At 40.8% G+C, this 72,089-nt stretch overlaps 1 pseudogene across 1 annotated transcript; it reads right to left on the bottom strand.

Annotated features, from left to right (window-relative positions):
• Positions 1–17,595: 17,595 nt before the first annotated feature.
• On the bottom strand, positions 17,596–45,607 carry LOC309438054 (hormonally up-regulated neu tumor-associated kinase-like; annotated as a pseudogene). The gene is made up of 10 exons: positions 45,356–45,607; positions 44,108–44,400; positions 39,679–39,734; positions 38,419–38,557; positions 33,756–33,884; positions 31,491–31,626; positions 29,775–29,952; positions 22,752–22,912; positions 21,447–21,559; positions 17,596–17,696 (listed from the first exon to the last, which is right to left on the bottom strand). The product of its transcript is annotated as a hormonally up-regulated neu tumor-associated kinase-like (transcript).
• Between the last annotated feature and the right edge of the window lie 26,482 nt (positions 45,608–72,089).

The following is a 72,089-nucleotide window of genomic DNA, read 5'->3' on the forward strand; positions in this document are numbered from 1 at the left end:
GGTAAATTGCGTCAATTTTGTCGTATTTTTATCACTTGTGATAGTGTAACAGATTTCCTACCTGGTGCTTGTGAAGTGATAGTTCATCAACTAAATGAAGGCCTGGATCTGTTCTTGGATGCACAATGTAGTACTGCATGATACACTCAGGTGCACTGGAATGGATGGGACTGTCTGCTGAGTATTAGGATGAATTCATTTCCAAGTCAGACTGCAGTTAATATTTATTACTCACATGTGACCAGAAACATGTTACATTTAGAAGATACTGTCTGTTTTCAAAAGCTTAAAGTAAAAAGATCTGAGTTTGACATTCTTACAATGATTTTTCTCAGATGAGTCCATGATGGCCCTGGAGGGGCCAGAACTTCGTGCAGCATGAGTGACAACTGTAAGAGTCAGCCCTGTTACCAGAGAAAAATAATTAGTAAGATAGGAAAAAAAGAAAGTTGAAAGAAACTGAAATTAGGAAACATTATTTTTTTCTTAAGATCCCTTGAAGAGATGCCTATGTCCCTGTCTTGGAATTAGTTTTAAAATGTGCTTGGTTTTATTTATTGTTCAGAATACCTGGGATTCTGTTGATACTTTTGAAATTGCAGCCACAGCCAGTATTGTGTGAATTTGGGATGGCTTTGTGTCTGAAAACATTTATTAGATGTTTTGTTGGAAAGGCCATGAGAATTAAGGAGCTTAATAAATATTTTAGAGTTAAAATGATAATTTTATTATAGAATTAGGAAAGGGAAGCAAATTGTACCTGGGAGTAATTCTCCTACTGTGGATAGGTAATTTTGCATTTTTTTTTTTTTATGGAGGAGAGGGAGAAAACCAAGCAGTGATTTTGAAAGAAAAGCATCATTAGTGGCAAATTATCATTGTGTAGTAAATAACTGAAAGGGACAAGATCTGCAAGACTTCACCCAGAATTTTATTTGCCTTGATATACTGCTGTCCCAGAAGTTGAGTCTGGTTGGGAAATTGTGGTCGGACATCTACGCAAAGGAATAACTGTTGATGTGTATCCGGTAGGTGCACCAGTCGTAGGGAAGGAGAATCCAGCCATGTAGCTGAGGACTTTTTAGCAGGACCTTTTGTGATAGGACGAGTGTAATGGTATTAAACTAACAGAAGGGAGAGTCAGGCTAGACATGAAGAAGAAATTTTTTACAGTGAGTTTGGTAAAATACTGGCACAGGTTGCCCAGAGAGGTGGTAGATGTCCTATCCCTGGAGACATTCCAGGCCAGGCTGAATGGGGCTCTAAGCAACCTGATCTAGTTGAAGATGTCCCTGCTCATTTCAGGGGGGGTTGGACTAGATGAGCTTTGAAGGTCCCTTCCAATCCAAACTCTTCTATGATTCTATGACATTACCGAATGAGGCTTTGGAAAACAAAGGTTATCATCAAAGTGTAACACTAAAAGGCACTGTAGTAGGAGTTTAAGAGTAGGTGTAGAGCTGAAGGAGTATGAACTAAAGTGTGTGCAACTGAATTTCTGCTCACATAATTAGGTTCTACTTTCTTGTTGGGATTCAGTAGCATTAAGCATTCATCACGTCCTAGCCTAAAGTACTGCAGAGAGCTTCTGTGCTTTGCTAGTCATTTATGACAGGTTGTCCTAGAGGCTGAGCACATTTCAGTGGTGGATGAAGAGGTCACTGTGTACATTGGCCACGTATCAGCTCAAGTTTGTAAAACAATTTGCAAACCTTTGGGGCATAAGGCCACACAATGTGAGGCCATTATCATGTTTGCTAAGAAAACTAGGTTTTCTGCCAAAAGTGACAAGATCTCTGTTAAACCTTGAAAGACTATAGACAAAATCTGCATTAAAATAGTGCAAGAACAAAGTAAAATGGCACTTACCGTTAAATTCAGTGCTGCCTTGGCACTGCCTCTTCCCACTGTAGGCAATGTTGATCCTATTTCTTTTCACCTTCTTCCTCTGGGTTCTCCAAAGTCCATGGCTATAATCATGGGGTGGACTTGGCAGCGGTGTGTAGGACCTGGAATGTGTTTTTCCAGCAGCCGTGTCTGGATTTGTGGCTGACTTCTTTGGCTGACACCATGGCTGGCTCTGCTGGCAGACAGATCTTCTTGGGGGCTGTTTTGGGTTCACGGGGCTGTCAGCTCACTTTCTGTTCTGCCCTGGATCCTGTTCTCTGTGAGTCACACTTTTTTTTTTTTTTGGTGAAGGGCTGTGTTTGTGGGCAAATTTTCTATTATGAAAACACATGATATAGCAAAAATCTTTCCATATTTCAGGGTTCTTGTAGACATTTCCCTGTGAACCAAGAGTAAATGTGCACATTTGCTCAGAAAAGTAACTGCTGCTGAAGACACCATCATTTTCAAATAAAGCTTCTCAGCTTGGGACCTTCTGTGGCAAATTCTGTCACTTTTATTGTACAAAATCCCAATTCCCATGACAAAAAATGCCCTGTAGTGCCCTTCACTGAAATGAGACCTCAATCTGCAAAGATATTTAGGTGACTAACCGTTATGTAGGTGCCTCATTTCCACTGACTCATATTAAGCACACTAACTGCTTTTAAGGATGTGGTCAGTCCATGTGGGTAATGCCAGCTTGGCAGGATGGATTCTTGCTCACAGTCCTGGATTTCCACCTATTGGTCCTTTGCTGACTAATGGCTGAAACATATTTTCAATGATTTTTTTGTTTGTTTTTGTTTCTTGTGGGTTTTTTTTCTCCCTCAGATCTTTCTTTAACTTTTTTCGATTCCTTCCTTTGGGGATGGCATGGAAAAGAAAGCAAGCAGGAAATTAATGAGAAAACAAACAAACAAACAAACCTAAAAAGTAGGAAAATTGTGAAAAGTCAAAATATTTCAATTTGGAAAAACAGCCTCTCTGAAATGCTTTGAATGGAGAACGTTGGGAGGTGTAATCTTGATAGCTGGATTAAGACAATAATTCTCAACATTTGTAAAACCGTTTTTAAGAAAAAGGTTTTCTCTTTCTATGTTAGATAATCTTATAAGCATTTTGTGTTTTGATGTCTGCACTCCTTAGATGAAGCTGTGAACATCCACTCCAGGCCACACTGGCGTGTCAGCAAAGTTCCTTTGGCTTGCACCCTCTTTTGACCGTGGCCTCTGGCTTCCCAGTAGCAGAGGCACTGGTTTACTCCTGGCCTTTTCTCTCAGATGAGCCAGCTCTTGATATAAGCTCCTTTCCTGCATTGTTGAGTAGCTAATTGACCAGCATTAAAGTCAACACCCCTATGTCCTTTATGTGGTTGAGCTTGAGCCTAATTATTTCCAAAACAGATATAGGCATACAATATGTTTTTTGAGAGGAACTTTCCCTGGAGTCCCCCTTGAGTACATTTTTATCTTTTGAACCTTCTAATCCATCTCTGAAACACAGAAACAGGACTAAGAGGGAATTAGTAAATAATTATACGGCTTTGTGCAAGAGTAGTGGGAATATCAAGTTCCTCCTTTGCAAATAAATGGGAATTCCAGCTTTTTGACAAGGAACAAACTTTTCTTGTTACAATAGGAAGGTTGAGCAGGAAAGAAGTACAAAATAACACTTTCTGAAGCTGCAGAGGAAAATGGGAGTCCCTGAATTCTGGATTACAACCACGGTGATTTATAGTTTCTTTAGGTAAACATGAGAAAGACATAGCAGAAGATTGTGGTTTTCTGCTAGTAATTCCAACTTTGCTTCCTAAAAAATAGTTTAGGAACAACTTTTGTTTTGTTTTTGTTTGCTTGTTATTGTTTTTGTGGTTTGTTTGTTTGTTTGTTTGTTTGTTTTTGGTTTTTTTAAATGTGCAGTGCTATGGTGTTTTATTAATATTTAAAACACCTGACAGAAAACACCGTCAGGAAGTGTTGATGAGTAACATATGCATAAGGGCAGTATATTGTTTTAACATATCAAACAAATAATGTTAAGTGATGTAAATGGATAATTCAGTTGAATGAGTCATCATTTGACTTTTGCATTTTGCTTTATATCAATAATAAAGGAAGGCATTATCAAACAATAATAACTGGCAATCTCTCTTGCTAGTCAGCCCTAGATAGATACCTAACGTTTTTTTTCTTAGTTATTTGTCCAGTTTGCTCTCAAATTTACTAGGAACAAAAAGACTCCTGCTGCTTTTTTTCAGATATTTATCTCTAGGTAACAAAGCTCATTGTTAAGAATTTCCCCTAGTATACTCCTTTTCTTTATTTTTACTTACACCTTCTTGTTCCAGCCTGGTTATTTGTTCCCATCCTTGGTGTTTACACTCTTCAGATACTTGAAGTGGTTAACATATGACTGTTGGACATTGTGTAGACAATTGAACATCATTCCTTTAATCTCTCCTCATAAATCAGCCCCTCCAGCTGTTCAGTCCTTTTTATGGCTTTTTTTCTCATACCCATCATTCTGTTGCTCTCTTTCTGGTATTGAAATACCCAGAATTGTGCAGAGACTCCTGTCTATAATGCCCCCAGGGGGAGGCTGAGTCACTCACTCTCTGGTACAGTACTTGTGGCCACATACACAGCTAGCTATGAATTCCAATTTTGGTTGCTGTCTCACATCTGATAATTTAGTACTTTGTAACGGGTCTTTCATTCTGGTTAAACTAGAATAACATTTGGGACTGTTTGAAAGCTTGAATTAATAAATATATGCTGTTTAGAAATTTTAGGAGTTATGCTGTAAATTAGTGATCACAGATTTACATAATAACTAAGAAAAAAAAGCATTAGATGTGATATTGCAATGTCAGAAGGGATGTAAAAGGAACAAATGCTTTGACCTGGCTTGTAGGAAGGAGATGTAGTTGTCACATGCACTGGAGGATAATTGGTAGCATTACTGAATCAGAAAAATACGTCTAGAAGGATCTAAGATATCACTTAGTCCATTATCCTACACAGAAGCAGAATGCGGTATACCTCTGTTGCTCATGATGGGATTATCTTTCCTGTTATTAAGGACATCCACCAAAGAGGCTGTGTTTTCTGTAGGAAATCTATTCCACTATTTACAAAGCAATCCTGCTAGAGGGCTTTTCCTATTTTCCAACCTGCAAATGTTGATTATCAGGCTTCTCAGGAGGATTAAGAGTTGCCTTTTTTGGTATTTATATGGCAACACTGATGAAGTATGGGACTGGGACCTGGGTGCACCTGTTCCTTGCAACACAAAGAAGACATAAATGATGAAAGAAATATGGTTACTGTGTGGCCTGTCATTATTAATCTAGTTCTCTAGTCACAAAATATTTGATCAGCCATGATCAGTGCTCTTGAGAACGACTGCCTGGGAGAAAGAAGAAATACTATTAATTCAACCAGAAATGCTTTATCCATGCCAGAGTCCCAGCTGCTGGTTACAGATGATTGCAGTGGTGCTCTGCTGATCTACACCAGCTGAAGGTCTGTGTTCTATGTAGACTGAGGGTTTTTTTATTTTGAATACAGAACTGTGATACAAATTTAGCCCCAGCTCCTTGCATGTGTACCTGAAGTTTCCTCTGAACTAACTAAACTTCACTTTTAAAATAATATAGATTCAAATCTGTCCTGTCAGAGAAAAAAAAGCAGTGCAAGATGCAAAGCCTGCGAAACTACCCTGCAAATACTGTAAGAAGTTATTTCTTTTTAAGTTACATTTAGAATACTTTTTTTTGGGGGGGGGGTGGGGGTGGGGCGGGGCAGGGAGGGAGAAGTTGTAAGTACATTACAAATAATTTGTGGTTTTATTGACATTTCAATCCCGTATTCGAGCCAGTGTCAGGAAATACAGGGAGAGATCATGGAGAAAATGCTACCCAAGTCTAGAAAGTGTTTAGTGGTCTGGGAAATGGTCCAGATTGGATATGCAAAGCAAAACATAGCACATCTCTTGAAAGTCTCAGAAGTATTCCAATTGCCATGTAAGTATTAGCATTGAACAAAAATGCAGTACAGACATACACGTGGCTCATTATTATGCAAAACTGGATTAATTTGATGAATAAGCAAACACACTTTAAAAGTAAGTACTCAATTTCTCAGTTTTGAGGTGTGGTTGTTGTAGTAATCAGGTGCTTGGATAATTACATACCATAGTTTCTGCCATTTGCAGCTCATCAATGAACTAATTGTAACATGCTCTGCATGGATGAGCCTGGCAAATTTCCCCCCAGATTATGTACCCAGAAAACACATAAGAAATGCTTCATACCTCGGACAAGGTATGACATGTAAAAAAAGTACTTTGCAACATGCACCTGTCAAGTAGGAATAAGGCCATGCGGCAAACGCCTTTTCCTAAAACAGAATCATGGAACTGTGCAGGTTCGAAGCAAACCCTGGAGCTCATCTAGCCAGTTCCCATCTCAAAGACAAGGCAGTTGCTCAGGGATTGGTCCAGCTTGATTTTGATAATCTCCTGGGAAACCTGTTCCAGTGTTTGATCACCCTTGCGGTAGAAAGTTTTTTCCTTTTGTGTGACAAGAATTTCTGATCCAACTGAGCTCCAAGGTTGCATCTCTTGCATCTTATTTTATACCTGTGTGCCTCTGAGAAGAGGCTCCCTCTGTCTTCTCTATTCCCTCTCATATGGTAGTTACAGAGAGCACTGAGGTCCCCCTTGATTCTTCTCTTCTGAAGGCAGAACAAACCCAGTTCATGCAGCCTCTTGTCATGCATCCTGTATGTTGGTCTCCTGCCCATCTTGGTGGCCCTGTGCTGTTCTCATTCCAGCAGGTCCATGTTTTTGTGGTATTGAGTAGCCTAAAACTGGGTGCAGTACCCCAGATGTGTTCTCAGAAGGGCCAAAAAGAGGCAAAGAAACACTTTATTTGGTGTGGAAGCTACACTCTTGCTTGAAGGTAAAGGGGCCCAAGATAGTTGGTTAGTGTTCAGGGACTGTTTCTACCAGGCACAAGATCAGAGCATCCCAACACACAGGAAGTCAAGGAAGGGAGCCGGGAGACCTATGTGGTTAAACAGGGAACTGCTGGGTAAGCTCGAGTGTAAGAGAAGAGTTTATAGATCATGGAAGGAGGGGCTGGCCACTTGGGGAGAATATAAGGCTGTTGTCAGAGGCAACTAGGAAAGCTAAGGCCTCCTTAGAAGTAAACCTGGTGAGAGCGGTCAAGGACAACAGAAAGAGCTTTTTCAAATATGTGGCAGATAAAACTAACACCAGAGGCAATGCAAGCCCACTGACGAACAAGGTGGGTGCCCTGGTGACAGAAGATACAGAGAGGGCAGAGTTACTGAATGCCTTCTTTGTCTCTGTCTACTCTGCTGGAGGCTGTCCTGAGGAGCCCCGTAGTGCTGAGGCCACAGAGGAAGGCAGGACAATGGAGGAGTTTGCCTCGGTTGATGAGGATTGCGTTAGGGAGCAGTTAGGCAATCTGGACATCCGTAAATCCATGGGTCCAGATGGGATGCACCCACGGGTGCTGAGGGAGCTGGCCTGAGGTCATTGCTGGACCACTCTCCATCATCTTTGCCAAGTCTTGGGAAATGGGAGAGGTGCCTGAGGACTGGAGGAAAGCAAATGTCACTCCAGTCTTCAAAAAGGGCATGAAGGAGGACCCAGGTACCTATAGACCGATCAGCCTCACCTCCATCCCTGGGAAACTGATGGAACGACTTATCCTTGGTATCATCTCAAGGCATATCAAGAATAAGAGGGTGATTAGGGGCAGTCAACATGGCTTCACCAAGGGGAAGTTGTGCTTGACCAACCTCATTGACTTTTATGAGGACAAAACAAGATGGATGGATGATGGCAGGGCAGTGGATGTGGTCTACCTTGACTTCAGTAAGGCATTTGACACAGTCTCCCACAGCATCCTCACAGCTAAACTGAGGAAGTGCAGTCCGGATGACCGAGTAGTGAGGTGGACTGCGAACTGGCTGAAGGAAAGAAGCCAGAGAGTCGTGGTCAATGGGGCGAAGTCTAGTTGGAGGCCTGTATCTAGTGGAGTGTCTCAGGGGTCAGTACTGGGGCCTGTATTATTCAATATATTCATCAACGATTTGGACAAGGGAATAGAGTGTACTATCAGCAAGTTTGCTGATGACACCAAACTGGGAGGAGTGGTTGACACGCCAGAAGGCTGTGCTGCCATCCAGCGAGACCTGGACAGGCTGGAGAGTTGGGCGGGGAAAAATTTATTGAAATATAACAAGCGAAAGTGTAGAGTATTGCATCTGGGCAGGAACAACCCCAGGTTCCAGTATAAGTTGGGGAATGACTTATTAGAGAGCAGCGTAGGGGAAAGGGACCTGGGGTCCTGGTGGACAGCAGTATGACCATGAGCCAGCACTGTGCCCTTGTGGCCAGGAAAGCCAATGGCATCCTGGGGTGGTTAGTAGGTGGTTGGTAGGTCAAGAGAGGTTCTCCTTCCCCTCTACTCTGCCCTGATGAGACCACATTTGGAATATTGTGTCCAGTTCTGAGCCCCTCAGTTCAAGAAGGACAGGGAACTGCTGGAGAGAGTCCAGCACAGGGCAACAAAGATGACCAAGGGAGTGGAGCATCTCTTTTATGAGGAAAGGCTGAGGGAGCTGGATCTCTTTAGTTTGGAGAAGAGGAGACTGAGGGGTGACCTTATTAATGTTTACAAATATATGAAGGGTGAGTGTCACAAGGATGGAGCCAGGCTCTTCTCGGTGACAACCAATGGTAGGACAAGGAGTAATGGGTTCAAACTGGAACACAAGAGGTTCCACTTAAATTTGAGAAGAAACTTCTTCTCAGTAAGGGTAACAGAACACTGGAATAGGCTGCCCAGAGGGGGCTGTGGAGTCTCCTTCTCTGGAGACATTCAAAACCCACCTGGACACATTCCTGTGTAACCTCATCTAGGTGTTCCTGCTCCTGTTCCTGCAGGGGGATTGGACTAGATGATCTTTCGAGGTCCCTTCCAATTCCTAACATTCTGTGATTCTGTAAAACTGTTCGTCTGGTCCCTTTGCTGTGAGGGCACACTGCTGACTTTTGTTTAGCAAGTTGTCTAACAGGATGCCCTGGTCATTTTCTACCAAGCTGTTTTCCAGACGGTTGAGCCCTTGCCTTTACTGCTGCATGGAGATATTTCCTTCCAGGTGCAGGTCTTTGTATTTGCCTTAACTGAACCACATGAGATTCCTGTCAGCCCATTTCTCCAGCCTGTCCAAGTCCCTCTGAACAGCAGCCTGTGCTCCTGCATATTGACTGCTCCCCTCAGTTTGGTATCACCCATGAAGACTCTTAGTGTGTCCAGTCACTAGTATTGGCCTTGCTGAGATCAGGATGTGCAACAGCTTTTGCTCTTCTGTTGTCCATGGAGTTGGCCATCTCATCATAGAAACCAGTCAGGTTGGTCAGGAATTATTTGCCCTTGCTAAATCTCAGTCACCTTCTTGCTCTCATGTGATTAGAAATGGCTTCCCAGACAATTTGCTCCATAATCTGCTCAGGGGCTGAGGTAATGTTGACTGACCTGAGTCATGCTGCCTGCCCTTCCTGAAGAGGGGTGTGATGTTTGCTTTTTTCAAACATCAGGAACCTCCCCTGACTACACTGACCTTGCAAAGGTGATGGCTCTTTTGCAGTGATGTCAGTCAGCTCCCTTAGCATCCTCGGATGTATCTGGTCTGTTCTCATGGATTGCATATGCTAATTTTGCTTAAGAGCCCCTGACCCTGCCCTCCTCTCCTGTGAGTAGAGTGTCATTCCCATAGACTCTGCTGGTAGCCTTCATGGGATGGAAGGCCTGAGGACACATCTGCTCAATGAAAACTGAGGGGAAAACAGAAGTGATGGAGTACCTCAGCCTTTTCTATGCTCATTGTCACTCAGTCCCTTGCTACATTGAGCAGAGATCCCACATTCACATTAATCTTCTCCCAATTGGACATATTTCTCTTCAGTAAATACAAAGACAGAGCAGGCTGATTAGCTTAAGTCTTCACTAATTTTCAAATGCCTAGAAAACAATGACTTGAATCATACTTTAGATTCAGACAAACCTTTGTTTTGTGATTGACTGTTTCTGTTACCAACCCACACTGGGCTGTGTGCAGCTTGGGCTGGTGACATGTTTGCACTGGTTGACAGCTGACTTCAGCAGCCCGGCAGGGTGGTGCCACCACATTGCACAAGGAGCATGGGCTTTGATCAAGCATCAAAATCAGGGTTTTTGGTCTTTTATTCTTTGTCGTGTTCTGACTTGTATACTGTTTTTAATTACTTGAAGAGTGATTCATGGCAGAGAAACACAGCTCCAAGATCAGTGCGGTCTCAAGCACTTAGCCTGTGATGATGTGGGTCACCAGAACTCTTCCAGCTCTTTGGAGGTTCCTGCTGGTGTGCAGAAGGACATACGCTTGGTTTGTACATCATTTACAGCAGTTTTGCATGGTCTAAGTTTTGACATAGAATGGCATTAAGTCAAATAAAGATGTCAAAGGTTACTTTTATTATATGAACTAACACTAAAGGTGTCTAAAAGCACTTAAGGAAAGAGTCATCTACATAAAGAATTCATTCTTCTGCGGTCATTCTGCAACACTTCTCTTTTAGAGGCAGTTTTACTCACAACAGACACACTGTCAGGGCAGATGTTGCTTTTACGTGTTCTACCAGTGCTCAGTGCCTCTTGAATGTTGGGCTCTGCTGTCGGATGGCTGGTTTAGCTTGGGTTTTATACACCAAAGTTACAGTAAGAATCAAAACAGGTGACTCAACCTGAACAGAGCAAAACAAGGCAGGAAAGAAGCATTTTCTATCCTAAAACTACTAAAGAGAATGCTCCGTATAATATTTGGGGGGTGCAGTGAGGGGTGTCATGATAATAGTGAGTGGAGTGAGAAATGGTATTTATGAGAATATAAAAGTAAATTGGAGAAAAAAAAAATAAATAGTTCATCTCATTAACCTCTTTGCCAGTGCAGTCCTTCCTGTAATATCCATTGTAATAACTATTCCAGGGATTTTTGCCTGCCAGGAGAGAGACGTTTCCATGGAGCACGCAACACACCGAGGGCCTGCTCATCTCCCAGCGAGTGCGAGGGACGGATTCCAGGTGACTTTAATGCCTTTTCAATCCAGGTCTAAAGCCTACAGTTAGCCTAAGACTGCAGTTAAATAAGACCTTCCTGTGCTTAAAAGCCCAGATCCACTATAGCAGTCAGTGCCAGATTAGCAAGGCAAAAATGACTTTATAGATCTTTAGGCTGCTGTAAAAATATTATAAATTAATCCTGGCTACCTGTGAACTCAAAGAATACATCTGGTAGCAAAGGAGGAATGTAGTATCAATACTACACCCTCTAGATGGAGAAGGGAAGGTGGCATACAGCCACTATTGCTGCTTTGAATTACCTAGTATTTCCCCTCTACAGAGAACCATCAGGAGAGCAGAACTGCTGGGTTTCTGTCTCTTTTGCACCACTGAAGTGGCAAAAAGCAGCTGGAACAGACCTGAGAATGAACCTGTAGAGCCCATTTCATTTAACATGCTGTTACATTTTTTTCCTTTTTCGGCGTTGTATGGCAAATGGCAAAATTTTTGATTGGCTTTAATTACACGATGTGTTAAAATATAACTAAGCACTCATCATACATTAATTACCAGCAGATTTCTGAGATACTTGCTGACATTGAATAATTATGTAGGAGATGTGTCTCTTATAAAATGGATAATCCTCAGTAAGTTTATTTATTGCAATCATTTTGTAATTATTTTACACTAACTATATTTAGGTTTGGTAGCATAAATCATAAAATACCAAATTAGTATTTAAAACAATATTTTAAAAGTCTAAGATATGTAAGTTAATCCTACAGAAATATGTCTTCAATAATCAACTAGTGTTTTTTTTAAAATGCAATTAGAATCTTATTAAATCTAAATTAAAAGCTTACATGAAAAACAATTTAAAAATAGATATTGAAACCTAAGAATTCACACTCTTCAGCATTTGCTTCTATTACAATACACACTTAAGAATTTGATAATTTTTTCCAGGTGGACAGAAACAAAAAGGGTTTAAATTTGTAGCTAGTTTCAGATTTTAAAGTAAACAGGGCATTTAAATGGAAGGACATGGTTTACCCTGTTGTCTCCATATGGGAACATTTAATCTTAAACACATCATAAAAATAAGGCAGATTAACATTTTTAAACAAATTTGTGCTATTTGAAAGGATATTTTATTTTCATTTCGGATACTGAGCTTGTTTTTTCCAACATGCAAATTTCTGCAAGAAGTAAGGATGCAATGGGCAGGCATTCATTTCTGCAAGATGAATTAAAGTGAAAAAATCTGTAGAGGGCATAAAGTATAGCAAGTGTGCTCAGTCACAGGTATGATGCTGAGCTTGGTGCAACTGATTAAGCCTGAGGCCATGGTTTGCTCTCCTTGCTTTAACGGAAGGGCAAAAATCGCAGCTCTTATTTATTGCTGAGCCAGGTTTTGGTCAGCACTTCCAAACTGGGCTATTATGAGGTTCTCTTACCATGCCGCACAGTATGTTTATACATTGAAATCTGTGCTTGGCATTTCTTCTATGGTAACCACAGGGCAAAAGCAGAATTAGACATAGAAGCAGAGAGATTCCTGCAGAGAAAGCAGCAAGAAAGGGCAGCATATGAATTCTTTCTGGTATTGCATAGAGATGAGTAGTGTATGAGCTGTGGTCACAGGCTGTGCCTTTTAAGCTCAGATGTTCAATAGTTGATACTTTCACATGCTGATATCTATCAGGGTAACATAATTGCTATACGACAATCATGATTTTACCAACCTTCAGTCACTGCTAAGTATTTTCCACGCTTTCTGGGAAATTTTGTCTTCTTTACTGTATATTCCATGAGCCCAGAAGTCTCTCAAATGTCCATTGTTCTCAAAGGATTGCCTTTGGGAGCTCAAGGGCTGCTTGCTTGCTTTTTTGTGGAAGGAAGATAATTAACTTAATGGAAGAGAAACAAGCTCATTGGAGTAGGGTATCTTTCGAGCATTTCCAACAGTTTGGAGTGCTTTTTCTGAAACACAAATTTTCTCCTCAGCTGCAGGATTGGGTTATTCACCTACTTATTCCTGATGAAAGCAGTGAAGTAACTGCAACATGGTTTTCTTTCTCTAGAAGGCTGTTGTAGCAAACCGGTTTGAGCTGGTACCCTATCATCATCTCTGCGATTTGTCTATCTCATTGGATGTTCAAGGAGGGTGGGTGGTCTAGCAGCAATAAAAGGGAGGCATTATAGACACAGAATGTGTCATTTGACCTTTCATATCCATTGTGCAACAGCATACCCTCCACACCTCTCTGTGTTAGGCTATGTGTAAATGCCTGTAAATGTATGTGGCTTATATGTCAGTTGTCTCAGGGAGTTATTTTTTTGTTTAGTCGCAGTAGAAGTGCTGGGCTATTAAAGCCTATGGGAAGCAGCAAGTAGAAATGCCTTGAAAGAGCCAGGGTCTCTGTAATGTGGGAATTCACAGTTATGCTAGGAAAGGGCTGGCTAAGAGTGGCTGTCTGGCTGTGTTCTGTGAAAGAGACCTCGTGGTAGTTTGAAAGACTGCCATACCCACAAGGGCTTGTATGCAGATCTTCATTGGAAAGACACCCTGAAGGTCTGAACCAAAGGGCTCCTCCTTTGCTGGGGGAACACTTGATTTCCTTTCTGATCCCATTGAAGGGTACTATAGAAACTGCTGATGTGAGTTAAGTATTTATTAGCATAGAAAAGACTTGTGTAACATAGTCCCTAATGCTTTTCACTGCCTGCTTGAGCTGCTGCAATGGATAAGTTTGACATTTAAGTCCTTCTTTTGGGGAATACTTGTTTTCTGCTTTACAGAGGACTTGGTTTCTAAGAAAGGATTTGTAAAAAAGTGGCTTTCGGTATTCTTGCTGGCCTCAGAAGACTGTTACAGTTACTAAATACAGATGACCCAAGTAAAATATCTGCATGCCTAGAAGCAGCTGATTAGTTTTAAGGACATGTTTGATCCACCTTCTACCTTTATAAGCCTTTGATCTATGCTGCAGATAAAGACTTAAAACTCTTACCATTATGCTCCTGTGGAGGTCAGGAAAGAGTCCTGCTGGCTACAATGTTCATGAGGTGAGATGGATGCTCTGTTCTCATTTTCCAGTCAGTGAAAACTCAGAGCCTAAAATACTGGATTAAGTCGTCCTTATGGAAGTGCCATTGGCCAGCCTTTGAAGAATCTGTTCAAGAGCCTCCAAAAGTAATTTATTCTCCTTCATTTCCAGATGTTCATAATCTGCACTGACTACAAAGGAATCTAGACAACCAGCTTAGTCAGAGATATCACCTCTGTTTAAAGTTGGGTGACATCCCACTGCAGGACCCTATTGCTCCTTAAAATCTCAGCCCGTGTATGCCTCATGGTGTTTAGCTCTCTTTGTTCGCTTTGCCCCTCTACCCACTCTTCTGAGTAGTGGTAGAGGTCTTACAGAATCACAGAATGGTTGGGGTTGGAAGGCACCTCTGGTGATCATCTAGTCCAACCCACTTGCTGAAGCAGGTTCACCCATTGCAGATTGCACAGGAATGTGTCCAGGCAGCTTTTGAATGTCTCCAGAGAAGGAGACTCCACAACCTCTCTGGGCAGCCTGTTCCAGTGCTCTGGCACCCTCAAAGTAAAGAAGTTTCTCCTCATGTTTAGATGGAACCTCCTGTGCTTCAGTCTGTGCCCGTTGCCCCTCGTCCTATCATTGGGCATCACTGAAAGCAGTCTGGTCCCATCCTCTTGACACCCACCCTCTAGATATTTATAAGCATCTATAAAATCGCCTCTCAGCCTTCTCCAGGCTGAACAGACCCAACTTTCAGTCTCTTCTCATAAGAAAGATGCTCCAGACCGCTAAACATCTTCATAGCCCTCCGCTGGACTGCCTCCAGTAATTTCTTGTCCTTCTTAAGCTGAGGAGCCCAAAACTGGACACAGCACTCCAGATGCGGCCTCACCAGGGCAGAGTAGAGGGGGAGGATAACCTCCCTTGACCTGATGTGGTCACAATTTTCCTAATGTCCCCCAGGATAACGTTGGCCTTCTTGATCTCAACGTCTATGGTATCTCCTTCCTAGCTGGAAATAGCTCTTTCCTGAAAGCTTTCCCTCACTTTCTCTCTAATAGAAGAGCCACCAAATACATGTGTATGAAGGACCAGAGCCCAAACACTATAGCCAGGAAAATGGTGAACTTGTTAGGAAGGTCTCATTTTCATGTTAGTATATTTTATGCCAGGGGTCCTAGCAGAAATCTCAAATATTTTTTCTTGGGAAGACAATGTTTCTTAAGTACATTACATTTTTCTGTAGTGTCCATCTATATAATCTGTAACCCAAAGCAATGACAAAACTGAAAAAGTGGTGAAAGAGAGGAAAGGTGTATATGGTTCATTATTGTTATGATACTGGAAGATTTTAGTTTCAGATATATGGGTGAGACAAATGTATGTTACATATAAGGAACACAAAAATTGTCCGTGCTTCTTTATAGAAGAGAATAAGTGTTTATTTCTTAGATTCACTTTCAGTTTGGCAAACAGATTTCTTTTAATATGGCTTTTGTATGATAAATATCTTCTGAATTTCTTAAACTTTTCATATACCCTATGATTAAAGCCCAGGGAAGCTGAAATAGAAGACTTCCTTGGGCTGCAGAACAGGTGGTGTAGTATTTACACCATGTTTATAAGGAATGAGTAAAATACTCCTGTTTACTCTTTTTCATCGTCTTACTGGCACAGACAACAGGTGAACATGAGCGTCTTTTTCTGTTTTTGTGAGCTTCTGATTTGAGGAGTTTTGTTGTTCATAAGGTGTAAAGTGAGAGGGCTGTGAGAGGATGGGTCAGTCACATCAATCTTTCTTCAGCGTTTTACGCAGGGTGGATGGGCCAGCATAACAAAGGCTCTCTAATGCCACAACTTCTGGATTATTCAGGGTTTTTTCAGAGGCTAAACAGAAATTCTTTTACTGGCTGTATTTTTAATCTTGTTCATTTATGTTTCATCATTCATCATTCTTTATTCTTCATTTATTGTTCTTTAGAATGATGAAATCAAAAGTGCGGTATGAAACCAGTGACCTTTTTTTCATAGTTTTCCAACTGTAGGCTTGATTCTGCTTCCTGATAGCTCTAAGTGTGTATTTGTACTTCATCTCCAGAATTTTCTGTGGTTTGAAATTATTTTGCTGACATGAAAACAGTCGTGATTTGAAAAGCAGAACAGTGTTGAAACTGGTAATACATAAAGCAGTTGAACTTATTAATATGGCTCAGAAACAGGATAGTAGTAAAAGGTGCCATTTCCTATGTGTAAATGGAAAACCTAAGAAATGGAGAGCTGGGAATCTCTTGTGATTGCATTGACAGACCATGCAAATATCAGGATCCGCTTATAGAAACTGACTTAAAGGACCTAAAAATCCAGTATCAGTCCCAGCAGAGACTCTATGTGAAGTTTGTTTGTACAAGGGACTGCAATAGATATAATGAAGTAGTTAAACGCTCCTTCAGAAACTGTCTCTTCGGGAGCCTGTTGTTAAGTTTCTGCTACCAGATATGAGAGAGGAGGTGTGAAAGCCCTGCTGTCCCACTTCATTCTGCTTTGCATCCTATTAGCATTGGCTTTTTGTCAGAATTGTAATAAGATTCTACTCAGTGTTAGGTACTTTCAATAACCCATCATGAAGCAGGATGCTGTGAAACTCCTGGTACAAGGCGTTCAGCTTCCTCCTCTCCCCTCATATGAATGGCACTTGTCGAACACAGCTCCCCATGACTCAGTGCATTTCTGGCCAAGTGTGTCTTAATGTACATTTTCTTGCCAAGCAGTGATGTCCCCTTCCTTAGTTAGAAGCATATTTTTTTTCTTTACATTGTTAACTAAAAGGGTGTATTCCAGACCCACTCACTTCCTTCTGCAGACATCACATCCCTGAAGCATAAATTTATCACCTGCTGAAGGGAAACGCTTTTGTGGGAACCACTTGTTAAAATATTGGCACCATCTCCCTTCCTGGGCCACCCACGTAGTCTGTCTGCCTGGAGGTGTTTCCATCGCCACTCACTATGTTATCGGCCATACTGCTCTGTGCTCCCTGCCCCTTCCCAGCCCAGCATGTGATCCGGGACCCGTGTTTACAGCACTGACCCGTTCACTGCAGTCCTGCCTTTTCCCCTTCAGCAATGAGATAGCTTTTATTTCAAAGTGTTAATATGCACGGTAATTGAGTTTTCCTGTTCAGACATGGCTGTTCTGTGCTGGATGCAGATATATATTTCAGAACTGTTGGAACAGCTCTGGAGATGGCCAGGTTGTAGCTAGCTCTTAAATAAGTGTATGGAGAGCAAAGTTAGAAAATCTCTTTTCTCTCAACGTGACATCTATGAAGTGATACTCAGCTGTGGCAGGTTGAAGAAACATTTATTTCACCACCGTGACCTTTAAAGAGCCAGACAGGACAGAAGAAGGGATTTTTCCTTGCTTTTTAGTAAATCAGTCCTAGAAATAAGAAACATGTATTCGGTTTATCTGTCAAAGCTTTGGTAGCAGAGGGGCTGTAAGGGTGGTTTCAGTGAGAAGCTGCTAGAAGCTTCCCCCATGTATGATAGTGCCAGTGCCAGCCAGCTCCAAGATAGACCCGCTGCTGGCCAAGGCTGAGCCCATTGGTGATGGTGGTCGCACCTCTGGGATAACACAGTTAAGAATGGGAAAAAAAGAAAAAGCTGTGTAACAGCAGTTGCAGCCAGAAAGAGGAGTGAGAATATGTAAGAGAAACAACTCTGCAGACATGAAGGTCAGTGCAGAAGGAGGGGCAGGAGCTGCTCCAGGTGCCAGAGTAGAGATTCCCCTGCAGCCCATGGTGCAGCCCATGGTGAGATCGGCTGTCCCCCTGCAGCCCATGGAGGTCCACGGTGGAGCAGATACCCACTGCAGCCCATGGAGGACCCCATCTGGAGCAGGGGGGTGCCTGAAGAAGGCTGCGACCCTGTGGGAAGCCCAGGCTGGAGCAGGTTTTCTGGCAGGACTTGTGACCCCACAGGGGACCCAGGCTGGAGCAGTCTGTTCCTGAAGGACTGCAAGCATGGAAGGGACTCACACTGGAGCAGTTCATGAAGAACTGCAGCCCATGGGAAGGACTCACATTGGAGAAGTTCATGGAAGACTGACTACTGTGGGTGAGACCCCACACTAGAGCAGGGGAGGAGTGTGAAGAGTCCTGCTCTGAGGAGGAAGGAGCAGCAGAGACAATGTGTGATAAATTAACCACAACCCCCATTCCCCATCCCCCTGTGCCACTCGGGGGCAGGAGGTAGAGAAATTGTGAGTGAAGCTGAGGTTTGGAAGAAGGGAGGGGTGGGAGGAAGGTGTGTTTAAGATTTGGTTTTATTTCTCATTACTCTAATTTGAGTGCTAATAAATTAAACTAATTTGCCCAAGTCAAGTACTGTTTTGCCCATGATGGTAAGTGCTGGGTGGTGTCCCTGCCCTCATCTCAACCCACGAGCCTTTCATTGTATTTTATCTCCCCTGTCCAGCTGAGAAGGGGAGTGATGGAGCAACTTGGTGAGCACCTGGTGTCCAGCTGGGTCAACCCACCACAAAAACCTATTACCTTGAAGATGGAAAGAATAGGCAGGTGATAGGAACGCCACAAAGACTTAGTGTTTTCTCTGACTCCTGGTAAGTGTCTCACCCTTTGGAAACCTCCATTCTCTGCCACAAACAGAGCAGAGGCCGGGCTGGAGGCAGCTGAGGTCATGGAAGGATGAAGATAACACAATTGGGAGCCCTTCCAATTGTGCACTTGGGTCATGGTGCACAGTCACTTAAAACTGATCTTTCTGGGCTTCTTTTTAATGGGAAATGGATATTCTCCTGCAGCTGTCATCTGCTTGACACACACATACACACGCCTGTGCTGACTTGGTAAAGGAGAAGCATAAGCTCCTCCTGCTCTTTTTCTCTCTGAAGGCTCATGGAGAAGCTGGAAGATGGTGGTAGAGCTGTTTGGAAAATGTAGTTTTGACTCAGTGAAAAAAAAATTAGACCATTTTGATGTTATTGTCATCTGGAATTAGAGTATAAAGGCAAAATATTAAAAAGTGTCAAGAAAAGAAATTTTTCTTGGAAAAAAATGATGTGGAAGAAAAAGCTTTTAGACATTTATGGCCAGAATGAAGCATTTCAGTATTGTGAAAGGAAACAGTAAATTGAAATGTCAACTTACAGCTGAAACCATTTGTTTCAAACTGTATATTCAAACAAAAAGTGTTTTGTAAGGGTGATTCAAAGCTAAAAATGTTTTCGAGACATAAACATTTTCTAAATTCTAAGGAAATCAGTTTTTCTAAGAAAAGCATTATCTGGAAATCACTCAGCTACCTCTAGTTTCTGAATTGCATGGTGCCGGGGTTACAAGCACAGCAAATGGCCCCTGTGCTGCTCATTAGTTTGGGTGTCCATAATGGGAAACTGCTGGTTTTGAGCTTCCTTGCCACCTGCGCCTGTTCAGAGGCCAGTGGTCCTTTCTCCCGCTCTGAGCAGGGGAGTAGAGATGCCACCAGGAAGACACCTGCTTCTTGTTGACTTTCTGCCAAATTGTGCTGTGGTCACCAAGCATTTTTAATAGTGAGTTTCTTTCCAACCTGGGTCATTCTGATTTTGCAGTGTTGTTATTATCTGAGGAGACTTTAAGTTTTGAAGTGATGGGCAGAGGCACCAGCCTCTCCACCTAGCTCATCAGTCCCACATGGCATGTCTGACTTGAAGCGGCCACACACGAGACAGTTACACAGAATGTTTTCTCCAGTGGTGAAGCTGGTGTAACAAATTCCTGCCCATGCATCCCAGTCTTCCTCTTCAGCTTTTCAGATGCAGCTGTGGACTTGCCATGTAAGCCCAGTCAGCGAAGAAGTATGGAGTTAAAACCAGCTTTGTTATTCAGAGGTTGTTTCATGCCTGGCTGAGAGCAAAGCTCTGCAGTAGCTGTTTCAACCCAGCCAAGGAGATGATGGAATGGCTGGCACCTGCATAAGCTGCTTTCACCATGCTTGTGTGGGACCTGCGTGGGGGAGCTCACCCCGTGGACGTGGTCCTGGTATGGTGGGGGAAGGTGAGACAGAGTAAAATGGGACCAAAATGTTGGTCCTCCTCAGTGTGACCAAATGCTTACCATGGTGCTTGTCAGATAAAACCCTTCATTCTAGTTCACAGTATTATGCCTTCCTCTGTTGCTGCTTTTTCTTGGTGCCGTTCTTCATATATCTATCTAGCATTACTTAGAAACCCTTTGTGCATCTTTTACTGCTACACGTGGGCTTACAGAGCAGCAAATATGAAGATTCCTGTTGTATCCTCATCTCCGCTGGAGTCAATCAAGTTCAAATCTGTTGAACTTAAGGGATTTAAACTGGTGTAAAATACAATATATTTGTAAAATACAAATAGGCAGTCCTAATTAAGCTGTTCAATTTATAAGGAAAATATATTGATTTGTTCCTTTCAGGGGAGTTAGGTTGCATTAATTACAATGCACACAATTAAAACTCATAAATAAATAAAAAAAAGAACAGTACCATGACTATATGTTTTACTACAACAATCTCCCCAAAATTGAATATTCCATCGTTGTTACTATTTGCTTACCTTCTGCATTTTGTTAAAAGTTGCCTGACCAGGTTTATTTCCCGAATGAAATGTGTAAGTACAAGTGATGCAAGTTTGGGACAATACACGTATTGATACAAAATATTTAAAATCAAAACTTTTGCCTGTAGTGTCCACTTTTTTGCTAAGTATGCTTCATGTTGTTCTGTTATAGCGGCATCTGTTTTTCTGTGTCTTTGGTGTGCACTCCACAAAATTTTTAGCCCAATGTTTGATGGATATCGGAGGATACACAGCTTAAGTCATATCAACCTTCCTTCTGTTTGGAGGTGTCTCATTTTAAGATTAGATTAATCTCTTCTGCCTTCTTTTTCTCTTTGTTTCTCTTCATGGTTGTTTCTTTCATGCCCCTTTGTCCTATTTTCTTCTGATGCTCTGTTGTTGTTTTATTTAGGCAAAACTTAGCCTTAGAATCTCTGGTTCGTTCCCCAGCCTGGCTTGGAATGGGTGAGATAAAACTGGAAGATTTAGATTTGTAGTTTTAGGTATGTGTCTGAGTTGGGTAAAGTTTTTATTAGTTTTCTTGTTGAAAAAAGAAGTTGGGTTCTCTTTAGCCTGCCTCATACTTCTTATGGTAAACATTTGCTGTTGGGGCGTGGGGAGAGCTGGTGGTTTTGAACCATTGACTAAAACCAGAAGGCAGATTTTTTTATGTTGCTGTGATGTCCCCAGCCAGGAAATCTTTCTAGACAGGGTTTCTCTCAGTGCAGCTTGTCTCAGCCTGGGGAAAGGTGGCAGCTGGGGACAGTCAGTCATGAGGCGGTCACTGCCTTCTTTATCAAGGTGCCACCATGTTGGGATGTAAATATTGTCATCTGCTGCCTCCAGAAGGTCTTTAAGCCTCATGTCCTGATGAGGCAAAGGACTGGTGGTAATAATTCTATTTTTCATTAGGGACTAGGCAGACACTTTTCTTGTACGTGTCATTGCCTGGATGTTTGAAGAGGGATGTTGTTTATTTGCAGGTATGCATAGCAATTTCTCATGAAGACATGTTTTTTTGGCTTCTGTCAAGTCTTCAAAATCATTCAGATTCTCCTGAAAGTCCAAAAGTGTCTGATATGTGGGCTCATACAACGTACTTTTTCTTGGTTACTTAGGAGGTCCAAGATGGATCAACTCTCTGCCTGCAAACTTGGAAACTAAATAGAATATAGAATAAATTGGATTGGTTTCTGCCGGAATGGTATTTTCAAGAAAAATAACATGTTAATATCAAAACAACTTAATCCCATAATAAAAAAGTAAGTACTTGTAGAGGCATAAATAAAAGTAGATCTTGAAATAGAATAAAGCTTTGCACTGAGGGTTTAAAGCAAATGATGATCTCGAGGTAGGCAATAATCAGTTTTTTGGTTGGGTGAACAGTCTTAAATGAGCATCTCAGCATAAAGTTGCTCAGCTTAATTTTAATGACTATTATTCATTTATGCTTCTAGGACTATTTATCACATTAATTTAACCATGCCACATATGTGAATAGCTGTGGGCATGCAGTAACTAGAGCAGAAATAAGTCTAAGTTCAGATCTGGAGTTTGGTTATCCAGTACTGTGCATCTTCTATATTTTTGAGACCATGAAAAATTATGCCATGGATGTTAGTGCAACCTCTTGAATATAAGCCAAGTTGTGGCAGTTGCACCATACTCACTTTCATCCCAGGAATGTGAATAATTTCCTGTTTTTACTCATAAATGTCTATTCTTGGAAGTGCCCTAGCAGTACTGGTACCATCCCAGGGTGACTCGTAACCTGCATGATGACCTGGAACAGTTATTTGTGATTAGTACTTTCAGAATATAAACTGGATCAGGTCTTCACCTGCTAATTTATTCACCTGATCAACCCTAAATCAATCATTAAACTTGGGGATGGGAAACAAATGCTCAAAATACTTCTAATTTCAAAACAAAGTTGAAGGATATTTCTGTAGCATTTTCAGGAATAGTGGTCCCTTTTTTTTCCCAGATGGGGATCCTAGTACCTTTTCAGACTAAGATGCGAAGACTGTATTTCAGAATAGTACCTTCTGGCAATTTTTCTTGGTTTTCCAATGTAATTCCGATCTCACCTTCTTGAATAGCATCTGACACTGCCAGGAAATGCCCTATTGCCGTAATTCCAGAAGTTTTCCAGAGTGTCTGTTTCTGCCTTCTGGAAAATCTGAATTTCTGACTCTTTATTCAAATGTTGATCACGATTAATACTGTGTTTTTCTACTTCATTTTCCCTCTGCAAAACAATCAGACATCATTAGATTAGTATGGAGTAAAAAAAAGCACCTTGAACTTTAAAGGAAATCACAGTATAACACGTGCAAAGGGAAATCTTGTTTTCACACAAGCCTGAGTTACACACATCAGCTTTTCATCTCAGCAGACCCCATACCAGAGGTTCTTCCTGAAATCCAGCTGCACATGGGCTGGCAGACCCTGTCTCTTACCACACAGGTCACAGGGAGCAAGTTTTCGTGAAAACCCACTAGAATACCAGCTTTGGAGAGCCTGTAGCACTTCCTTCGATGCTTAGGGCTCACAGAGTCTGCTAACAGATGTGTAAGGGAGGCCAGAGTACCACAGAGCTCATGCTGCAAAGCAAAACTGTCACAGGATGCTGTGAGCCATCCAGGGGGAAGATTATCGTGGCACTGTTGCTGTCTGCTGTCAGGGAAGGCAGTCAGCACAGGGCTTGAGCAGTCCTGGGAAGGTTTTGCAGTGGGATTGCAGCAGGACGACCTCCAGGGAGCTGTGCTAACAAGGCTGTGCATCCTCACAAGAGAATGGGCTCCAGGACTTGCTCTTGCAGTGCTCTCACCCTTACTCTTACATGCATCCTATTTGCATGTGGGGGTGTGTTCTCATATTTAGAATGTTTGTCTATACCATGATCCAAGTTGTCAGAGTCCTCACTGTGGTAGCCTCAGGCAGGCTGAGTTTCAGGTGTCAAATACTTGTGAAAATGCAAGGGCTGAAGAGTGAAATACATCCCCTTCTACAATACTAGGTGCCGTGATGAGCTTATCTGTGCCATGTACTGCTTCTGTCAAAGACCACCTTCTTTTAGGTCTGACTCTCCTCCAAATTAAATTTCTGAAGTGTATCAACTATCCACATGGACATTCCAGTTCAATACCAAGCTTTTTTGCATGTTCTCTATATCATCTTTGACAGGCCCACTTTGTAGTTATACAGCTGTCATGTCAAGGATTATCTGTATTGAGTTGTGATCTTTTCAGTGCCATCCCCACATAATACAAACTTCTTGCTTCCAGAATGACCAAAGTCATTTGTTTTATTGTGGTATATTTATCTTGCATGTTTTTCTTCTATTCTTTGCATTGCAAAGTTCTCTGCTTACGGAAAATACGTTTTTAATCTAACATGCTATTATAAAAAGTGGGTGTAATTTGTGCAGAAAAGGCACTATTGAAAGCTTGCATGTATTTTGTGAGTTAGCAAAAATGTTTGGAAAATTTTGAAGAGCCCCAAACCTTGAGCTTGAGGAGTTACTCTACCCTTCCTATATATTTGCAGCACCCAATCACAATTAAGGAAATTATTTTTAAAGTATTTAGAAAAAGCAACACAATATGTTTAAGTTGACAACATATTGCTAAAACCACACTAGATCAATTGGGAATTTGAGATGTCATAAGCATTTTAGGCTATGCAATCAAATAGTCTCCCAGGATTTTACACACTGCTAGTTAAGAAAACAAATTTTCATCTTACATTTTGCAAGCTGTCACCTTATATACAGTATATCAGAAAACTTGCCATGACTGGTTTTACTGCCAGACCTCTTAAGAGCTAATTGGTTAAGCACCTGGGCAGGAAGCTTTTTGGCAGAAATGCTATTTTCTGCAAGGACTAGCTATAAAGTTCTGGATGGCAAATTGTAATCATTAAGGCTCCCTCTTCTACAACAGAACACATAAAATGTAAATACATTGCTTGGAGAAATTACGATGCATAAAAGGACAGGCTGTGTTTTAAGTTTATCCAATAACTTATGGCTCAAATTTGAACATGGAAATGATCTTATGCTTTTTTTCAGGGTCAAGCTTTCAGCAGACTTCTCTAATTGCACCCAGAAAAATGCGAATCACATCTGTTTGCATCCACCAAAACTATTATTTGCATGTACAAATGTTAACTTCTATACAAGGAGGAGTTGCAAATACAACTCACACTTGTTTTTCAAACACAGGGGGTTTTGTACATGAAAAGTATGTTCCACAGACTTTTTTTTTTCAGTTGTAGATTAGAAGTTCCTTCAATATTATGTGAAAAATCATAGTGTAGTCTGCTGCCTTGAAAGAGTTGAATGCAGTGGTTTGTGAATATGTGTTTGAATTCCAAACAATGTTTTGGGCTGATTGTGTTGGTGGAATTTTTACTGCGTATGATTCATGAGCTTTGTCATGAATGCAAATACTTTTTCACTTGTGTTGGTATTTGATATGTTGTGTTCTTTTTGGACACAATTTTCAGAAAAGCCAGGTGCCAACTTTCTCTACAATTTGCTGAGTGGAGGTTTTTAATTTGCTTGAAAATACCGGACTATTTTTTTACCATAAATTTTCTCCTGAAAGGAGGTTGGTAGCATGGAGGGTGTTGGTCTCTTCTCCCAAGTAGCAAGTGATAGGACAAGAGGAAATGACCTCAAGTTGCACCGGGCGAGGTTTAGATTGAATATTATGAAAAAATTCTTCATGGAAAGGGTTGTCAGCCATTGGAACAGGCTGCCCGGGGAAGTGCTGGAGTCACCACCCCTGGAGGTGTTTAAAAGGCATCTAGATGAGGTTCTTAGGGACATGTTTTAGTGCTAGAGTTAGGTTATGGTTGGACTCGATGATCGTGAGAGTCTCTTCCAACTGAAATGATTCTATGATTCTATGATTAGTTGCCTACAAAAATCTCTTTTTGTAGGCAGACAAGAATATGCAATATCCTTTACAATCCTAGACAGAAATAATGTAAATGAATGACAATTTGTTTTCAAGGTACTTGATTTTACCTATGACTGTTAGTTGTTATTTGTTCGTTTCACTCATTTAGATTTGAACTTGCACTCATTTAGATGCAATTGCCATTTTTTTTGCTTTAATTTTATGCACACAAGTTTTCTTGTTGAGCTCAGTGAAACTATTCATATACTTAAAGTTAAAGCAGATGCATACATTTGCAAGATCTGGAGAGCTGAAAGGAAATTATGTGATTTAATGACGGTTCACACACTGCTAGTAATAAATAGCAAATAGTTGGCATTATACGGAATAGAAGGAACATCTATCTATGTGTTTTGAAATATCCTTGGCATAATTTGTAATACAAATATCAAATACCCATGCTGTTGTAATTAAGCTGCAGTAACGTTATCAGGATCTCAACAAGAAGGTGAAGAAAAAGTGGGAGATTTCCCCCTTGCACTCTGTTAACCATCTTTATGCTTATCCCTCAGTTTCAACTGTCTGTGACTGAGAAGCTGGGGAAGTGCCTTGTAGCCTGACAAAGAGGTTGTTGAATTTGGCCTCTTTTTGACCAAAGCAGAGAGCTCTCCCCCCAAGATAATGCCCTGCCAGCTGCCTCCTCTGAGATCTGTGCCAGCGCAGTGTGGGCTTGGCTCAAGGGGAGCTGGATGCTGCTCTTGGCTCTGCATCTGCCCCAAAATGTCATGCCACCCGTGTAGGGCTCCACCTTGGGATCCAAGAGATGCATTCTTTTATTTTCTTTTCCCTATATACTTTGCATATGCTTAGGAGTAAGTTTTGCCATTGTGCAAGCATGTACATAAACTAGATTTTGCTGAAGAACAGGCCAGAGGATACTGGAAAAAGAAGACCATTGAGTAAGAATGCCCAACTTGATTTCTTAGCCAGCTTTCTGCTCTCTCTCCCCTCTTTTTGCCCAAACCCAGCCTTTCTGAGCAATGCAAATTTATTGAACACTGATGAAACTGGAATAGCGTAGTAGCACCAATACTCAGGATTTTAAAGAGCTCCTGGGGAGGAGTGATTGCACAGGTTAGTTGTGCATAAGGCTTGGATAAGAAACAACCAGGAGGTGATCATTATTAACTACACATAGTTGCAGAGCCTAACTACTAACAAGGGAGAAATATTAATTTTCATAATGCAGAAGAGTGTAAGAGGGAGTAGAAGGGATGAAATCAAGAAACAAATGATGTAGAGTGACTAGCTGGCAAAAAACCTATGAGTTTTACAAACACTCTTTGATAACAGAATAGTCTCTAAAAGCTACTAATAGCAGCCTTTGTGTTTATGAGTTTAAAGGTAGCATTTAGAAAAATTATGCTAACAAACAATAAGGCACAAACTTTAAATGACATGGAAAGATGGTACAAGTTGGTCTTTTCTAACCTCTTAATTTCTGTAATTTAGCAACAGACCTTAGAAGGTATTATTTATGATAGCATCCAGTCTGCCCAATTTAGCATCTAGCTTGTGCCTGTATTTCAGGTTCTCAGCAAAGACATCCTCCTAAAAGCGAGTAATTTCCCTGCAAAGAAATCAAAGGGAGATTCTGTTCGTCTAAATGCAAATTTGAGAAGTCCTCACATTGAACATGTCAAGATTTGCAGATCAGCATTGTTTGGTAGTGTGGAAGAAAGAACTTCACACCTGGGAGCTGTGAGGAAAGGGACATAGGGAAGGTGTAGAAATGGGGAGTTGCGATATGACACAACTGAAGAGACCCCAGAGTGCATACCCGGTTCATGTGCTGGACCCCACTAGGTTTAGTTCAGCAAGGGAAAGGTTGTTCCTCCCCACCACAGGCATGTGCTGGGAGCCACTCAGCTGGAAAGCAGCTCATCAGAAAAGGACCTGGGGCTCTTGGTGGACAGACACCAAGTTGATTGTGAGCCAGCAATGTGTCCTTGCTGCAAGGAAGGCAAATGGTCTCCTGGGCTGCATTAGGAGGAGTGTTGTCAGCAGGTGGAGGGAGGTGACGTTGTGTCTCTACTTGGTGCTGGTAAGGCCACACCTGGAGTGCCGTGCCCAGGTCTGGGCTTCTCAAGAAAGACATGGGCGTCCAGTGAAGGGCCACAAAGATGATGAAGGGGCTGGAACATCTCTCCTATGAGGAGTGGCTAAGAGAGCTGGGACTGTCCAGCCTGGATAAGAGAATGCTCAGGGGGACCTCATCAATGCATACAAATATCTGAAGAGAGGATGTAAAAAAGACAGCACCAGGGTCTTTTCAATGGTGTCCAGTGACAAGAGCAGAAGCAATGGGCACAAACTGAAGCATGAAAGGTTCCCTCTGAACATCAGGAAACACTTTTTCACTGTGAGGGTGACCAAGGGCTGGCACAGGTTGCCCAGGAGACTTTGGAATGTCCATCCTTGGAGATACTCAGAAGTTCTGGACACAGTCCTGGTCAACCATCTCTAGGTGGCCCTGCTTGAGGAAGAGGGTTGGACGATATGGCCTCCAGAGGTCCCTGCCAACCTCAGCCAGTCTGTGATTCTGTCATTCTGTGAAAACCACCACTGTCTGGAGTTGGTAGCTGTCTGGATTATTTTGGGTCAGTACCAGTTTGGGTTTACATCTTCATTTGGAAAAATGACAGCACAGAAAGAAAATGTCAGTCATTCCTTTGTTAACTTCCCCCGTTTTCCTCCATTCTCTACCAAACCCTTCGACCTGCCTGGGAAATATATGTATACTAGGACGCCAAAACAATAATTTTGTAGTGTTATTACCTTACATTCAGAACCATTTTTGAGGTCTGTGCTTGAATTCGTCTTGACTTTCTGCCTTAACAGGGCATTTTGGATGCCAGGAGTGGCAGGAAGCAATGCAGCCCCTTAATCAGCTTGTAACTTACTTTACACACACAATTGCCTTTCCACCCAGGTAGGATGCTGAGAGAGGTCATAGAGGACATGAAATGCTACCGCTTGCCTGGAAGGCTAGATCTCTAGGGGCTGTAAATCAGCTTGATATCCAGAGATTCAAGAAAGCTGGTCAATAGCCTTCACAATACAGCTCTTTTCGAGTGACTTATGATTTAGCAGATCCAATTTAAAATTGTAATATGAAAAAATCACATATGTGAAGGAAAACCTCCTCCCCCTAAGCGTGCACACACGCACACACACACACACACACACACACACACACACCAACTCATATTTTTGAGTTATGGCTCTGCCTGCAAACACTGCACAGGCTGTTGTGACCTTGGGGCTGTGTGCTAGGATGGAGATCTGGATCTGCTCAAGCTCATCTGAATAATTTCTAGAGGAGTCAACTGGACCTTCTCAAAATACAGCTTCTCTGGAGTGAAGGCTTTGAATGGGAGGCTAATCACTGATGTGTGTTGTTCTGTAGCTGAAACTTTTCCCTTTGCACTTGTGTGTTAGAAGCTGGAATTTAGCTTCCTGTCTGCCTAGTTTCTGCCTGAAGCAGAATTTTTATGACTGAGCTGTGAACCCCTTAGTGGAGACGGTTGTAAAAGAAAAGCTTACAGCCTTTTTAACTAATTGTGGCCTTACCGGTGATTACCATAATTTTTGGAATTCGTTTTTCAAAATTTTGTCCCCTCTGATCTCACCCCATGTCCCTGAGTGAGTCAGAAATGGAGTGTGAGCATAAGATAGAGGGGTAAAAATATAAAAAGATGCTGGGAAAAGATTTTACAACTTCCACAGCTTTCCACTCACCTTCCCAGGCTTTGGATCAGGCCCTCATAGACCAGTCAGAAAGGGAAGTGATGGCGAGATCACTGAGATACTAATGCTCCTTTTCCCAATGGTAAAATAATATTTTATGTAAAGCAAAAAAATCTCAATCCCATTACAACCAGCAGCTCGTTTCTAAAACTCATTAAAAAAAGGTATATTTATCTCTGGGAAAAAAATATCATAAACTAATCACCTCTGAGAATGCCAGAATGTAGGTTTCCTGAGATGGCACTCAGATTTGCAATTTCATTCCTACTTTTGGTAAGTTTTGTGTCTGTTCCACAGATAACCACCTTTTTCACCTGTGCTTTGTGGCTGTTGTGTTGTTCCTCATAAGAATCCAGGAAGCACTTCAAGCCCATCACGATCATGTTATCTTACCAGGGCTCTTTTGTGTGCTTTCTGATACCTGAGCATTTTCTTTAGCAATAAGCAATAAGAAGCCATGGCAGGAGAGGGTCTGTTATTTATTAAATTGTTGATAACTTCTGAAGGACCGAACTCCGTCATTTCTATCATGTAGTTTAAAACAACAGGATTCAATTCACTGGGGCAAAGTCTGAAATATTAGGAAAAAGCATTTAAATACAAATGATCCCTTCAGGTACAATGTAAGGATTTACAGTAAGTGGCAATACACTTCTTGTGATCTAGCTAGAGTGGACTAAGCTGATTGTAAAGGCAAATCATGACACACGGTTCTGCAAAAATCCTCTGTCTGGCTATACTAACTTGATTGCTGGGCTGAGTCTCTGTTATTGCATAATTAAGTGTCCTATTGTTGACATAATTGAATAGTCTGAAAGCACACACATCAGGATGAAGCTTGAAAAATTAAAAGATGGAAACCAGCATTTTCTCATTGTAATTGAGTGTGTATATTTTGGTTCTCAGGACAGTTGTCTCAAATGGATTGACAGAGAGATAATGGGTGTGCATGTGTGTAAGAAGACAGAAAGAGTCCCTAGGGACAGAAAATCTCAAAGGCTAAAAAAAGAACTAAGGAAAGTACAGGAGCATTTTTATTTTTATATAAATCAGATTGTGACATAAAACTGGTCATGTTATAATGATAATTATTTTACTCACAGGCTTCTGTAAGTAATAAAGTCTAGTAAAGGAATTTTAGAAATCAACAATGTTGGATTCTAAGATGCCTAAGGCATTTTTTCAAATTTGTCAAACCGGAGTATGAATGGGCACAGACACACCTGAGGGGAGGGCAGGAGCGCAAAGGTAGGAGGGTTGGGCAGTTCTCAGACAAATGAACAAATTGCGCATAGATTTCTAATAGCCCTGGTTGTGGCTGGCAGTGGATCACCTGGATTGTGGTAGGAAAACCTGCCATGAGTCCTGCAGATGCTGTTGCAGGTGGTGCAGATTACATAGGCCAAATTACTGTCTTTTTCAATTAGTGTAAACTATTGACATTTACAGAATGAGCTGGGCACAAAATATTTGACCCATGACCAGCTACTATCAAGCTACTTTCAGCTGTGAGAAAGGTGTAAACTGTCCATCACCAAGATTAGGTATTTAAAGACATGCAAAGTAAACTTTGCAGCCTCCCATTATGAAAGACGTACAACATGTCTAAGGTTGGCAATGTTTATGTGAAGTGTCATGTTGCACTACTTCAAACTGTTATAACAATCATCTCTAAACTATAAAGCAGCTTGGTAAGAAAAAGTGAAGACTAGTTGAGGCCAGCTACAAAGACGTATGAGAATAAAAGTAATAAGGATAACCAGAACTTCAGTGTCACAAAATTGTTCCCTCAGGTGCACATGCAAGACCTAGTTTTGCAGGAAAGGATTAGAATTTTACTGCGTAGAAATTAGTGGTACTAGTGAGGCATGTTGAGAACAAAATTATTGATACAAGGATATGAGCAGTTCTGTAAGGAGGTTTCCTCTTATATAGAATTTATTTATGTTTTCTGAAATAAAATTCTGTCACTTTGGAACAGTCCTGAGAGATAACAAAAATCTTCAAAAATAAACAAAACAAAAAAATTCTTAAAACACCCAACACTTCCCCCTCCCAAACCCAGAACCCTGAAATCCCAAGGCAGAAGAGATGTGTGAAATTTGTTACCTGTTGTCATAGGTAGCAGCATTCAGTATTTTCCTGGTGAAACCTTAATTCGACCATTTGTCTTTTATTGCTTCTTTGACTGCAGGCTACATAGCAGGGTCAGGCTCAAATAAGGACTGCATGGAGAGTACAGCTCCTATGCAGGATACAGATGAAACGGCTTGTTTACTAGTAATATCCAATTACTCAAGCAGTGTAAAGTAATATTTTTTTCAGAAATGTGGCAGTCTCCTTGCTTCTCCGCATTGTAAGAACCTCAGCTAAGATCCAGTATCTGGGGCTACCTCTGGACTGCTAAATAAAACAACTCTGGCTGTCCTGAGTCTGCTGAGGTCCCATGTGCCGACCCTGATCTCCCTAGGACACCTGAGCAGGGTGGGCAGCATGGGCCAAACTATGTCAGGAGGCGTGTTATGGACAGATGCTCCTATAGATATAACACTAGACCCCTCTTCCTAATTTGCTTGATTTATCCCAGCGAATGCAACCTATCCCACCAATAGCAATCAGAATTGGGCTCACTCAGCATTTGATCAAGGCACTGAGAAAGGGCACTTCTGTGCCAGCTGACTACCCAGGAGTTACGTTTCTCACGTGAAGAAGTTAATCTCATTGATAAAACTGTATCGAGGGAGGGAGATAGACCCCTGTGCTCAGGTGATGTGTCGAGCTTTGGCTTCCTGGATTTGGGACAGAGAAAGCTCAAACATTCCCATATGTCTGTCACTCAGTTCCAGCACTGCATAATGTCCCACTCTTTCTTTTCTTCTTGGGAAAAGTCTAATGAATTCTTCCATATTCCTTGGGGATGTTTTGAAACAAGCAAAATGGCAAGTGAGCATTAAACTGGGAACATACTGCTCCTTTCACTTGTAATCTCCTTCAGAAGAATTTAGATCTAAAGTATGCAAAGCTTGTTTACTACTGTGCTCTTGCTAAATTCCCAATGGGCAAGGGAACAATGGAGTTATCCACAATCTTCCAGTAACTGTGTGGGCTTTGTAGAAAAGCAGAAATAATGCATTTATTAGTAGAAGCTATAACAATAGCATAAATAAGAAAAAATTAGAAATATAATAATTGCATCTATGGAGGGCTTGTAGAAAAATAAAGCTGCTATCTGGTAACCAATCTCCAAAGAAAGATAAATGAGAGAGTAATGTACAAACATTCCAGAGGGCTATGGTCGATATCCTCATACCATTTACTGGGGGAGAAAAAGAAATGGAATCATCACATTATCTTAATACTGTAACTCAAGACTAGATCTAGCTAGCTTAGTCTGGAACTGTCTGCTGCTTCTCAGTGCTTGACTGCAGGCAGCCACTGAGGCTAATCTTGGTTCCTAGGCTCATTCTTGCCTAACATCAGAGCAAAGCTGCTCAAAACGATGGGAGATCTGAACTCATGCTGGGCAAAACATGTCTTATTCTGCTCTGCCTTCAGACTTGGTCAGTAAAGCTGCACAATAATGGCTGTGAGAAGGGGCCCAAGCCAACAGAGAAGATGCTGGTCCATGTGGTGAGAAAATAGGAACTAAAGCCTGAAGTGTATAGGAATCATTGTAAAACAACAGAATTTTGAGCTTTGAGGAAGGAAATTTTGGACTTCTGACTCATGACTTCTGAGTTTTAGAGCCACGGTCTGTAATTCAGGATACAGCTTTTGAAAACTATTTTTCCCAGTTGTCCTGAAAGACTCCATAGGCATTAAAGACTATCAGTAAAATTCAGTGGGAAATGTTGTATTTCATTTGTTTCTCATGAAAAATGCAAACAGACTCTTAACAAAAATAGCCCTCCCATTTCTTTAATTATATCAATGTTGTGGGTTCAGTCTGTAGCCAAAAGATAAGCTCCTCAGGAAAAATTATCTGAGGTTTTGATAGCTGTTTTTTGCAAAACCAGGAAAGTGTGCCTGGCTGTAACACACAGCATGGGACATACTAAACATGACGGTGTTCTCATTTACTGCACAGCTGCTCCACTTATGTAAAAGCAATGTACGTTTTATTGCCCCTGTAAATAATAAGCAAGAATAGTGGTCTTTTGAAGAGACAACGTTATTTTTTTTCCTATGAGCCTAAGATATAGAGATCTCGCCTAAGGCACACAAAAGTTATTCCTAAATGCAAGCAAAGTAACTGGAAAAGGTACCTCTTATTTTCCAGAGTATTGCTATTAGCTTTTATTGCTAAATTCACTTTATTACAAGGGCTAGACCTTTTAGACCTGAGTATTCTTTCTAAAAAATTGAGTTCTTTACCAGGGGAGATATCTGATGGAATAGGGCTGATTTCTCCAATTAACATCTTTTGATGTCGTTGCTTGATATTAAAAGGTTCCACTGTAGAAAGGTAATGTGCCGATTAGCATAGCAAACATGCTTACACCTCTGTCAAATAAAAAGACAAATGTCAGAGCTCAATAGAATGTGAATAAATATTTTGGTTTTAATCAAATAAAGCTATAAGTCAAGTTTCAGAGATTTGCCTTCAATATAAAGATCGAGGTTACAAATTACCTCTAAGCAGTGATTTGTATGGAATAGAAATCTTACACCTTTTTTTCTTTGTGTAAATGCCATTTTATCTAGAAAAGAATGTTGTGGGAAGTGCGCATAAAACAGACTGTACAGTGAGTGACTGTAAAGCCTGCAGTGTTGAAAGTGGAAACCTGCTGTTTATTTTTAAAATAAACTCATTGGAGTGTCAGTGTAGTGTACCCAACCCATCAGAATAAAGCACTTCGGCTTGGAGGCTGAGTGACAACACAGAGCTGGGACTGATGTGATAGATCTTGTTCCAAATATTAATTCAGTTCTTCTTGCTTTACTCACATTGCTAAATTAGGTGTGACTTACGCCTAGAAGGCATTCGTTTGGTAACAACTTGTTGTTGGCGAGAGACTTAAAACTTTAAGCCTTGCAAAAGACTAACAGTTTGCTAGCAGTGATCAGCAAACTTTGTGAAGGTTTGCCATTCAGTTTGGAGAAGTACCAACATTTGGAAAAGTTGCTTAGCTGTCCTGAGTTTACAAATGGGAAGGTTTCCTAGAACTCTCTCCAGGGTACTTCCTTGCTCCAGCTAAGCTGCGCCACCACAACAGCACTTCTCTTCACCACCCTTTGATGTTTCTCTACTGAACTCAGTCAAGACAGTCATTTTAGGAAATCAAGCAGTTCTAATGTGATTGTTCTGGTTGGTACATTAGTGCAGATGATGACGACCTTATCTGTGAAACGAATCTGTTAGTGCTGAGTGCAAATACATTTTTTTAAAATATTTTCAAACAGTTGAAAACCTATGAAAAGATGGTGGCACCATTGAAAAAACATGAGAAGATGGTGGCACCTTTTTCTAAATGTTGCATTGGATTGCATTTGAAAGAGTCACCTATGCATAAATGCTTTTTATTACTCTTGACTAGGACTTGTCTAACCATCTAAAGCCTAAGTATCAGTAGTTATCAGTGGAAAGGGACAGACAGCTATTTTAGGCTACAGTTAAGGGTCTCAGGAGATGAATTGTCTCCTCACATTGACAATATCAGGACACTAACTGCCTGGTATCACCCAGGTGACTGGTTGTTAAGTGGCTAAATTTTGGGGGAGATCAATCTCTTCGCACTTTACCAAACCTCCTGATAAATCGAGTCTTTGGATGTAATGCTTTCCAAAACTTGACTGATTAATCCTTTGATTAAAACGAAAGCAAAAACAACCAACCAACCAACCAACCAGAGATACAAAGGAAATGTACTGCAATGAAACAACATTGAGTTGACTGAAGTAACAAGGCTTGTCATTCTATAATACATAATAACACATGGATTAAATGTAGCTGGAGTTGAAGCGAGAGAAGGGCCCCTGAATATTCTCTGATGAGTGGAAGTAACATGCAGTGCAAATGGGTCTCTAATGTCATTGCAACATCAAATAAATTTTTCTTTTCAACACTGTAAACACTACCATGCACTTTAAATTGCTGGTGATGATAAACACAATTGGTGCTTTAAACTGGAAATAGTTATTTTCATCAGTCTAGTGGATGGGGAAATCCCCAAGATATGGGTATTTTGGGAATGGATGGAGCTGCTGTCCTAAAATCTCTATTAAAATCTTATGTTCGAATTGTAGCTAGTTAACAGTAATGCTCTTAGTAGTTAGTTGTAGGTGGAATCTGGTGGTATATTACACTTGGAAGTTTATTAACTATAAGACTAATACTCTTCTTTACAACTAGACTATTTGGATTTGTTTGAATACAGCAGCTATTTCTTCAATTCAGATGGTCATGAAAGCTAATCACTCTCCTGTCCTCCAAAGAATCTTTAAAATCTTATGCAAAAACATCATGATTAGGTAATTCACTGTTGCCTCATAGGAGACTTAGCCATATTGCAGTTGAATCTGGTTGGTTTTCTGAATGTGCTTCTGGCTGAATAGGGCTTTTTAGTTCCTGTTGTAACAACTCCTGCTGCTTTCAATCAGTATTTCTCCACTACACTGAAATATTTTGATTCTGGAGTCTAGTTAATCTGTAATCCTTTACTTACTTAGTGACAATAGAAATATCTTTCTAATTAATATTTTAGTCCATCAAAATTCCCTTTTCTACTATGATAATGTGAACAACTCAGATTTAAATTCCAAATATGTTTTATGCCTAAGATGCAGAATATGTCTGTGTTAAACACCAAGGTCCATATGTAAGTTTAGTAGAGCCCTTGACCTGTTATATGAGGTTTATTAACAGAATGAACTCAGTAAGTGGTTCTAAAGTTACTGTTTTCCCTTCATTCAGGCATTTGAAATGTGAATTAAGTATAATCCTATTTAAATGTTGACAGCATCCTCTAGACCTGATTCGTCTGTGTTATGTCTACATAAATTCAGACTAGCACTCTTGAAATCCAGACTTATATGGCAGTAATTTGGTACAATTTGTCCCTTCATCCTTTACTTTCTATATACCCTGTAAATTTAGAGGAAGCTGAGGTGTAGGAATCATAGTTAGCTCAAAAACCTAATATATAGAATGTCTGCAAGAAGTAGGTCTTGAGAGGAATAATGTACTTTATTTATTTATGTGTACATAAATCCTCTTTCACTTTTGAGCATATAGGAATGTGAAGCTTCCGCTTTAGACATCTGAATCAGATGCCTTTATGTAGGTAGCAGCAACTCTGTATATCAAACTTAAACACTTTGTCCTCTGTAGACACGCAGTTTGGTAAAGACTGTTGGGAACCGCTCAAGTAGACTCTGTATTCTCGCAGCTGGCTGAGTGGGTGGGACAACCCAATTCAGAGCAGCTCTGTACATCCAGGCCTCCTGTTCCTTTGGGTGGGTGTCCAGAATGAGGTGGTTTGGGTTTGGATCAAATGCAGTGTTGTGTGTTGGACAGGAGCAGAACATGACGGTCCATTAGGTCAATACAGTTGTGGGGTGGGATGGGAGATTGCACTTCGAAGACAAAAAGTCCAATTATTCTTACAAGCCTTGTGAGCTATTAGAAATCCATGGGCTTTTGTCACTGGCTTAAATAGCTGGATGTTTACCCTACCACTTGTTAGTTCAGATACTGCAGGGAATCATGGTTGCAACTACAAATGTGTGGAAAGAGTCTGGACAAAACTGCATTTGACCAGTGACTGGGTTTTTTAATCTTAATACTTTAGATGAAGATCTGGCTTAATCTACACTACACAAACACAACTTCTACTTCCTGAATCATATCTCTTAGAAATGGGCTTTAAAAAAGCATGTCCCACAGGGAACATGCAGATATGGGCATACCATCACTATCAAAATAGCCGAGAAGAAGCTGCCTTGTGGGTACCTACACATATAAATAAACATGGACTGCCTTTGAACAAATGATAGACATGGAGAGCTGCTCTTCTATTTATGAAGATCAGAGGATAGAAAAATGGATTTTATGCTATCATTTCCCCAGCTTCATCCAAAACTCTCAAAAGAAATAAAGAAAACCCAAACTTGACTGCTAGAATTGCAAACTGCAAATGGAGTTGAGAAGTCTGAAATAATTTATGTGAAAAATTACTCTTCTGATGGCACCCTCTGCTTTCTTATTTATTATACGAGAAATATCCTGTAGATGTAATGAACAAAGAAAATTAAGTCCATTCAGGTTTATGCCACCTATGAAGTAAATAGCTCCAAATTTTTAATCGTAATCTGATAAAAGTGTCTAGCCCAAGGTGTGAATGAAGTTTTCATCGCTCTACTATAGCTATGTCTTTGGTCTGTGTGTCCATTGGTGTGTCCTCAAGACTCAGTTTTCCTGTTTAGATTTCTTCTTTTGGCAAAACATGCCTTAGACAGAAAATACTCATTTGTTAGCCCAGGGCTTCCAAAGAGATACACTGATTTTTGACAGAAGTTACTCAGATATCAGCTGAACCTGCCAAAAGAACAGGAGTGTTCATCTGAGGGGGTTGGTATGTACAAGTTTTTTTCTCTGATGCTTCAGAAAAGGTTCCTATATACAGATGCTCTATCTTTTGTTGACTTACCTTGCCACAGGGTTACTCCAGAATAGCATATGTATTGCTCATTCATTTTTTTTCTCCAGCGTTTTTCAATGGATAAACATTTCAAAATACATTTTTCACACTGGTGAGGTTGTGGTGGTTTAGTGTTTTTTGTTTGTTTGTTTGTTTGTTTGCTTTGTTGTTGTTTTGTTTTGGGTTTTTTTGTTGTTGTTCTGTGGGGTTTTTGTTTGTTTGTTTTGCATTTCTATTTTTATTTTTAAAAATTTTCCTGGCAACCCTTCTCTGACATATCTCCACTTTCCTTGCTGATGTCCCAAAGCAGAATGTCACAAGATCATTTATATCAAAGTCTTGCCTAAACCATTCAGTGCTGAGAGTGTTTTGGTAAGTATATTTTTAGGTCTACTTACGTGGACCAGACATCCACCTTTGGACTGTATTTCCTATGAGTAAGGTGTTCTGGGGTAGCATAAGCTGGGCTTCCACACTGAGTATGTAAAAGCTCCTGGAAGAGACCCTCAAATTTTGCAGTATTGCTCAGTACAAAATCTAACAGTCACAAAATAAAGGCAAGGAAATGTTAGTAGCTTCTCAAAATAGTTTAACTTTACCAATTGGCTGAAGATAGGAGAAAGATGAAAACAGCATCTGGCTTTATCATCTGGTGAGGTCTCAGCTGTGGATGCCAATTAGAGTTCAAATAAGTGTGCCACGAATTAGCAGAAGAATAACAGTGGAGTTACCCATCCATGGGTCTTGTTTGGTTGATTTTGGTTTAGCTATTTTAGCTTGCTTCAGTCAAGGGTATGCAGGTACAACACCACAGCTACACAGCTGCATTTGCACAGCTTAATGAGCTACGGCATTTGGTTCAGCTGGGTGCGCTTTAGCCCATTGTAAACCTGGGGTAACTTAAGCCTTTTTCTCTGAATATGTGTATGTGTGCGAGGGGGAGGGAAGAAAAAGGTGTGATTGTAAAGGGCTGGCTGGCTATAAAACAGGGGTGAAGAGTTGGTGCCTTTTTTCTCAGAGGTGTTAAGCTTTTAAAAGTTTGGGAAACACTGGGTTAAACATGTGGCGTGTCTAAAAGTGAGCTTCCCTTGCAGGGACTTTTCTGTGCGGTTTCCATAGAATAAAATTAATGTTTCTCTGAGCTGTGTTAACTGCTTGGTGCAAATTCCCTCATTTTTATAAATGTTTGCTTCACAGCCCTACCAAGGTTTCTGTTAATGACCAAAACAGTCTTTTTACACATACCAAATGATGAGGTTTCTAGCTGGAGTAATGACTTGACAGCAGCTAATATATCCATACCTGCATTTCACCCCAAAAGATTTATTTCTTTGTCTACAAATCACTTCTGCTGGAAGAAACAGCTTTCTACACATAAAAACTGTAATTGTTTCTTGCTTGTCCAGCAATACACAAGGGAAAACAATAGGCAAAATTGTTTTCCTTGTTCTCTTGAAAATATGTTTTAGTTAAAAGCTCAAATAAACAAGCTGTTAAGCTATACTTCATAACTTATTTATTCTAAGAGCTCAAATATGTTTATTCAATAATCACAAGCTCACTCATAAAATATGCTGTCTAAATGGTAGCTGAACTGTCACTGAAAGCCACACAAAATAAAAAGCTGAAAACAAGCTTCACAAATAACATGCACCTACCAACGATTTTGATGCTGTTGTTCTCATCAAGAAGAAAATTTTCAATTTTTAGGTCCCTGAAATGAAGACAGAAAGCAAACTTTAAGATGCCTGGTGTCCCAGCTAACCATTTGCAGGAAGTTTTTAGCAAAGTTTAATTGAAATAATAACAATAGTTCTGCTCAGCTCTGCCTACAATTGTAACAAGATCCTTATTCCTTCCTGAAGTTTTAACTTGGAAAAATGGAAGCTTTCTCTATTTTAAATAGACAATTCATTTTAGGAATCATCCATTCTACTGATATATTAATCCTAAAAAAAAAAAAAAAAAGAAAAAAAGAAAAAAAAGAATAACATTTATTTCTTCTTTCGCATAAAAAATAAACTTGTGTGTACTTGGACCCAGAGTGTTTTTGTCTTTGCTTGAAGTACTGAGGACTGTAGTATTTCTGCTTTCTTTTTGAATAAATCCTGCCTGAGAGATACAAAAGATGAGGAGGGAATTGTCAGATCTTGTGTACCAAAGCTGGGTTGGGGAAAGATACCCTGAAGGTGGAGACAACTCTGTAGTGATGTTTATGTAAACGAGGTCAACCAGTATCAGCCACCCTCACAGGAGGATGTCATTCAGAGCCACAGGAGAAATGCTGTTAGCTGGCTCAGGCGCTTACTTGCTTATTGTGGGAACATTTATATCCCTACAAATTCAAACCAAAAGCCAGAATATTGCTCCACTGTAGGGAGCGCCCGAAGTGGCGGCTGAAATCTTTCACAGCGCGGGGGAATCCTCAGCCAGTGTAATTTGGGTGTTGGGAGGCAGTCCAGGAGCCTGCGATGCTTTGCTGACTCCCATCATGGCCTCCCATGTGCTGCTGGGGGCTTTCCTCCGCTCTGCAGGCAGCACGGGGGAACAGAGCAAGTTTCAGAAGCGGCTGCGGCTATGTGGATTTTCCTCCCACCCTCTCTGAATTCATGAGGTACTTTTGTCAACCCAGAGACATCAGAGGCCAAACCAGAAGGAGGGATGGGAACAAGGATAGGAGCAGAGCTGGGAGGGCTGGTGCTGCGTGAACAGCACTGCAATACTGCAGGGGTTGAAGTCTGCAGGGGTACCTGGTGGTCCCAATGGGTGGTTTTATGGGACCATCTTTTTATCTGTGATTCTGGATGGGACAGCATTGTGCTCGAAACCCTCTGCTGCCTCAGGCTGAGAATGGGATGGAGATGGTTTGAATGATAACTTTTTAATCAGTTTTAATTTGAATAGCATGTTTTCTGGAGTGGCAAATAAGCCAGTGCCCAAAAGCTAGAAGTTAGATTTAAGATAACTTTGTTCATGGTCTGTCCCTGTGACATAACCCTGTGCACTAAAACTGTGTGGTTTGAAACTAGCTGTGTTTCAGGCCACTGGAAATCTGACATTTCTGTCAGATTTAGCACCCTGCAGTGCACCCTGATGACTTATACTACACTATAATTAAATATTGTTACATTGGATTGCCACAACTGCTCTTCTACAGGCTGAGATGAATGTTCATGTAGTTAAAAACATTTATGCTTTTTTGCTTGAAAAAAGTGATAATTGACACTATTAAAGTTTACATAGTGTCAGATGTTAACTTGCACTGAAGATACATCTTGTTTTTTGTTTTTTTTTATTTTTGCCCAAAGGAAACTTTCCAAGAAATGTTGCAAGTTAAGCAACTCATGAATATTTCCTCATTCCCAAGGGGCCTTCAGACAGGACAGCTTGTGATCCTTCTCCATGTCTTTGGTCCAGTAGTGATTCAAAAAGATATATGACATATTTATATGGGAGAGGGGAAAATATCCAGAAAAAATTCCCTGGAAAAATTAGAACCTATACATACAAGCAAATTACTGTCACTTAGCAAGTGCCAGCTTTAGGAGCTGGTAGCTGAGTTTGTGCGTGTGCTAGCCAAATCCAATTGTAAGGTAATGTGATTTAGCTTATATGTCTTTGTTTGAGGTTTTGAAGCTCAGATGCGTTACCTCACCACTTGGCCATGTCTAGAGCAGGCATAGGGATAGTTAGCAGAGCTCAGCTGACGAGTGTTAGCTTGTGAAGCTGTTGAACCTGATCTTGTGCCTGAGCCTGCTTATATCTGGCACGATACAATGCTGTGTGCTGGGAGAATAAGCAAGTCAATGTTCCATCTTCTGGATCATTTTGGCAACTATGGCATCAAAATCAACCTTAATATTGCATGGACAAGAAAGGTACTACCATTACTATGAAAAGTAGACTCAGGCTTAATTTAAGCCATAAGGATTTGTTGGATCAGTGCTAATTTTAGTGCTGAATAGAAAAAGCTCAAGAAACAAAATAGCTGTCAAAAAATAACACAGGGTTTCTGATGAGTGATGTTACTTTGGACTAAAAATAGTTACAAAACTGAGCAGTTTTTCATCAAGTACATTATTAAGTTAATGGAAAATACTGTTTTTCTGAGGTATATCCCAGGGTTAAAAATCAGGGATACGCATAAGACACTTCTGAGCAAAAATACATACAATTAGCAAATTCCTGAGCTCATCACTGAGGAATGAGACCTTGCAATCACCAGGCACCTCCATTCTAGCAAAATAAAGGGGCTCCAGGCATAGACTGAAGCATTGGCACACAATTATCCATCTCATGAACCATGATACCTGGAGTGATTTTACCAGCACCCTCCCTGTGGAGCAACAGCTGTTCCCAAAAGGCAGCTTGGGAACCTCCTTTCCTTGTGTTAAAGCAATGCAAAGAGTCGAGCTTTGCTCAGTGCTTAGATGAGAAAATCAGACTGACTTTGTGAGGTAACTTTCCTATTTCTATGCTCATCTTTCTGGAAACATTGATGCCTTCTTTTCAGAAGTGGATACACCCACAATTATCCTCTTCAGTTTAACCTCTGGAACGAGTTGCTATAAATCACTGCAGCTGGAGCTGAGCAGGGAAGCCTTTCCAGATCCTTCTCAGCCTGCTTCTGCTATGAGGTCAAGGCCACAGCTCTGAATCTCAAAGCTAGCAGAAGGTCAGGAGTAGAGGCACTGCTCACTGAAGCTATGCCGAAGACTTAGTGAGGTGGCTGGGCTGCTGTCAGACCATGCAGCTCCATAAGCCCTGTGACAAGGCACTTGAGAGCCAGGGATTAATTTTCCTTTGATTAGGGGGGTTTGGTAGTAGAGCAAGTCTCTCCACTTTGTACCTGGCTACTCTCAGGGTGTACAACAAAACCCTCCTCTCTTGCAAAACTATCCCAGCACAATGAAACCAACATGAGAAGATAAAAATAGGAGAAGTCAGGCTACTCCTGTCCTCACTGGGAAGAGTTGTTTCCAAACAAAAGGAAGAGGGCTTGAGAAATTCATGAGGAATGTTGTCATGGGAAGAACATAAATGTTATGATTGTGAGCACCGAAGAAATGCTGTAAAACAGATTAGTTAGGGAACCAAAAAGGCAGGGATATCAGACTGAACTAAACAGGTGAAGGCCCTTGAGTTTATTTTCTGGTGAGTTTTTGTTTGTTTCAATTCTCTAGGTCAGATACTGACTATTTCCTTCTTGTCCATTCCTTGTTACTTAACAAATCCAATATAATTAAGTGCTGGATTGCAACAGTTTCAAGTCACAAAGCACTTGTAAATGCTGAGCCATCACATTCATAGCTTCTTTGTTTCATGGTTACTGTAATGATACAGTCAATTAGATTATTTGTTAGGTCCTGGGGGCTTTCTTGATGAGTGCTTTTGCCATTTAAAATTAAGGATATGATTGATCATGAATTATTAAGTAACACAGAAAAACAGTGGAGAAAACTGCTTCTTGCCTATTCTCCCACCTAAAATGGAAATCTTTATTCTGCTGCTCTTGGCATATGCACCAAGATCCCTGGTGGGGGGAAGAAGATCAACTCCCTTTGTGGGGGGGCTGTTCAGGTTCCTCTAGCAGTGGCTGAAATAATGATCTGTCCCTGTAATGCAAAAACCAGTATGCAAGGACAGTGACCTGACACAGATTTGGACCCACAGGACCACGTCCCCTGCTGTGATTCCTCAATCTTCTGTCCTGAGTGATGTGTATTTATTTCAATATGTTGTGGGCAACCAAATGAAATCAATATTTATATGCATAGCCACTCTGAAATACTTGAATTACATGTATGTTTGTCACCACCTAATACTGCAGTGATTGTGGCATTGATTTGTTGCACTTATCAGCTCTTATCCCTGAACTTTATTGTTTTACTCCTCAAGGAGTGCATAACAGCTTATCTTCTACCACTACTGAGAATAAGATGCTTTATTAAGATGGACTGAGACAAAATAGCCTTCTTTGCAATCCCTGTTTTTATGAGGGAAAATTAAAGAGATGCTGTCAATGAGGAAAAGCACTGTACGTTCTTGAACGCTTTCTTACTGTTTGGAAACAGGGAAACATCTCACCTGTGAACAATCCACTGGCAATGCAGGTGCTCTATTGCAGACAGAATTTGCCTGGTGTACCCCCTTACTTCACTTTCCAGCAGCCTAATTTTGTCACAAATTCTGTGCAGGAGGTCCTCGCCGAGTCACAGCTCCATCACCATGTATCAGGAGTTGTCAGTCTCCAAGGTCTCATATAGTTGAACAACATTGGGGTGCTTAATCATCTGGTGTATTCATGACTCACGTTTTGTGTTTTTCAAAATGTAAGAATCCTGCTTGGCTTTCCTCTTGTCAATGACTTTTATGGCTACCTAAATTGCAGTGTATATGCAAATTGGCAACAAGCTTTGCAATGTAGATTAATTTTTTAAAAAATGGGGAGTAAGCAGACATGTGAGACAAGCTGTTTTTGACATGATGTTGATAAACAGTATCACAGAGGGAGACATTCCTGATGGAAGAATATGCTTTTTATTTCTCTTGAAGGCCAAAACAGGCAGGCTGAATTCTGACATATCTATCCCTTTGATTATGTTAATAAATATGCATATCTGAAATGTTCTCAAATGCAAAAAATCCTTACATGCTGGACTGGTAACTGTGCCACATCTTTTTTTCTAACATGGTCCCTTCTGACTTGGTCTAAAAGCCAGTCAAGATACTGGCAATAATGGGCTGGGATTAGGCTCTTTGCAGTTTGAGAAACTAGTCAGTCAGTGAAGCTACTGAAGCCACAAGAAAAATAAAAACCAAAAAGCCACTCGAGAGTAATCCACCTTTTCACAGTTACATCTGCTGGTATTAATATGTTATTTTAACCCAACTGAGCTAGAGATAACAGATGTTATCTGTGTCCTGCCGTATAAATGGTGATTGTTGGAGTGGCTTCCTTTTCAATGTGTCGTCCATTGCTTTAAAGGTCAGATACATGGCACTAATTACTCAATGAGGATTATCAGGCAAAGCAGATTTGAAATTGTGCTTATGCCATTGTCCTATTCTCATTCAGAAGGAAGATATCTTTGTTGTCTATACTGTTTTATAATTATGAATACAGTTGCTCTTAATACATGTTCACACATGTGACTGATTATATATGAGCAATAAACTCAATTTATGAGATTAATTTATGAGGAAAAGGTTCAGAGGATAATTCACTGAATAGATTGTGGTTTTCATATTAATTGGTCTGAAATTTTCTGACATAAGTTAGTGTGAGGATACTTGTGGTTCCTAGTGTGTGCTACCCTTTCATTAGGAGCTTACCTTCTCCCATGTGGGTATGTGCAGCCCCTCCATCACCTTGGTAAAGGAGCCCTTGTTGATAATTTTGCCTACAAGGTAATTCTCAACTCATTTGGAGTGAGGGAAAGTCTTCCCAGTCTCTTGGAGTGTCTCATTAAAACAAGCGGGTATTTTTATATCCTTTAAGTTTTTCTCCCGTTCTAGTAATATCCCATCCAAGTTGCCAGTATCTGTCATTTTGTCATCCAAGCCTGCTTTCATTGCTATGGGCATCCCTGGAGAGTCAGCTTTGTATTGCTACTTTCCAGATGTAGCTTCTGATTCAGAGCAGATCCAGGAATTAAGTCTGTACATCTTGCGGTAAAAGTGCCATCCCACTGATCACACAGCAACTAATCCTGTCCCTTTGAGCCTCCCTGTTTGTCACCAATCTCCACCCTGGGCACACAGGTCTGCTCAACCAGAACCAAGTGGTAAATTATCAACCTAACCTGATACACCATGTCAGTTAATGCCCCAGAGCTGCTGCATGAGATGACACACAATCCCAGCATAAGCATGGAATCTATGGCTCTCTTTCTCCTACAATATTCCCCAAACGCATGCCCAGTGTAAGCTGCACCGAAATAAAGTGAGCCACAGTTTTCCTTGCATGCATATTACTGAAAACACCGTAGTAGCCGAGTTATATACTTGATGCTGTGCAAGCCTCTACACCTTTGCTTTGTAAAACATATAGATATAACGCATGTAAGTCTCAGGGTCCTGGCCCAACTCCAGGTTTCTCAGGGGATTCTTGCATTTCCTGGGACTTGTTCTGTAAATTGTAGTAGTGGGGATGGGAGCGTGTGTGTGTGTGAGCATTTTGCTCCTTACAGCAGTGACTGACAAAAACAAGAAAACAAAAGTTTTTTGTACAGCCGTTGTTTATCTACATCTATCTTCACTACCTGGGTTCTTTCCAAAGTCATGAAGAGAAAAAAGGGCCTTTTTCCAGAGAGTGCTTTCACATACCTGCAATTTGAGCTGGGAGTTGCCATCTCTATCCACCGACTACACTGAAGTCTTAGGAACCAAAGCCCTTCCCATATTTTAGTGCAATGACAAATGCTTTCTTCACCCTTTGTCACTTGGAATTGAACAATAAACTGTGTCCTGCTTGCCTGATTTGACTTGTGAAGCTCACGAAGGGCAAAAATTTGCCAGTATGAGTGAAAACAAGAATAATTATTTTTTTAAAGTGTTTAAAATCCAAAATGGATTTACTGTATGCTTTACAGTTCACACTCTTGTAGGCAAATTTAATATATCACCATCTGCACACAGCTGCTTGCAGGAACAGGGCAACCCCTTGCCTTTTAAAGTCTAAGATAAAGTCCCACTAAGCTGAGCAGGTCTCATCTTCATAACATACACAATTGTCATGCTTTGAGCTGTATCAGTTGCCCTGCTGGGATGGGACTTTGTTGCTAATTTAAGTGGCTTTTTTCTATTCCTTACAGAAAGCCAGAAACAAAGGAGACACAGTTTTCCAAGGGAAGAATGAGGAAATTCTCCTTTATTTGTGCTTACTATTTGCTCTGCCTCCTTCCCGTCTTCCCAAACCACTGTTCATAGAGTTTCCCACAAAAAACCAAGAAAATAAAAGTGAGAGGAACCACTTTATGGAACAGAAACCCCATATTTCTGGCACATTTCAGAAGAAAGGAAAAAACCTCTTAAAAAATATAACAAACATTTAAAACATGATAGCTAGCTAAGTTAACTACTGCTATTTTTGGGGAAAGTCCCAGCCTGACACCTTGAAAAATGTTGAAGTCAAAAAGCTTCCAAATACCTTTCAAAGTAATTTTTTTGGCACAGTGAAGGATTAAAAAAAAGGAAGCAAGTCAAAGTTGCAAAAGAGAGTCCACCTCTGTATTAGCTAGTCCATGACTATTAATCACAAGTCAAATGAAGATGAAATCCTGGATGAGAAGGATTTAGAAGACTTAATAAAGCAGCTCTCTGATAGAAGAGAGATGTTGATATGGAATAATCTCTGGCAAGGAGGAAAGGTTAACACCATAGAAGGAATGACCACCTTAATGACTTCAAAAAACTAACAGCTCTCTACCCAAAACAAGCCCTGGGCTAAATCCTTACATATTTTAATGACCTTGCACTCATTTGGAGGAGTGGGAGGGGAGTCAGTTCTGCTGCCTTGAGAAATAAAGAAGCTCAAACCAACAAAACCCTAGATCTGAAAGGTATATAGTTTTTCTATCAGCAAGTTAAAAGAGATGTTTTTATATAAATTGGAGGCTAATTCTAGGTTTGAGAAGACAAGTTTTGCTTTATCACTCCATATTCTTGGTACCCTTATAGGGAAACTAAAATGAAAAGTGTTTCTCATGATTTCTGTGCTACTGATCCAGAAAATATGAGACCTTGTGTGTTCAGGAATTAAATTTATGTGAAGGCCAGGCTAGATAAACAACCTTATTAAGTCGAGCAGAAAAACCCATCACAAGCAGGAATTTGTCACTTCACAGCCACCATCTTGGATTTCCTCCTGTGAAGCAAAATCCTGACTATAACTGTGTCCGAAACATTTCTTGTATCACATTAGAGATGAGGCAATGTGGTCCTGGTTTCTGTTTTTTGCCATTGCCAGATGAAGCCATGGCTTAATGAAAGGCTGGGTTTTACTCTTGGAGTAATTATTTTTGAAGTCCTAATTTATACTCTTGTGAATACTGCCAGTTTTGTATGATCTAGAGTAAGGTTTTTCAAAAGGGCTAAAATGTCAGATTCTTAGAGCTATGAGGTCCCACTCATTTGAGTAAAGATTTCTGCAGAAGCTTGGCTCTTTGTGGTTGCAGAGCATGTGCCCTGCCTAAAGATGGGCTTTCCACAGGCACCGAGGGGATACTGACCTGGTGAGGGGCTATGCTGCTGTGTGGGACCATTGCTGTGGTGGGCTGGGAGACAAGGCTTGTTAGTTGGGAGGCAGAATCCTGCCAGAGACAGGTCTCAGTAGCTGGGAGACAGCATCCTACTCTCAGGACAAAAGTCAACATCTCCTCTTGGGTCGACATCGTCATAGAGATGTACACAGAAGTAGTGCAAGCATCTGGTTTCCAAGAGTGGTGCTTCAATGCACAAGTATTTTTGGGTGCTTGGGCAACTCTCCCCATTCCCTTGACTTTTGACTTTCCCACTAACCGCTGCCATCTGCTGCTTAATGTACTAATGGTGCTGGCTTAGGTCCTAAGCTTGGCCCGCTTTGGAGGACTTGAAAGTTGTGAACAGTTCATATTTCCATATGGCTTAGGTTACCTGGGTGTAGGATGTAGGCTCAGCAGCTCCTTCTAAGACGGAAAGCTTTTCAAGTTTCGAGCTGAGAAGTGGGGATTTCCTTTTCAGAGAAGGAAATCCAAGATGGTGGCATCTAAATGTGGTGAATGGAGCAAATAAGGGGAAAAAAACTGGCTCGAAGACATAGTAGGAGGAATTTCATCTAAATAGTAACCTCACTGTCTGTATAGTAATAACTCTCAGATCCTGGAACCACTTCAATCTGTGCTTTATAACGTACCTAAGACATGCCCTTATTGCACTGTAACACCTGCCATATTGTAAGTTATTTCTTACTTCTCATACACTTTTTGGCAGCCATGGAGTTTACTTTAGAAGTTACTGTATGTGCAAGTTCAGCAGCTTTTCTTTAGGACTTACTTAGTACCATGTGTTAAGGGGTTAAGAAGGCAGGCACTCAAGGGTGGGCCAGACTGTTGTCCTAGAGTGGTGTAAATCAGAGATTACTCTCTTTCAAGACTTGTAGTGCTTCTTTAGTCAAAGAGGTTACTATCCTTCACCACCAAGAGACCAAAGGAATCAGAAACACATGGGTTGTTATTTTCTTGGTATCTATCTGGCCTAGCTCTCACACAAGTGAATGGGAATATTTCTTTTGTCTTCATGAGGAGTTGGATCAGGCTGTAAAAGTGAAAAATACTCCATAATATATTAATTTTTAATTCATGTAAGTGTATTTTCAAGATGTCATTCATGAACATGTTTTACTCACATAATCCATACCACTACTAAATTTATATCCAATTCTGCAGTGATTCCTTAGACTAGCTGTTGAATTAAAAGAAAGATGAATAGGTTTACTTTGCAGATAGTCTTTGTCTTTCTGCCATGCAATATATGCTTACCAGATTTGCAAAAATTTCTCATGCGTGTAGATATTTATTTTCAGATTGTGTTTTATTTCTAGGAAAGATTTCTTGCACCTTTTATTAATTGTCCATGTTCATTGTATATTTTAGACGGAATATTTATGTCAGACCTATATTTCTTCCAAATGAGGGTCTCTGTTTCTCAGACTTATTGGTAACTTTGGTTTAGTAACCTTTACTTGACTCCCTGAGGTAGCCTTTATAGTTTTCTTAATGTTTCAGTATCGTGTCTGTTTTTTGAATGTATATAAGCACACCAAAACCAAAAAGCATCCATACTGGTTCAGAATGAAGTCTACCTACCTAGTCGGTGTCCAGTCTATGAGTGGACCCAAAACGAGATACCTGGAGTTGAGCATGTCAGGTGAAGCCTATGTGATTCCTCTCAGCAATACATTCCAGCTCCAACCACTTGCAACTTCAGGACTTCATAAGTGAAAGGTGACTTCTGTGGACTCCATAAATGTACACTGTTTACAACAACATCTTTCAAACCCTATGAATACCCATAAGGTATCTTTAAATTCAACATTTTCTTAAGTGTTATGCTATGATGAGACATACTAGTCCTTCATGTATGTATGGACCAGATACAGGAATGGCAGAAGTATCTCAGTAATCTACTTCCAAATTGGTTGAAGGAAACAGTGATGAGAGAAACAACAGTAATTTCCAAAATCTAAATCATGTTTGGCATCTACAACCAAAAATGCCCACAAATGATGTTTATGTTCATCTTTTGGAAACTGAGCTCAGATTTCCTCCTCTTTTAACAAAGGCATTAAGAATTTATGGTCAGAGGTGTGAGGTAGATTCAGGTTGCTGGTAAAAGTGAATAGTTTCAAAGATTTTCTTGAAACAGGAGCTCTTTTTCTGTTACATCATTTTATATTTTTCTGTTAAAAATTGCTCTAAAGGCCAAAATAATACTTTCAGCTTTGGTCCCCAAATCATAAGCATCTACTGCAGATTGTGAAAAGCTGGGTTTGTTGTTTTGTTTTTTTGTGATTAGGGCAAGTTACTCACCAAGGGGACTGCTAACACTACAACATCTGGATTGTTTTACTTGTTTACCTATAGCCTGATAAAGGGTAAAATTGTTATGCATTCAGAAATGGGGCATTGCTAGGGTTATTCATTTACTTTTTGACCTCTTTGGCATCTTTAGCTGACTTGGGGTTAAGTTCAAGAATAAGACACCTCAGCTTAGTCATTTACAATTTGGTGTTCTCATGGGGGCCAGTAAGTGGCTCATTTGCCTAAACTTAGGCACCTACTGGTATTTGAATTGCCTGCAGGTATCCTATCAGCTTTCAGCTTCTGCTCAAGACAGTTATCCCTGGGATCCTATGTCAGATCTGCCAGGCCCATGAGGGTGTCTTGGATACCACTGAGCATCTCAAGTGACACCAGACATCTACATTAGCCAATTGGACTGAGCTCTCAAGATAAGGAAGAGATCAATCACTGCCAAGGCCTCTCCAACTGCACCAGGATCTCTGTGGAGTACAGTGGGAGCTCTGACAGTCCTCTTGCCCACAGACACTGACTTGTAGATATTTCCATGTAGTAGTTTTGATCTCAGACAGAAACCACTCCTCAGTGTGCTGACTCTGTATGTGTGAAGATAATTCTGTGCCCTTGACAAACCTGTTAATTTTGAAACAGTTTTTATCACTGTGCCATCATACAGTTTTACATGTAATGATACGATTCTCAGCAGCTTGATGACTTCAGGAGACAAAGTTGTATTGCTGGGACTATTCATTGATTAGATAAAATCAGACCTTGTTATTAACTTTCTTCATTAATGCCTTTTGGAAAAGGAGAGATATATTCATTTTTTTGTGAGTTTGTCTTTATTGAACTCAGGGGAAATCAACAGAATCAAACTGAAATTCTTAATGGACTGAACTTAGAATGAACTCTCTCTTTTGTTAGTTTTTTGTTGTTTGTTTTATATTTGCTTTGCTTCTCTGAATATAGGAAAGTGATACTATTATTTTCTGGAGCCAGTTGTAATTGGCAATTTTTTTCTTCCCTAAAACTCTCAATATAGGCCTAACAGTGTCCTTGCTCAGGTCAATGAAAAACTACCTCTCACTGAAATGGGAGCAGAATCGTGACAATAAATACGTCTGAAATCCCACTGAAGATAGGTGGAGACCATACCATTTCCTAATACACTTTAAAGCAAACATATGTTGGACCTTCAATTAATAATGATCACTGGAGACCAAGAGAAGGGTGGACAATTACAAAAAAATAGTTTCTTAGACATTTCGTTTATATTCAGAGGTTTAATATACTGCTGGCAGCAAAGATGCAAATGGGAGCTATTAGTTTGTATGATTGTGAGATTTCTCCTTATTTTCCTTCTCTCTCTCAGTCCTCACCATGCAGAGTTTCCAAGTATGCAGTACCATGTAGGAGTGGTACCCTCTGTCCAGTGTCCAAGATCACTGACATATTGAACTTGTAAACATCACAAATTGTACAAGATCAGTGTATGTCTTTGTGATGTCAAGAATACAAATTTTTACTTTATATTACAGCATCCATGTTCTTGGCTGCCTATCTACCAGCTGAAGTAATGGAGTGCTGTATTGAATTGCATCTTCTATTAGCTGAATTCTATTTTGCAAGCAGTGTAATATGCTGTTTACAGGTTGTTTTTTTACAGTGGCATTGTTCTGAGGCCAGCTGGCTGCCATGTGCGTGATCGTTGCCCACAGGGAAAAATGAAAGCTGAAGAGATCTTTATCTTTGCAAGACCCACAATTTCCAAGTGGATGAATTACCTGTTGCAATCTTGCAAATTGATAAGCACTGCTCTGGGGATAGCCAAGCTTCTCCAGCGGCAGGATTTTTCAGGCAAGCTGGAGTCTAGTCGTGTATCTGGCTGAATTGTTAGAAGGTAGGAGAGAGCATGAATCCTTGATCTTACTGACAACTGGCTCCTGCAGTGGGAAAAGAGTGTGCACCTTTTGGATTTCCTTCTTTTTGAGGGGTTAAAAGGTTTTGAGGGAGACAGCTTTTCTTATTTTTCCTCCCAGATGAGAAAAAGGAGAGATACTCTCTGGGTGATTTAGTGAAAACATAACACCCTAAATAAGCAGCATGTAATTTTCATAGCACAAACTAAGTTCTCTATGAAAGTTGTGGAGGAATTAATATAACATGTTTTATTCCACTCCCAAAAGCTGGAGTTTAATAATCTGCTCTTGACTATTCCTGTTTTCCATAGCTTTCTTGATGACAAGTTTACAGATGTGAAAGAATCTTTCACACAGCCACGCTTTCCTTCCCTGGGGATGTTCAGCATGGTTTGCCCAAAGCTGCAGTCTCAGTTATCTGAGAATCCAGTGTCATATATCACAGAATCATGAAATAGATGGGTTCAGAAGGGACCTCTAGAGGTCATCTCATCCAATCTCCCTGGTCAAGCAGGGTCAGCCAGAGCAAGTTGCTGAGGGTTGTGTTCAGAGGAGTTTTGCATATTTCCAAGGATGGAAACTCCAGAACCTCGGTGGGCAACCTGTTCCAGTGCTCCTTCACCTTCACGGTGAAAAAGTGTTTCCTGATTCTCAGAGGGAACCTGCTGTGTTTGACTTTGTGTCCATTTGCTTTGTCACTGGAAACCACTGGGAAGAGTCTGGAGATCCCAAACTGGAGCCAACACTCCAGATGCTCTCATGAGGCTGAGCAGAGAGGAAGGATCACCTCCCTCAATCTGCTAGTAACTCTCCCACTCATGCAGCCTGGGAGGCTGCTTCAGTCCCTGCTGCAAGGGTGCATTGCTGCCTCATGGTCAAATATACATCGTGGCTGCCTCAAGGGTAGGATCAAGAAGTGCCATTCTGCTTTTGCCTTCATTTTTTAATTAAATATTTTTTCAGTGTCCTTAAAGGGATAAGGTAGATAAAAGAGGTAAGAACAACATCAGAAGAGTAAGTGTGAAACATGACTTTACTCTGGAGCAAGTAGGGGTACAAGAATAACTTTGAAGTTACAGAATAAATAAAGGAAGGCATTCATTGCCAACTGTCCTCTCATTTGCCACTTGAGAAATAACTCCATTAAGGGACTAAATCAGAACAAAACTTGTGCTTGGCCATTTAAAAAGGAAATAAAAGACATAAAAAAATGTAGATGCCCACAACAGACTTGTGAAGATGAATTAAAGAAAAACCCACAAAACACTGGAGGATGTATAGTCATGAATAATAATAGTGAGATGAAGAGTCTAGACAACAACCTATACAGGGCATATTCAAGAAACAGACCCTTTTAGTTGCATATTTGAGGGACTTTACCTTTTTCCATGTACAATTTCTTAGGACAATCATAAAATTTGATGTAATTAATCTGAGACAAATATTTGTCCGATAGGAAATAAGGTAAATAAAAATAATGGGAGTCTTCCAGTGGGTAGCAACTTTTGCAAAATATTTCTATTTTTTTCATTAGTTAGCTAGTATTTCTATTACTAAAGGGCTCAAAATTTCAAGCACTACTATGGAAAGAAGTCCTAGACCTGTCAGAACTGCAAATGTTTGGCATAATTTATTCAGCCTATCTATTAATTTCTCAGCAGCTGCTAAGTCAAGGATATCCACAGGATATCTAGACAATGTGAAAGCAGTAAATCTCTGATCAAATGGACCCCCAGTTGGAAGACTTTGAACTGAGGAACGAAGTTTCTTGCAGGGTAGTGTTAATGACATTGCATTGTCTGATAGCACATATTCCTATAGGAGCAGTTGCTGAAACTAAGGAGGGTGAAACAGGAGTCACAAGCTTCAGCACAGTGGAACACTGCACAGCACATCAAGAGGTCAGAGCACCATGTACCCCCCAAATGAAACCTGAAATCCCGGTCCTACTGGCCAACAACTGAAGTAGGCATTAAGAAGAATGTAAATGTCAGCAAACCTTGTGCAAATAGTAATCAGGGGCAATATTTCCCAGATTGTGCAATTCTTCTTTCAGAGGTTTTGATTATTATGTGAGATTTCACCAAACCAGCTACTGTTTGCAATACAGACCCCAACCTGACTGTCATTTGTGAGACTGGATAAAGCTAGGATTTTTTAAATGAAACAATTTTTCAGTAGGCAAACACCAAACTGTACCAGTTTTCATGGAAAGTACCAATTTCATGGGAAGTACCAGTTCTGATAAGAATGATTGCTTTGCCCAGGGTAGAATTTGATCTGAAAATGAAAGATAGATTACAGGACCAAGAAAATAACAGCTTGATGGCTAAAGGTTTCCTATGGACTGTTGGAGGCACCATACCCAGAGCCCTCTGAAGTCTTCTGGCACCCAAAGAAGTGTTTTAGCAGCAATCATGGGGAAGCTGCCCAACTTCTGTACATTAATGTAGGTTCACTGAGAGAAAAAAGGTGAAACTGCACTACTGAATCATTGTTCAATGCACTGTCTCAGATATAAAACCAGCTGGAAATGAAAGGATTTGAACTTCAGTGTGTCTTGTCCCCACCCAACTAGTGGCTGTTGTGTTAGTCTTCTTGAGCTCTGTTCTTGTCGTGGACAAGATTTCATTCTAATGCAGAATGAGGTATTTGTGTTTGCAACTGCCTTGAAAAAGCCTTATGAGGTGAGAAAGCCATCTCCTGCTCAGTTCTGATGAGCCCAAGCCCAATATTTGCCAGGTCTTACCCTCTTGACGTTAGACTTAAACCTCCCATCAACTCCACTGGGAGAGGGCACTTTCTTAGTAATATACTGCTCTTTAGAAAAATGACATTCTTTTATTTTTTTCCAGTTATCTAGGATTCAGGGGAAGGGGAGGTTTTCTAGCGTGATGTACCTTCCTGAAAAGACATTCTGCAAACACATTAAAAAATGCAACTGGATTGAAACAGTTTGATGTCAGGGAAAGTGTCCCACTACATTGAGGTTAAGTCAGGCTGTGCTGCCCTTTCCTCCTTCCTAACCATGATCTTCTAGAACACAACCTCAGTAGACACCTCCATCACTTAAACGCTGTCTTGGCATGTCTCTTTTACAGGCTCCCTTGTAACCTACTGTAACCTTCACAGGCATGGATTTGAAATCTCTGAGTAGCACTAAAATGGTGAAAAAAAAAAAAAGAAAATATTAATCCATTCACAATGTATCTTATCTGGGCTGCTTCCATAACACCTTTCCATTAAATTGATCGCTATTTGACTTTAAAAAGGAAGCACAAGGATTAAAGAACATGTTTCCATGCAAGCTATTTTATTTATTTATTAAATTGACAGCTGCAGAATTTGTACACAGGAATAAAATGGAGAGTAAGGCCTACTGTTCAGCCCAGTTGACAAGCTGTCAGTTTTAAATTGACCTGGAATTTTTTATGCCATGACAATACATTGACACCATCACAGGGATGCCTATGTTCAGAAATAGTTAAAAGAAGGAAGAGGAGATAAAACCTTTTTCTCCCTAAGAACCTATACAGAATGTAGTTTGTACTGCCTTTGGATTCTCATTCCTCTGTGGATCAATAAATTAAGTAACACATCAATGCCAGATAGAAAATTAATCTGCTCAAAGGAGAGTTCCCACCTGTGGGTTTCTCTCTTGACATGAGAAGTGTTTGATCTGTGTGTGCTGCCATAAAAGATAAGAGCTACTTCATCATCTTTGGGGATTTTGATTTACTAACAAAAAATAATGGGGTACCTGTTTCTCAGCCTTAATCTGAGATGGTATGTTATTATTCATTTATTCCTTTGTTAAAGGGGTTGTTTCTTGGTGGAGAATAATAAACTGAGAAGTAAATAGTTGGAGCATTTGAAGCAACTGGTCTTTGAACAGGCGCTGTGACGAGCAGTGCTGTGCTGGCAGGCAAAAGGCAAACGAGGGCAGAACAATCACTCCTGAAAGCCTTCCTTGTCCTAACAGCACTTGCCAGGGCCAGACTTTGTTAAATCAATACCGGATGCAGGATTTTGGAAGCAGTTAATACTCCTCATGCCTCATCGAATGGACCCCTCTGCAAGGCCTCCAGAAAGAGCCGAGGAGCTCTGCCGGGTGCGTGTGGGGCTGCCTGCAGAGCAATGTGCAGCAGCATCTCCTCCATTAAACTACAGCACGAGATTTCTGACACTCAACAAGGCAATTCCCCACTGATTTATGTTATGAATGCAGTCTGGGAAATATCTGGTGCGGGTTGGGGGTGCCTTGTCTTGTGTGCATATGCATGGGGTTTTGCCTCCTAAAATAGAGTCACGGAATCATAGAATCATAGGATCATAGAATCATTTTGGTTGGAAGAGACCCTCAAGATTGAGTCTCACTGTTAACCTAACTCTGTCACTGAACCATGTCCCTAATAACCTCATCTGTACATCTTTTAAACACCTCCAGGGATGGTGACTCAACCTCTTCCCTGGGCAGCCTGTTCCAATGCCTGACAACCCTTTCTGTGAAGAAATTTTTCCTAACATGCAACCTAAATACCTTATCTCGTTATATCTGGAGCTGCATTTTATTCCCGACCCTTCAGTGGGAATTAACACCCTGTGCTTTGGGGTTATATTGGGGCCAGTGTTGCCACAGGAGGGAGCGCAGCTGCTGGGGAGGGCATGCATAGCAGAAGGCATCCTTGAAAAAACACCCAGCAGCAAAGGCAAATCATTCGGAAGATTTGTTAAAAAGTGAAGTACTACTTGAGGAGAGGATGAGGCAGGAATATATTTTGGTTTTGCAGCAAGAAAGGAATTTTTCCCCTACTTGCTGAGGCAAGTGTAAGGCAGGGGTAGGTTAAGTCCACAACCTCTTCTAGAAGTATAATTTTGCATGCTACATCTGCCAGGTAAACAGCATGTGCACGTAACACATGCAACAGTGCTGGCGAGTTGCTTATAAATCAGATAATTAAAGATGTAGGTGACTATAATGTCTTGAAGGAGGCTCAGCACTGGGCAGTGGCTTTTATTTAGAATTTAACAGTTAAACATATTACACTGCATAAACCTTGAAACTGCTTGATAATAAAATGTGTTTTGGAAAGTCCATGTACCTTCCCCACAGAGTGCTAAACCTGGTGAAAAATGGGTAGCATCAATAAACACCAAACCTTGTACCAATAAATGTGTTCCCTTCATTACTTAAAGAGCCCAGAGCTATGGAGATATAAAAGGCCCCATTCTCCCCTACAGGGGAATAACACATGTAGGGTAGAGGAAACTCAATGAATTTCAGCGTGTAGTTTCCTGCTCATTTCTCTATGGGAGGGGGATGGGTAAGGAATTAGGGTTTACTTTCTCCACAGGACAAAAGAAATAGCTGCCTCCCTAATTTACAGAGGCTGCAAAACCCAGAGAGTCAGGAACATCTTTTCTAGGCAACTGTCCTACAGACTGCTTCTGTTGTCATCATTAGGTACCCCTCACAAGTGCAATTTTAAAAAAAAGTCAGACAAAGAAGTTGTGTGTTCCAGCCCTGTCATTTGCACAAGAGGGGTGGGAGCTGTATGTCCATGCAGAGCTCCAGGCACCCTGGCAGACCTTCACACCAGCACAGTGTTTGGCCGTAAATTGCAGCCTTTGTGTTCCTGCAGACCTAATGGGCAGTAGGAGATCTGCTATGCTTTTAGAATAAATTAAAATTGCATTGTTGCCATGAAATTATGTAGGAAGGTTATAATGCTACTTATATTACATGTGCTTCATGTATGTATATATATATATATATATATATACAAAGAGAAAGCAAGTGTAATTTCTCTTAAGTTTCTGAAGAAACCATTTAGTTTGATGCAGATCAGGTGTAGTAGCAGTTGTTGATTCACATCACTACAGCAGCAGCTGCCTTCATCAAGCCAGCAACTGAACTTGGGATCTGTCCACATGAAGGTATCTGATGGGAGGCAGATGCTGGCCCTATGAGGGACACAGAGAAGACTTTGACAATCTGGTCCACAGTCTTCTCTCCTGACTGGGGGGTGTTGGGTCTTCTCCACCCTCTCTTCCTTCCTCTGGCACTCTACAAAGCTGGATTCCAGTCAGACCAGGGTAAAACTGGGGTACACTGCAGTGGCTGAGTTCCCAAAATGTCATTTTTTTGGCACAAGGTTTCTTCCTTTGGTTAGCCCAGATCTCAGTTTGAGCCTAAAAGACATCTTTTCCAAGATTTTGAATCAGATCCAGAGATGGGTCCATATATTATTTGTGTATGCACATTGCATACTTTTGAGTATCTGCAAAGCTACAACATCCTTAGCATTTGTAGAATATTATTCCCTTCATCTTAAGTGACTTTTTTTTCCTGATCTGTAACTTCAGTAAGGATTCTCCTATGTAGTTTTATCCTTGATCAACTGGTTGGATCTGCTTTGAGGGTTTTTTTTGTCTGTGGTTTTTTTTTTTTTTTAAAAAAAAAGATTTCCCTTTTTTGATTTACTTTTTAAACTTTACCTTCTCAAACATAAATGCAAAACAAAGCATGTTGGCTGAAGTGCCCCACGCCTCTGTGCAATCTCTCTGAAAAAGTGAAGCAGGAGCCTCCCCAAACATGACAGTTGTTGCAGATGCATCGCCCCTGTGTGGCATATGAGAGAATAAACATGTTGGAGATGCTAAATGCTGCTCCAACACTATAGAAATGAGCTCAGGATAAAAGCCCCTGTAAAACAAAATAGACTTTTTTCCCGAATGTGTTTTTAAGTGACATAAAATTACATTTATTTCAGGCACATTTCCTTAGCCCTTGTTTTCATTATGTTGTTCTCAAAGATTTAAATTGCTGTATCTAAGCACAGACTGCGTGCAGTTCTTCAGATAATCAGAAAGATGCCTGTCCTGAAAATTCCCTTGAGCTGCTGAATTTCACAAATCAGCTTTTCCTTTTCCATACCAGAGGCTGTTTTCCCTCTACCTTGGCAGCAGCCTGCAGCTCTTAGCCATAGCTCATGTTTGTCCCCAAAATTTGCCAGGACCCCTGCACTGCCTGTGCCCTGAGCTCCCCAGCCAGGCCATGAGGCTGCTGGGTCCAGGGCATGCTGTGGTGGATATTTTATTGGGGCAGGAAAGATCCTGTCCCATGAACACTTCCACACAAATGTGTTACCTTCAGGAAAGATGTTTTTTTCACTAGGTATCTGGCAAAGTTTTAAGAACTTATTATTTTGGACTCTAAACCCACTCTGGTAGTGAAAGCATGAGTTGCTAGTGGGGATATTTATTTGTTATTTGCCCATTGCTGTAGACAGATGTGACAGCTACAATAACTTTGATCTTTTGTTTTCCCCACTTGGAGAAGTCCTCATTACCAAAACATCACCTCTGACCTTCTTTTATATTTTCAGCATGCATTTTATTAACTCCTTTTTCATATGGGACATGTGGTGTCTGCTGCTTGGTACAAAGGAGACAAAGTTTGCACTTCTGATGCAAAGAGCAGCAGTGAGGAATCTGGCTCCTTGCCAACAGTTTATGCAAAAGGAAAAAAAAAAGGGGGAGGGGTGAATTAAATCTGTGCATATAGAGTCAGACTTTCTTTGGGCTCACTGCTGGGACAAGCCTATTGCACTTAACAGGGTTCGGTTAGGGAAAGCGGAGTGCATCCTTATCCTACCCCATGCATGCATTTTATGCAGAGATGATAAATTTCAATCAATTGCCTGAAGAATTTACTTTCACAGCACCTCTTTACTTCCCAGGCTAAGAAACAAGGCCACCGGCCCTTCCCTGCCAGTAACACTGGAGGTTTTGCACTTATTATACATTTGGTGAAACAGTGAAAATTTACTAGATGTTGCAGAAAGAAACAAGGGAAAGTTAAAGCACAGCCTAGAAAAATAAAATGAGTACTGTTTGCATGTAATTTTATTGTTTTCTGACAGCCATGTTATTTTCAAGGACAACAGAAGGGAAAAGAATTTCAGTCTTTGAATGGAGTGATACACTACTCCCCTTTTTAACTAGTCATATATATATATATATATATATATATTTGTTGTTGTTGTTCTGGTGTATGCATGTGCAGAAGGGTGTCTACCTAATTGGCCTCAAGAGGGGATTAAACTAAATAAAATCACAGTCCACAGGAGGCCTCTAAATATGGCTTTTTAATTTGAAAATTTTTGTGGGTTCCAGTGTAATTCAAGCTTTTCAAGCTTTATTAGTGCACAGTCGTTCCTGCAGCTTGCAAAGCTCTCATCTCAGTGAGTTTGATACGCTTGCCCCTACTCAAGCAGAAGACAGAGAGCTCTCTTCAGCTGCAAAACACACTCTGTGACATAACAAAAGCCCTACTGTAAATAAAACACATGTTAATAACAGTGACAGGAGGCGGCAGAAACCGGCAACGCGCATCCAGGCAGCGACGCCACTCGAAAGCGGTACTAAATGGAGGTAATGACAGTCAGCAAGCATCTATCTACTCTGCCTGTGACAGAGGCGCTGGGAGCAGATAGGAGTAAATACCAGCAATTTTACATGTTCGCTTGTAATAAAAGTCAAAATATGCAGCTTGGTGTAACTAATTGCTGTGGAAGGAGAACGAACCAATCGTGCTTGTTGCTGTGAAACTGTTAATGGAGAACTTATGGAGAGAAAGTCCAAGTTCTCTCGTCCAAATTGGAATGTGAAAGAAATCTGTTGGAAGGTGATGACAGAAATGAAGTAAAACAGTTGTTTCCTGATCCATGTGCCAGATGTGTCACATACTGTGATAAATAAGATCTGCATCTTACACTCCAGAAATTGGGGAATATTACAAGCGTTTATTATAGTGAGGTACAAAAAAATGTACTTGAAATGCTTTGTTTCTCCTGGCACCAAGCAGTGAGAAGTTATTGCACAATGCCTGGAGCTGCTAATTCTTTTGTTTAGGTTCAATCCAACACAGCCTATTAAAAGCTTAAATTCAATTTTATTGTTAAGGTATTTATTAACTGATTATGAAAAGACATTAAAGGGCTCATAATTAAACTACTAAATTGTTCCTTACCTTGACGAATCCCCCATTTTCCAAGACTGACTTCCATAGTATAAAATATCAGGGTTTTAATTTAGAGAAGAATGCTGCTCACAGGCAAACCCCAGCTTTCGCTTCAGCTCTTGAGTTGATCCCAGGCTGCCTTGCTGCTGTTTGTAAGCCCAGACTATCATGGCAGAAAGCCTAATGCATTGGTGGCATTTCTTGGGAAGACTGCTCTGGAGGCTTGTGGCATGTTGTCACACATTTGCAGAAATAGTTGTGTGTTGATGTTGGATAACCCACTCTTACTACTCGGGAAAAGTCTCATTGACTTTTGGCCCATATGTCTTTGAAAATGTGCATTGTGAGCAGCTTGCTAGCCCTGTTGAGACTGAAGTCACATGCTTCCAGGCAAAGCACATTCCCAGAGTGAAATGAAGTTCCCAAAGATTTGCTGTCTAAATGCTTCCCCAAATTCAAAGCCTGGGAAGACAGTGGGAGCTAACTGACTGGATCTCCTACAGCAGGTCAGCTTAGGACCTCAGAGAGTCTGCCAACCCTCCAAACCAGTGATTTTATCCAGACAACTACATTGTGTCTTCATCCGGATGACTGATGGTGGGGAGGGGTGGGGTGGGATGGGTGCTGAGACAGCCAAGGTAAATTGAGCCTTTTTGTGTTTTCCCTTTGGAAATTGCTCTGCTCATCAGAAGGGCTGTGTGTCTAGCACCTGCAACAAGGTTAATGAGGAGACTGGGTTGTTTACCCAGCTCTCAGCTGGGAACAAGCAGAAAGTAAATATCTGATTACCACAGGTAGAGATGAAAGCTTGAAACCACTGGTAACTTGTTTTGGGTGAACCTCTACAGTTCCAGGAACTTGATGGTGAACAGCAATTCCCTGAATATGTGATCTGTCTTTAAAACAGAAAACCCATCTCATGGTTGCTATGCCCATGAAGACCCAGGCAAGTGGTAGATCTCTTTATTGTGGTGCTGTGCCCAGCAGTTCAAGAAACCTTCCCAGCCTGGCTGGGGCTTCAGGCCACTGTTGTGTTCCCTCTGCATGCTTGCTCAGTGTGGGGGTGGGTGTCCCACACGACATTGCACCCTTCCATGGGGACTTTCTGGTCAGGATTCATCTTACATGAATCTAGGCTGAGGTGAACTGCACCCTCCATGTGTCTCTGTCTCTCCTTTGATGATGAACAGGTAATGCTTTGTCTCCTGCAGATGAAAAATACCTTGGTTACCATTCATATTTCACAGGGCTACTTCAGAGAGATTGGCTTGAGTTGCATTTAAAAAACTGAGATTCACAAAAATGTAGCTTTGGTGATGTGCCAGTATCCTGTCTCAATGTATAAAACCTGTAAGTGATGTAGGTGAGTTCCAGCCGTGAATGTTTCCTAAATCACATTTGTTCCTGCTGCCCAGTTTCCCCACACAGGAATAGTTGCCTGTGTGTATCATCAGGATAGTTTTTAACCTTTGCTGTGTAAGTCAGTCTGTCCCACCCTGAAGATGTAACATCATCTATGGTCTTCATCAGTATCCCAACAGCCTTTATTTAGATTTCAGAGGAAAGGCCTCTGTATCACTTTAAAAATTCTTGGAAACAACTTTGTTCTTAGGCTACATCTTCACTGCTGGAAGAGTGTTTTCTTACCCTGTGGTAGGTATCCCACTCTAAAAATTCAGAGTGGCACAGGTAGCTTTTACTTTGAGATAGGTCTTTCACTCCTCCTGGGATTTGACTTCATTCTTCATATGAAAGTAAAAGTTCTCTTGCCCTCCCCTCCATCGATGTTTCCCAGTGAGATAATGAATTTAGCAATCCAACTGGAAACCCCCCCTTTTTTCCTTTTTTTTTTTTTTTTTTGGCAGAGAAGCTGCAGCTGTAAGTGTTTATGGGAAATAACGATATCTGATTAGTTTTTTTTTTACACACTAAGCTGCATACCCTCTGCCCTCTGGTAACCTTATTATTTGTTATACTGTTGGAGGCTGTGGAAGAATGGAAAGACTGCGGTTTCTCAGCAGCACAGCTAGAGCTGGCCAACCTTCCAAAATACAGAGGTGCTGTTGCTGCTCAAAGATATTTTATTGAAGAAAGTGATACTACTTTCAACAAAACCAGGCACAGCCTTACAGTAAGGGCTAGTTAGGAGCCTCAGCAAAATGTTATTGTCATCCAGAGCCATGTTTACCCTTAAGGGACACATTAGAAAAAAACAATGAACAATGGGCCATACTGACAGCTTATGGGAGGAAATGAATGAAAGAAATAAAGTTTACTATGCTTTTGTGAAGCTGACACAAAGTTAACTGACAAAAGTCAGTATGTTACAGCTTTCGTAAATGGCAAAAATATTGATTGTCCTGACTTGTCACAGAAAGTGAAAACACCTATCATGCATGCCAAATATATGAAAAAAAAAATAGGTGATACTTACTGCAGTGAATAGACATGATGAATGTGGTGAATAACGCATGATGCACATCGTCTAAGCCAGTGAGTGGATCCCCCTGAAGCAAGGAATATTTTTATGTTGCCTCTATATACTTTATCCTAAATGGAGACTCCAGAATCTAAGACCTAAAGAAGAGTCCAGTCTAGCCACTGTCTTAACCTCACAAGCAGCTAAATTCATTAGGTTTTTCCTTCCTTAGGCTGAAGAATCCTGGAGCAATGAACGTTAGTGGCCAAAAGTACCTGTCCTGGGACAAAAACACATCTGCCCCCACACACCCTCTCAAAAGTCTGCTGTGACCTAGAGGTGGTTGGAGAGGAGTCTCAGCTCCAGCTGGGGTCTTGGCAAAGCCCAAGCAAAGAGATGTGGTGGGGATGAAGAAAGCAGGCTGAGGACTCCATCAGCTTCCTGGGACAGGGACCAAAAACTGAAACTAAAAGTCACTCAAGGCAGGCATCCAAAGGGCTGGGTAGATGGGATCCCTCCCAGTGTTACCAGTGACACTGGATTCCAGTCAGGTTCACAAAAAGTCTTGTGCAACAGGGGCCATGGACAACAACTTGAGATTATTTATACCAGTGTAGTTCTCAAAGTTTACGCTGTGAATTTATTGGTCTAGCAGAGATAAGCATTGCCAAAAAAAGTACATTCCTAACTCTGGTTAGATAATCCAACTTTGCTATTTCAATCTGAATTCACTGCGAAAACAAGATGACTTGGGTTTTAGGCTGTGCCTGTATCTCAGCTAGAGGTTTATACAGGAGCCTGGAGCAGCTCGCTCTGTTTGCTGTGTCTTTTGGGCTGTTTTTACCTAAGTCAGATAAATTGAAGTAGTGAACTTTAGCATCTGGAAAGCTCTTAAGATCTCCCCAGAGATCTGTCCTTCACATAAGGGTGCACATGGCTCAGAGGACACACAGTTGGGGCAGTGCCCGTGGCTGTGAGAGGTGCCCAGTGTGGTATGGGGGTGGGCGCAGGACCCTACTAGCATGAGGAGGACCTGGGGCAGCTTTCCCCTAACCCCTGCTGAGGACTGACAATTCACGTTTCATAGTTTGTATTACTCTTTAGTTTTAGAAAAGCTTTCCTGTATTTGCAAACACAGCACCAAATGCGGTTCGGGTCACCCCTCAGTGGTGGTGTGTGAAAAGCACAGTGTCTCCAGTACAAACCTGCTCCTGCCATCAGCTCAGCTGAAGAAATGTGCGTTGACGGTTCCCATCCATAGGTGTTACTGAGTGACAGGTAGCAATGGAGGCAGAAAAATGTCAAAGTGTTAGAAAAGTCAATATTATTAAGACCTTGCTCCCCTCGCTTCCCTGTTCCGAGTAGTTTCTTGAGCATAACCAATTAAATTCTTTTTTTATGACCAGTCACAAATGTAGTTTTTATTAGCTGGTTTGCTCAATGATTCAAATGTATAGACCTTATTTCAGTCTCATTTGAGCTGGAGGAAAGCATACAAGGATTTTTGCTGGCTTAAATTAGTGGAACTGCCCCTTTGGCTGAATGACAGGGCCCTCGCCTTGCAGAGCAGAACTCCAGCCCTGTCTCTGACTTTTGCCTGTAAATTAGTTTGTGAAATGGTGTTTATTGCTACACTGGGAGGTTAAGACAGCCTAATTGTATGTTTGTACAGGAGAAAACATCACGCCAAAGCCTTAAGCAATTATTCTTTCCATGTTCCTTCACTGTTTAATCTTGACACCAGAGGGGAAAGGAGACAATTTGTCTTCACCCTACAGTCAATTAACAGTAAAAGTGCAGAATAGCTAATGCAATATCCACTGAAGTGCCATCGTCCATTCATCAAGATAAGATCCTGAAACAGCATGCATCTAGAACCCTTCATTGGGAATTTTTCTGAGCCCATGCCTGATCACAGCCAAGGATATCTCTGTGATTTATAACCCAGCACATGGTTGCAATGTGTGACAGTTCTCAGTACCTCTTCCACCACTTTTTCTCTCCGGTGGCCATCTTCTCTTTATGGAAGAGTTATTCTCCAGAGGATTAGCCTTTTTAACAGGCCATTAGTCACTGAAATGTTTTGTCTTTTCTAAACAGCTAAGGTGGATCATGGGGAATTGCCTTTCTTTCTCAAGAAGGACATGCCAAATACAAGCCAGACAAGTAGTGTCTTCTCTGAGTTGGCTAAAAGGTATGGTACAGCAAAGGTAGTCCTTTGTTATGACAGCCACTGTATTAAAAAGAAGAAATCTGTCTTTCAGATGATATCTCATTTAAGGAAGTGGCAAATCTCTTAAAACCATCCAGGTCATGTGCCCCGCATTTACATGCAATAAGCCTACAGAGCCACAGTCAGAGTAAATGACTGATAACAGTGGAGCTCTAGTCATGTGCACATGATCTGTCTTTGGTTCTGGATGGCCAGTATTCAATTTCCTTGAATGTGTCTGCATACAGGTTCTCTCAAAGTTTTCATGTCCACAAAATACTTCTCTTAAAAGCACTATATAAAAACCAGAAGGATCTATCTTCCTTGGGACCAGTGCAACAGGGCCCCAACTATTTTTTTACTGGATGCTTAAATATATCCAGTGAGAACAAACTCATACTCAAATTTGACTTTCAGCTGGCAGGGCAGAAGTTTTCTGGGCTGCTCCCCAAGAGTGATCAAGTCCTGTATGTTTTAAGAGGTAAAATTCAACCCCTAATTGTTGATACACACAATTGCCTTTCATCATGAATGAGCATGACCCCTAATTTATATAATAAATTATACAGGAGACCTATCCAGAAATGATCATTAAATCCTTAGTGTGCTGCCTTATCATCCTGACCCATTTTGAAGGAATAAACGAAGCTTTCCCTCAAAGATGCTGAGTTTTGATACAAGAAAACTAGATATTTTCAAAGAGGCTTTATTTGCTGGATGGAATAAAAGGGAGGTGCCGAGAACCTTTTAATCAAATGCTCATTACTGAGAGGATCCAAGAAAAAAAACACTGGCTGCCCTATTCCCTTCCAGGCCAATAGACCATTTTGAAGTCTTCAACATCTATCTAGCTATATATATGTACACAAGATGTTCTTACGCTTCCAACAAAGGATAAGGTGGAGGAGGACTAGTGGTTAGCAAGATGAAAACAGGACTATATGTGAGACTGGTCTGGGAAACATGTTACACTGTTGCAAAGCTTCAATTTTGACCTTTCTTCAGGAAAAAAAAAAAAAAGGCTTTATGTAAAATCCCTCAGATCTTCATTTTCACAGAGAAATTGTCTTTTGCCAAGTAACACAGTCACTAACTTACATTCCATATGTCTCTGCCAGAGGGTATGTCCCAGGCCTGGTGTGCCAGTAAAACAAGGAGTGTAAATCTGGATACGGTGCTAACGCAGAGCTTAGAGATGTGAGAGAACAGGAGAGACTTTAAAAGCTTCACTGCTTTAAAACACACCCAGGAATGGGTGTTGCAGTGTATGTGGAAACTCTGCTTCCCAGGTACCCCAGGGACAGGAGGAATGACATCACAGTGATGTCATGCTCATCCTGAGCTTCACTGGTGTTAATCACAGCAGCATCTGCTGCAGGGAAGCATTTCTGGGAGAAAGGTGTCAAAACCATGACACTTTCCAACCATAGCCAGAGTGGGGAGTGTCAAGCGGTGGAACGCTGATGCGGTGTCCCCTGGCGCCTGAACCGCTTCTCTTCAAGGTGTCTGACTGTCAAGTGCACTGCAGCGCATGTTTTTCCTCTCTTTCATTTACTTGATGGAGGATGGCATTGGTTACAGCTGTTTAAAAAATATCTGAGCAGGTTATTATGGGAAAGGATGGAAGAAGTTCTTGCTGCACAAACACAAAACTCAAATGGTTTTCTTTGCAAGGGTGAAGATCATTAGTGGTTTTTCTTCCTGGGCTGCTTTTTAGGGAGGGGAGGCATCTTTGGTGTGAGAGAGCTAGCAGAATGGGCTATTGGGGATTTTGGAGCGCTGACTGCAGCTCTGGCATTGATTCCCGCTGAAACTTAGCTAAAAATTTCAAACTGGAGTCTCTGAAAGGTCGATAATAATAAGTAATAGGGCTGGCCGGAAAACAAGAATTCTATTTTGTGAAAAATGTTGCGGTTTCAAAATTTGTTTTCATTCCAGTTCAGAAAGAATATGAGATCTTTCTACATTTTTTTTTTTTCCCTTCTCCTTTAAGGGAGAGGGGAGAAAATAAAAAATAGGCAAATTGAAAAAAAAGCCTTAATAGTCTAGTATGTTACATCAACAGTTTAGATAAGGAACTTGATCTGACATGTCCCTGTCCAAGGTGAGATGGGGGACCTTGGCTATCCAAAGTTGGTTTTCCCACACAGTAATTCTATCTCAGAGACTAAAATTTTTCTTCACAACTCTTTCAATGAAACATTTGTGTTTCTTTAAAAGGTTTTAATGCTATGACTTTATTTTATTTTTTATTTGGAAAGGGATTTGGGACATTTCTTGATAATTTCCAATAACCACCTGTATATATATTTTTATTACTTATAGCAAATGCTGGGTGCAGACACAGTCCTTCATCTCATAGATGCTATCTAACTGCTTGCTGAAATTGGGGGAGATACAGAATGTCAACACATCTGAATATTTGGCTGTTTCTATATTACACTGTTTAAAATTCCAATTATTTGCTTTGTTCTGCAATTTCAGGCAGACATGTCAGAAATAGTGGTCTTAGCATCTCTGACTATACCTCTACCATCTCTGAAATGTTCATGGTAATACTAAGATCTTTTCCCAGCTGTCAGGAATGTTGAAAAGTTTAATTTTTTGAATACGACAGTTTTAAGTGCAGTTTTGAATACTTCTTGTGGGCAAGTGCTCAAGTGGTGCTACAGGAGATGATATTGCAATTGGAGGGGATTCACACAAGAAACAGATTTCTCTGCAGAGCACTGCAGACATTCGACCTACAGATGCAGCCTGTGAACTTGTAAAGTCTTTTCAAAATTCAGCTGGGGCTTTTCCAAAGCAAAATATAATTTCTATAGGCAAAATAGGTTTAGCATCTATGCTTATATAGCTGCGAGTCTCCTTAGCTACCACTGAAACGAATTAAATTTAAAATTACAATATTGGACTCTTGATATATAATAGTTCTGTGCTGGCTAGTTCTCAGATTGTCATCTTTTAGCCAAGTAGAAAAAGAATACTCAAGCAGGCCTGTCAATTCCCTTTGTAGCCTTTCCTCATCTACTTGCATCAAGCCATGGTGACTCTTTTTCAGCTGAGCTGGCTGGAGTGTTATCAGGGAACTGGGAAGTGGTTGTGTTCCCCTCTGCATTTGTGACATCTCTGGAAAGTCCAATAACATTCAGCAGCAGCAACCGTAAGAACAAACTGCGAGATGCCACCTTGTATTTTCATAATATAGCAGAGACTCCAGTGAGTTAATCCTTGTAAAACAGACTCCAAAGTGGCTGAAATGGGTTGAAGTGGGAAGCTGGGGTTAAAACAGTCAAATCTGAGAGTCTATAGTAGAGCAGATAAATATAAGCCGTTGATTTTTTTTGCTCTTGAAAGGCAGAGTGGTTTGGCTAAACTGCTTTACTTGTTGATATCCAGGTTCAGAATGGGTTTTTAGGTAACAGGATTTACCTTCTGATCTTTCTTGAGGAGTTCCAAGGTCTCCTTCCCATAACATGGACATTTCCCCAGCTGCTTGAGGTTGGGGATTGTTTCAGCCCTTCATTTAGACCTAGCACAGAAGCATGCATCTCTTCTTTCCCTGGCTAAGAAAGCAACCATGGGTAAAATTCAGTGAAAATCCATCAGTTTAATAACAGCTTTAAGACTGTAAATGTGATTATTTTATAACATAAAATATTCTGGGAAAAAAGTCTGTGTCTGTCTTCTATATTTGCAAAGCCATTGACATTTTATGGGTATTACAGGTAATAAAGACAGGAACAGAAGTAGCTGGTCCTTGATGCAGGACACAAAATTATGCTGTCGAATAAGGGAACTACACAAAATAATACCTTGGTCACAAAAAATAACTTTAATACTAATCATGTGCTGTACTGAATCCACCCTATTTAGCAGCTGAAGCTGATCTAGCTGGCATTTAGACTGAGCTGCTAGGTTAGGTTTAAGTATACATTGTAACTGCAACTTTTGTACCATTGTACCATTGCCCAGAAATCTAACAAGCAGATTATTTGAACTGTTTGTGCTGCAAGAAGTAAGCCAATGAGCTATGAAAGCTCACTACGTTTAAGGCAAGAAACCCCCAAACAGTTATTTTAAGGCCTGTAAATCCATATTCTTGGTTTTGATGGATCTGTGTTGCCCTACAGGAGACGAGTGTAACTGGGAGAATGGGAGGGAGCTACAGGGGAGAGGTGGCCTCAGGCAAAGATCTCTCACAAACTTCTTGTAACATTTTTTCTACCTATCTCAGAAATACGCTTAGCAGTGCCAACCAGATGAATATATATATTCACGTGATAGTAGAGCTATGCCTTGGACCATATCTTAAAGGTTTGACAAAGAGCTCAGAGATAACAAATAAAATCAGTGTTGATCCTTTCATAAACACAGGAAAGTATCTGAAAGCTCCCTGCCGGAGTAGGGATTTACTGGGGGATGACACTTACCCCAGGAAACAAAAGATTTGGCTGCTGCCATAGATTAATTTTCCCAAGATTAAAAATAACACAAGGGAAAAGTTTGTGGAACCAGCTCTTGAGACATGAGGTTTTTGGAATTTGGAATCAAAAAATGATTCTTTTGGCCCATGTTTGGTGAAAACACTGGAAAGACTAGATTTATTTGAAAGAGAAATTAAAAAAACATGAGCAGTAATAAAAAAATAGTACTGTCTATGACAGTAGGACAATTTATAATTGGGGGTCAAGTATCCTATTAGTTTGGGGCTATTTCTCTTTAAATAGAAGGCCAGTCACAAAGGATTCCTGAGAGATGATATAATCTGAAACTATATTGGAAAAAAGTTTGCTTCTCTCCTAAATTACCAGGGCCTTTTGTATCCTAGTAAAATACTTTATTACTTGATCTGGCTCTAGAGAAACAGTGATTCCATAACAAACCATTCCCAGGACTTTAATTATTTCCTTTATTATATCCTGAAAAAGGACCAGGTCACTTCTGAAGGCCACAGAAAGAATATATTATATATTTTTCCTGGGCAAACAAACAAAAACCAAAGGAATGTTTCTTTATATCACAGTCCTAAATTGATGTTAGGTTGCTAAGTACTGAGAGTGCAATAGATGTGTCCCCAGAAACGTGTCTCAGAATTTATTTCAAAGAATTATCTGATGTTCTTCCAGTGAATCCTTTAAAAAACAGCCATGCCCCAACACAACTGTGAATCTTCTTTGTCACTACAAATGTAAAGATGGTTTTCAAATGAAAGCCCATGTGGCTTGTGAATCATGTAGGCACTTCTATAAAGGTCCTGACGTTTCATGTTCCAGCGGTGGACCCAGCTGTGCATCACAAGGCATGTTCATGCTCTCAACAGCTATACATTTCAGACAGTGCTTGACCAGTTGCCCATATGATGGCCCATTATGCATATTGTCCCTGTGGCATTTACCTGTGGGCACTCAGGACAGAGTAACTAGGGAAAACTAGAAAGATGTGCAAAAGTGTTCGTCACCTTGCAGGACAAACAGGCAACACAGAGCCTTCCTGTGTGTAATTCTGAGAATGTTTTGTAACATAACACTATAGCTTAATTGACAGTTAAATTGCTTATTTTTCCTTCCTTCCTTCCTTCCTTCCTTCCTTCCTTCCTTCCTTCCTTCCTTCCTTCCTTCCTTCCTTCCTTCCTTCCTTCCTTCCTTCCTTCCTTCCTTCCTTCCTTCCTTCCTTCCTTCCTTCCTTCCTTCCTTCCTTCCTTCCTTCCTTCCTTCCTTCCTTCCTTCCTTCCTTCCTCCTTTCTTCATGTATTTTTTCTTATTTCTTCCTTTTCCCCCTGTTGTCCTTCTTGACAGTAAACTGAAAAACATTTGCTAATTTACAATATATGATTTCCTGTATGTGCACATCATGATTTACTTCCCCAAGAAGAAGAAAAGGAAAAAAGAAAAAACACAAGCCATGCCACAGTCTAATTAAATATATTAAAAA

This window comes from Streptopelia decaocto (assembly GCF_964273445.1).
Source record: "Streptopelia decaocto genome assembly, chromosome: 3".
Taxonomy (NCBI): Eukaryota; Metazoa; Chordata; class Aves; order Columbiformes; family Columbidae; genus Streptopelia; species Streptopelia decaocto.